At 41.7% G+C, this 72,089-nt stretch overlaps 1 protein-coding gene and 1 pseudogene across 1 annotated transcript; both read right to left on the reverse strand.

The window, feature by feature from the left end:
- Positions 1 to 5,726: 5,726 nt before the first annotated feature.
- On the reverse strand, positions 5,727 to 43,204 carry LOC147442636 (uncharacterized). Its single transcript, XM_086529402.1, has 5 exons — positions 43,042 to 43,204; positions 36,539 to 36,983; positions 6,004 to 6,093; positions 5,835 to 5,922; positions 5,727 to 5,762 (listed from the first exon to the last, which is right to left on the reverse strand). The coding sequence occupies exons 1-5, from the start codon at positions 43,202 to 43,204 to the stop codon at positions 5,727 to 5,729; spliced, it is 822 nt and encodes a 273-aa protein (XP_086385528.1).
- A 24,612-nt stretch (positions 43,205 to 67,816) lies between these two features.
- On the reverse strand, positions 67,817 to 69,006 carry LOC147442637 (uncharacterized; annotated as a pseudogene).
- Positions 69,007 to 72,089: the final 3,083 nt, after the last annotated feature.

Raw genomic sequence — 72,089 nt, forward strand, 5'->3', positions numbered from 1 at the left:
GCACTTGCAAGAGAGAGAAGCATGGAAACAAGTACATGGAGGAAGGAGGGCACCCCCAGTGCCTAGACACCTTGCGTGTTTCCCAGATCTCATTAGTGCAGAGTGGAGTTATGAGAAAATGATCGAAACAAAAGCGCGCGGAGAAGACATCAGTGACAAAGAATGGGAGTATGCACGAGGGTGTGTACCAAACCTATAGAGTACTCATATACCTAAACCATATTGTACGGTATTTTCTTGATTTTTTTTTGTACTTGATAAGAGATATTTTCCTATTTGTAGTGCCTTTCCTTTAACTCTATGTGGTCAAAGGGTCGTCACTTTTGTACGTGCCACATTGACGAGCATAAAACCACCATGGACTGTGGCATCATGGGCAACTTTGACACATACGGTGATGAAGCCAAGTATTGTGGAGCTTTTGAAAGGATACTAAAGTTTAATTTTAGAACCTTTCATCTCTTCATCTTCGAGTGCAAGTGCTTTGTAAATGTGTCTGGACGACATGAGAATGGCCTCTACATGGTGGACTCTAGTGTGCATCACATAGGGAGGTATGCCAATTTAGTTTTGCCACGCAATTGTGAGTAGGTGATGAGTAACCTTTTTATTCTTATTTTCTTGTAGTATTAATTATAGCAATGTTACTCACTTTGAGCTTCTCTTCTATAGGTCATCTATCTCCCAACAATCCACCAACCAAAACTTTGGTTCATAATTTCCGTAACACCTCGGGGGAGAACCATTTTTCCACTAAGGAAGTGGATACCATCTTTGACCCTCTTCCACCTCCTACTTTGGATGAGGGGGAGACCGAGGAGAGGGAGATCAATGAATCAAGTCCGGTGGCCGCAAGTCTTTGCAAGGATGATTGTCATGAAGATGAAGATGATGAGATGGAGGATGAAAAAATCAAATATGATGAAGCCAACGCATCCACAAATGACAATTCTATTTCTCTCTTTATTGATTAGGAGCCATGGGCTTAGAATTGGATGATGCTTCTTGTAGGGATCTTTTAGAAGATGATTCATAAACATTTTGTATACTTTAAGTTATGAAATTTTTTGTTCGTGTCATCCATTCATCTCTCTCCCCCCCCTCTTCATCTCTCTAATTTTGTGAAGCATGCTAAATTATGTTAATGAAGTGATAGTGATTATTTTACTTGTAACCAAGTGTAATCCCACATAGCTAACTATTGTTCCATGTTTTCATATCATTCTTTTTCAAAATTTGAAAATTTCATATAATGTTCTTTATTTTTATTAAGAGGAGGGAAATACCAAAATTTTAAGGGGGGGGGGGGGGGGGGGGGGGGGGGGGGGGGGGGGGTGAGGGGAGAATGTTTAAGCCAAAATTTGAATGCTAAGGTGCTAAATTGTGCTTCAAGAATAAACGCGATAATAGTAGCGGCAATAATAGAGGTAACTTTCATGGTAATAGTCATGGAAATAATTGCGGTAATATTTGAAATGCAAACATCCCGCTCCCCTCCCCTGGCTGCCTTCCTCTTTCATCCCTCTCTACCTGATTTGGGACCTTCTCTCTACAAAGCGCGGTAAAAGACCACGGTAAACAATTATAGGTTTTCATAGTGTTGAGGCTTTGTTGTGATGGAAACTTGGATTGATAAACTTTTTGCCTAGTTTTACATTGCATTGTTAATGGTTTGGTTTTTGATGTAGAGACTGCGTAGGAAGTTTGACGGAGACTGGTTTAAGGTAAACTTGACTTGCGAGGTTGATCTGGTTCAATGTTTGAATTAGGTTTACGTTTTTTTGCTATGGTTTGCTGTTTCCATTTTGCATGGATCTAAGATGCTTCTAGAGTTGTTACTATTCTTGTTATTGAAGCTTTTTGTTGTTGTCAAAAGAATATGTTCATTCAACTTTTTGTCTAGACTAGAATCTCTTTGATGTGAAGGAGTTTATTATGCTCACACGCGGGGAGGGGATCACTTAATAATTATGTGACTATCATGTGAGTGTAGCAAAAGGGGCTATGAAATCTTATTTTTTCTCACATTTTCACATCCAGAAGGATACCATAAAATAGAATTGAGAAAAAAAATTATAGATTGAATAGGAAAAGGGTGTATTTTATTTGTCAAAAAATCATGGATAACGAGTTTTAGAAAATAGCCCTTTAACGCATACAATATAGACAATTTATATGTAGTGACCACCCCAAGTGATTATGTAGAAAGTGTCTTTGAGCTCCCTAATACTCAACTTGAGTACAACTTCTACTACACTAAAGCTAGGAATTGCATTTTAGAGTTTGTGTACACTATTTTTTCTAGCTATTTGATTGAAGTCTTTTCCATGATTATCCAAGTGCCACCAGACATTATATTATTTTTAGCATAAGGATCTGTCATAACTGAATATGTAACATTAAGGGAAGTTTGGAGTCTTTTTTTTGCCTTTTAATCTTTTAAGAGAGAGTGCTCTAAGCCAATGAGGGGAGGGCTTCCGTTAAAGGATCTTCTTTTTGGAAATTACATTTTATTTTCTAAAATGAATTTTCTTTGAGCCACAATCTGAGATAACTCACAAGTACGTGTGCCTTTTACCTCAAAAATGTCTTTTGAATTGACTCCAAAGGTTTTTTGAATCTTTTCACGATCTTCTTTTGCCTCTTTTACACACCCCTCATTGTCTCAGCTCCCCTTCCCTCTTCTTCCCTTATCTTCTTGTTGTCCTTTCTTCACCATCATTTGCTCTGCATCCTATTCTCCTCAAGCAATGGAATCCACCCGATCCAAACTCCCTAGCACATACATTAAATCTATCACCACTTATGCCACATTAGGTGAGTAAAACCAACGGATCCCAATTCCTATAACCAAGGGTAGTTATATTATAATGCACAAAGTAGGAGAAGAAAAGACTCACCCAAGAGCCCAATCTTGTCATGCTAGAAAGGGAGAGTGAAAGACTTCTGACTTGGAACAAAGAAGATAGTGAAAGAGGTTTTGGTGCAACATGTTTACATGCACAACGTGCTTCACCTAAAATCCAAAAGGTCAAATCTTCCTCTACACACAACTGATTGTAAGTGTTTTACACTTCCCTTCTAGTTTGTGGGTGACTCTCTTCTTGTTTATTGTTCAGATGTACATTGTAGATTATCTTTTGTGATTGATTGCTATAGTTTTGGTTTATGGTTCTCTACTATGTTTGTGGCTCTTTACATAATTGTTATAATTTCGGTTTGTGGTTCTCTACTATGCTCATCATAGACCTGTATCCCTCAAGCATAGAAGAATGGCAACTAGTGGAGTAGATATTTTAGACGTCTGGCATGGACCAATTGGTGAAGAGATTAACAAAGTTAGAACACATAGTTCTCTAGTAGAAAAAGAGATATTCTTTTATGATCATTTTTATGTCCCACCAAAATCTAAGAAGGATAGGGGTACTGTCACGAAGGTTGCACTGCCTAGTTTCGGAAGTGGAGAGTGGGCATTGCCAAGCTTAGTAACAAGTGAAAGCTATAGGTGCAAGATCTTTTATGAGATCCAAAAATGTTTAAAGGCCAACCTTGCAAGCAAGGTAAGAAGAATTTCAATGTTTACACCCATCATTCTCTTTGTGGATTTCTTTGCAAAGTTTGATGTGAAAGTCTCTAGAACACTAATGTCAGTTAAGTGCTTAGACAATGAAGATGCGTTAGAATTTGTGGACAAGGGTTGGAGTCAAACAATAGTGAATGGGGTCATTTTCAAAGTGCAATCTAGATCCATTACATGTAAACACACATGATTCATACCAAAAACTTCATTATTTCATCTTTTTTATAGTTGATGGCATCATGTGGGGGGAGGGGGGGGGACCTTGGTCCCTTTAGATCAAAACATGGATGATTTCAATGAGAACCCCATTTAAGAAATTGATGTATGGATGCACAATGAACACTTGGCCACATTGAAGATAAGAACCAAGTGCTCATTGTATCAAGCGAGACATGACTTACAAAATGAGAAGATAGATTTACCTTCAATTTTTTCTTTTTAGATAGTTGGAAAGAAGTTATGTAGGAAATAGTTTTTTTTCTGATGGATAAATGTTTGTGTTGTCTATTCTTACTTTTCCTATTTTTCAATATGGATTGCAAATTCGGAGGAAGATTAAAAAGAAATTTTTATGTCAAGAAGTGCTAGACGTAATAATACATCTTCTTCCAAGCTAAAACCTGCTAAAGTCTATGAGAATTGTATCAAACTGGCATTTTGTACAAATGTTTGTTGTCTCTTCTTGTAGCAAACTGACATTTTGTACATTTCCATATTAATGACAAATGACATTTTGTACATTTTCATATTAATGACAAATGACATTTTGTCTTAAATGTCTTTTATTGTTTAGATGTTTTGTTTTAGATCTTATATGTTTTTTATTGCTCAAATGTCTTGTTTTATGTCAATGTCATCAATATTGTATGCCTTCACAACACTATAAATAGGACAAACCGGTTTAGGTTTGTCACCCTTTATCCTCTTCCTCTTTTTGTGAGAAATAGGTCAATAGAGATGGGTAAGGATTTTGGCTCCTCTTTCTCATTTCCTATGAGCAAGAAGGAGAAGAAAAAAGCCCATGATAAGGATCAAGAAGAGAAGGAAGATAAAGAAGTGGAGGAGAAGGAAGACCCTAAGCCAATTTTCACTATCTCCACTTACTTGAAAGAACTCCCACCATGGTTGGCAGTTTTAATATGCCCTTTTGGGGTAGGGTTGGAGGATGGGATGGATTATGGATAGGGCCTTGACATGTTGTTGTCAACACAATTGGACTATGAAAAACATGCACAGACAAATGCAAAGGCGGCAACAATTGCAATAGAAACTGAAAGAGTTTATATTGGGATCTACACAAGAAATGGACCTAGTGAAAGTTGTAAAATTTACATCATATTCTCAACGGATTTTTTTTTCTCTTTACAATTTATGCTCTCAAGTAGAGAGTATTTAATGTTATCAAGTAGGTAATATGTAATGTTCTCAAGTAGATAGTACAGAGAGTATGTCAAGTAGAATACGTACTAATTTTCTATTTACAAAACTACTTTACAGAACACTTTTTGGGGTTCCAGGAGTCCTATGACTCTATCTTATGATAGTTTCCTCTATTTTCGTTGGGCTCTTCCTTAGTGCTTTGGGATCTTCTTCTTTGAACTTGACGTCCTTAGGCTTTTTCTCCTTGGGCTTATCTTCCTCTTTGGGATTTGGTTCTTCAAATGTAAGCTTCTCCTCCTCTTTAGAATGTGTTTGTGCTTCTCTAGGGATCATTATGGGGGAAATATGCTTCTTTGCCTTCTTTGGAACCTCCTTGGGCTTGTCTTCTTCTTTGGCTTATCTTCCTTCTTTGGCTTATGTTCCTTTGGAACCTCTGCCTTTGTTCTTTTGTGTGGATCCTCCTTGACCTCTATATTGGTTCCTGGCCTCTTCCTCTCGCTTGTTTGACCCTTTGGGGTCTTGGGTTCTACTGTGGGTAGTTCTATTTGGGAACTAACCATATATCTAATCAACTTCTCCCTTACCCAGCCAAACATGGTTGTCGATGAATCAATTCCTATTGATCTAGCAAAGAAATATTAGTGTGTTAGCTTACCCTAGTAGCAATAGCTTACCATATTTATATTGTCAAATGCTTACCATAGTAGTCTTTTTTGGGTTACAATAGCTATAGTCAAACATTAGATTTGCATTTTTTTAATCACTCTTACCCAGACGAGAAAGCCTCCTCATGTAATGGTGGCTACACAAATAGAAAGGGGAAATAAATCCACAATTTTAAGCTCAAATTACTTACAACCCAATAGTAACATACCTTCACATTTAAGATTTTCATGTCATTCCTGAGCTTTATGATAGGAGGAAATTGCTCAATTACCTCTATCAGCATTGAGGTGGCAGCCCTATTTAGAAAGATCGAAAGAATTGCTACAAAATAATTGAAAGTAAGAGAAGTGGCTAAAGTATTGCACAATTACACTTACAGCCTACCCATTCCATGGTGGCCCTCAAGAGAGTTCATTATGAAACATGTTTTATCACTGATGTCAATTGCTATAAGACTCCAGTGAGAGCTATGGCAAGACCATTGAACATTGTCAAAAGCCTCCAAGATGAAAATCTGAAAATGACCTAGGATTGTAGTAGAACATACCTCTCACGGTAGGGGCAGAGAAGGAGTCCACGGATATGAAAATCTATATTGGATAGCCATTCCTTATGTTAGAATCAATTCTCAAATACTGAGAGATGGTTGGGTCAACCATGTCCACTTTCTATTGCAATTTTTGTTTGACATCTAACTTATAGTCATACATCAATAATCTACAAAGAAGTTCAAAGAACACTTTTTTATTATGAGCAATATACAAAAACACAGATGGTTAGGCAAACCTTGAGGATGTAAGGATAATAGGGTCATTGATCTCTCTTTGCCAATCTTTGAGGATTTCAACACACTCAACATCCATGGCAATATAATATGTTCTTTGAAGAAGGTCATCCTCTAAGAAAATAGCCACCAACAAGAAGCCCGTGGAATTGACATCTCCCAACAATGAATGAAGTTGAGGTTTAATCTCCCTGACTTGTTTTCAGCTCCTCCTTGTCAACTTTGGGCTCATTCAAAGCATCTTACTCTATTAACTCCTCAACCAACATTTCAGGCTCTTTTGCCTTTCTTGATGGGGGTATGCTGAGAATGTCGAATATTTTCTCATCTTGTATAGAGGTACTAGTTCAAGAACTTTGCCAAATGTGTACCTTAATCTCCTCACGATAATCATACCCTTGTCCCTAAGTGTAACCCTGTGAGAGTGGGCTACACAAAGTAAGCGTCTTGGAAGAGCTCAATTTTAAAATCTTCAGCAGCCTCCTACATACATGCCAAGGCACCTCTTGTCCATCTCATATCAACCTTAAACTACTTTGATATTTGCCTACAGATCTTTTGAGAAAGAAGCCTTGAAATTGCAATTGTCAGAGACTTCTATGCTCTCCTTATCTCCCTCAAGTATCTCACCTTTTGAGAGAATCTCCTTTTCTTTACAGGTGGGAGTCTCATACCAACTCCCTTTTTGGCTTGTTACTTGGAGGATGCAGCTCCCTTATCTCCTTGTGAGCTCTCATCTTTGTCCACCTTTGAGCACTGACCTTCACCCCCCTTTGAGCTCTCACCTTTGTATGTTGGTTAAAAATAGGTTGGCGTTCCCTTGACATCTCCTATTTTGAAATTTTCTATAGGAACCCTTCTTGTAGTTTGTTCTTCCTTGCCATATCTATAGATTGGACCTAAAAGGAGGAGAAAATATGGACATAGAGTCACAACAGTTTTTGTTCAACAAAATATCACTATCTCAGACCTCTGGACTAACTTCAAAAGGACACATTCTAACAATATTTGTAATCAAAATGGCCTATGAACTTTGAGGATAGCAGAATTAAGAGAACTAGAGTGAGAATTTTTATGAGAGTATGAGAACATAGAGGGTGAAATTAATTAATATTGGCAACATAGCCATTAGACTTGACTAAATTGGCATGAACAATACTTTTGCAAGAGAGAGAATTAGATAACATGACAACAATTGAGGACCAAATTTATGTGGAGCTGGTCCCCCCTCTAATAGGCTTTTGTATTATAGATTCTCCCATAAAGAGAGACTTGGTAAAATACAATCTTTGTGATCCTTGTGACCTAGGTGATGCAATGAGGATGGGAAACTCCATGCATCACAAGCATAAAGTAATCCTTTGTAAAAGCATTAACCATCCCCAGCCTCAGTCCCAAGGCCTACAAATAATTAAAGTAGCTAAATTATCATTGGACCCCTTGAGAGGCCAACCAATAGGCTTTAGGCACCTTATGAGGGCAACATGGAGAGGAACTTGACATGTGTCCTTGTTGCCTCCTTGGACTAGGCTTGCCTTGTGTGAGGGTGTGTATTTTCTCTGTCTTTCCTCTACTTGTAGGGCTCGCCCCCTCCTTGTAGGGATCCTTGTTGAATTTTGGAACACCTTAAGCCCCTCATGATTGGACAATGTTCCCACCCCAAGTTCAACCCCATCAAGCTTGGAGAAGGTTCCCACATCAAGCTCAACCCTAACACCTCAAGCACGACAAGCACCTCAAGCACCTTAGTCATGAAGTACAACAAGCACCTCAAGAACCTTAGTCATCAAGCACGACAAGCACCTCAAGCACCTTAGTCATCAAGCACCTCAAGCTTGTGACACGTTCCCACCTCAAGCACAACCCTTCCTTGCCTAACGTCTAAGGACTTTTACACTAACCATTTTAAGTCTTTAATGAAGCTAACCCTAAGGTCTTTCAAGGTCTATTAGTTAGAACTGCTCTTTGACATACCTTTGCTCATTTGGACCCCTTTAACTTTGGCCCCGTCCCACATTAATGATCAACTTAATATGAGAAAATCATTTGGGCTGGTTAGATAATGAATTTTATGATAATATTGCACCAAAAATAAGACTTGTATCCTCTCTATGCAAAACTATTGTAGCCGCAGATATACATCCAGCTTGTACACTATTTTTGCATTGAGAGGACACATTCAAGTAAGGTATACATGTATATTTAACAAATATATTAAGACATAAGATACATTGATTTTCCTTAACACAATATGTTAGACCTCTTATTAAGTTCAAAAGGACACAAGCTAAAAGATATACATGTATACCTCTTTATTAAGTTCAAAAGGACACAAGCTAAAGGACACATTCAAGTAAGGTATACATGTATATTTAACAAATATATTAAGACATAAGATACATTGATTTTCCTTAACACAATATGTTAGACCTCTTTATTAAGTTCAAAAGGACACAAGCTAAAAGATAAAGGTTGTGTCCTCTCTATGGGAGAATAGCTATTTGTCTGGCTATGAATACTCTATTTTTGTACAGAGAGAATATTACCAAAAAATGTCAAAACAAAAGCACTTGTGCCCCCTCTATGCAAAAATAGCATAGTCGGACATACGTCCGGGTACATTATTTTCGCATAATGAAGACACATCTATGAAAAGATATCTCAAAAAACCTTTTATGTCGTTCCTATGCACAAAAGTGTAGTAGGACGTCTTCGATTACACTATTTTTGCATAGTGACGACATGGTAGCTTACCAAAATTTCTAAAACAAGCATTAATATTACAAGGGATTACCTTACAATGAGAATACAACTATTTTGAATTGCAAAAGCTAGGAGAAATTTGGAGAAAACGTGAAGGTTCGGTTATGTAAATCGATAGAAGAAGGCCAAATGTAAATTGACCTTGAATCGACTTTGTGGATAAATTAATGAGGACAGAAGAATGGAGCTAATAATATTTTTTGCAAAAATATTGTTCGAGTGCAAGCACCTCTACATATAGGAGTGCACATTTACCTAGGTAAAATTTGAGTTAATGCGACTTATGATGCATGGATTTGACCATTGAGCACGTGTCTCCAGGTGCATGATTAGCATGATGACATTCTACTTAAAGCTCTCAAAGTATCTATAAATAATATTTTTAGATCAATCCTTCATGTTTTTAAACAATCTTCTGTATAGATTCCAAAGTAAAAGAGCTCAAAATGTTCATAAGGAAACATAAAGATATATTTTTTTATTTGCATTGTTTTTTGTGTGTTTATGTTGTCTCTATATGAAAAAAGAAAACCTGAACGTATGTTTGAGTGGTCTATTTTTGCATAGCAAAAGACACAATTAAGTGAAGATGAAAAAAATATATGAATTTGTTGTGTCGCTCATATGCAAAAATAGAACACCCGGACACCCATCCAGGTGCACTATTTTTGCATAGCAAAGACACAGCATTCTAAGTAACTGGTATAATTTTTTAAACATATTGTGTTGCTTGTATGAAAAAATAGAGCACCCAAAAAGTCATGTGCCGCTCCGCTCCCATGACAAGAAAATGAGCAAAGGAAAGCCAATCAGGTGTATTTGAATCCTGCATGATTATTCAGCAGTTATAAGGGCTTGCTAACAAGCCAATTTATAAGCTAAAAGTGTACTAGATGGGGCTCTAAGTGCCAAAAGGTTTCTAGGTAATGCTAAATAGTGAGTATGCTTAAGGTGGTCATAGCTGGATGTTTATTAATTAAAGATGAAGTACTTGAAGGGCTCTACATGCATGTCTTTACGGCTCGTCAGTCGGAGCTACGAATAAGAAGTTATGACAATTTTAAGTTGAATCAGTAGCAAATCCATACCGGATTGAGCACCTCCTGATAAAAGGTCAAAGATGAAAGGAATGCATGGGTCCAAAGTGCTCACTTCTAGAAGCATGCCGGTCATTCAAGCTCATCAATCGGGGTTTCGGTTGGCAAGATATGGCCAGTTTAAGTATCGTCGAGGGTCGGGTTTGAACCACCCTGGTCACCCTGATCAGTCACATTCATTTGACTTAATGAAGTGCGGTGCCCGATGTGTATGCCAAATGTGGGCCGATGCGGAAGCGTTTTTTATGATATGCCTAGAGCTTGACGGAACGACTCTCTACAAGAAATCACTTTCACTTGCTTCTTGCAGGCATGTGGCACTATTGAAGAATTTTTATGACATTAAAATTCATGATGATATTGCTAATCGATGGCAACAGGAGAAAGATGTTGTGCTTGACGATGCTTGCCCGACATTTGTGCCAAATGTTATGCCCGCACAGTAATTATGGCCGCCAATGAAGGAAAGCGTAGCAGTGCATTGCTCGATAGCTATGCCAAATGTGGTTTCTTAAAAGAGCATGCCTACCCACTAAGTCAAAAAGGCCGCCCTAAGTAGTGTGGCCGCCCACTAAGCCATGAAAGGGGTTTTTTTAAAACCTAATGTGAAAAGAAGGTGAGCATGGCGAGCTGAGCCGATGTAGACAGAGGAGATTATGCTCACACCAGCCTATATGAGCAACAGATAAGGGCGGTGCAGTGAGGAAAAAGCATCTCCTCACCATGGCGATCAACTTTGGTCCAACTCCCGCGACGATTGGTGCAAGTCCAAAAGCGCCTGCCACGTCACCAAGGGGGGGTACCATTAGCGACGCCGCTAATGGGTTCCTAAGCCTTTTTTAGCAAAAAAAAAGCCCATGCAAAGTATAAAAGAAAAGGGGGGGGGGGATCTACTTGAAGTGTCGTGTGATTTTGTGGGCTCTCCTCATCATCGTATGGACTTTCTCTTTTCGGGGAAAGGAGGTAAAAGCTCTTAAACACTCATTAAGCAAGTCATTAGGAGGGGTTTCATAACGAGCTCTTGGGCAAGCAATTAAGCCATTATAAGCTCTCATCGATCTCTTTAGCGAGAACCATGCTAAACTTCATAAGTTCGTAAGCCCAAGCTTTGAACCTCATAAGCCAAAACTAAGCCTAAACTCTCATTAATCAAGCTTAAGACCGATTTCTTAATTTTTGAAGCTAAGACAAGCATAGGCTCAGATCTCTTACGATCTTTTGCCAAGCCAAAGCCAGGCCTAAGGCTAATATCATAAGTTAAGCTCTAATCCTAATCTCCTTAATCCAAACCCAAAGCTCCCTAATCTCTCAAGAGCTGAGCCAAGTTTGCCCATTCTCACTCTCATAAGCCATAAATCTTCAGCCAAATCAAATGGCCATTAGAAGACGATATTCCTATGCCATAGCGAGAAGAAGCAGAAGGCAGTACAAAGCAGGTCATTATTGATTTTCTTGATTAGCACGTGGATTAAGCCAGGTTCCACCTTCTAAGGAGCATAAAGCCTCCATTAACAATTGATTAATCATGGATACTGTGGATTAAATGGTATTAAGCGAACTCTTTGTTTTGAGGTTTGTTTTCATTAATTGTGTCTGCTCCAACTCTTTCCCCTCACCTCTCACAGCCAAGGGCCCCGTGCCTTCCCGGCTCACCTTTGACACACTTATCCCCCAACATTCTTGGTGAACCCGATGCGAAACGAGCCGGGTTGGGAGGTCAGGATGGAGATTCCAGTAGAGTTAATGCAGTTTATTGAAGACTACAACCTCAATAGATTTGATTAAAATCTAGCAGCAGCAGATCTACCAAAAATGTTGGGCTTAGCTCAGAAATGTTTGCAATAAGTAAATGCTATGAAGATGAAAGAGTAGATTAATGATGCAGTGGAGATGACACTTAATGCCGTACCTGAACAGTATGGAAATTTTCAAGGGCATGATCCAGATGGACTCCTTGCATGCTATCAAGCGGAGATGAAGAGCTGAGGAATTCCAGAAGATCGGATGATTTTGACCTTTGAAGAAGTTGTAACCTCCGAGTTTAAAGGTAAGGTAAGAGAACTGGGCGAAACATATCCCGCGCAGTGGATGCAAAAGGGTTCGTTCATGAAAGCTAAAAAATTATCGAGTTAACAATGAAGGAGATTACTGAACGAAGCTAGATTGTTTTCTTTAAAGAAGAAGGAGATCGTATGCAGTTTTTTAATTATGATCAATTTTGGGACCATATTTTTGCAAGAAGTAAAGCCAAGGAAAATACAACTTTGGAAGACGCAGATTCAACTTCAAAGGACCATATTTCGAGCAACCAAACAAAGGTACATAATGAATTTAGTGCTGAAACACAAATATATGATTTTCTTTCAAAGATTGCTCGTATGAAAGTTACCTCGAATAATGGTTCTAGTGAAGAGCTATACTGTACAACAAATTTTTTTCAAGCTAGTGACCTTGGCATGGGATGCTCTCAACAAGTCTATCAAGAAGATGAGCCACTACAAACTTCTAATGGTTCTATCGGCACTATAGCTGAGCAGGGCAGCAGATTTTAACATATGATTGTATAAACATATCTTTTATATATACAATAGCTGATGAAGTGGCCGAGACTGCAGACTTAACATAGGATGTACTTGATATTGCCAATGAACGTATGGTTGCTTCTGGAAATATATTTTCCGCTTCTATTATCACAGAAGCAGATTTTATAATTGAAGGTTTTTTGACCCAATCTGAAGGAGAAGGTTATAGCAGTATAGAAGAGCTTTGTGATGCATGCACCCCTTCAGAAGGGGTGCCTGATGAACCTTTTCAAGTTATAATGGCTTGCTCAGTAGCATGGATGCAGATGAGGAAGCAGAGGACGATATTGAAGATTGCCTACATCATGCTGATTGTGAACAGGATATTGACATGGATTTTACATTATGCTTATATGTAATGGAAATGGCCTATGAACTTAGAGAATATCGGAATTAAGAGAATTAGAGTGAGAAACTTTGAGAGCATATTGGGTGAACTTAATTGGTAGTAGCAACTCAATCATAACACTTAATTAACTAGGCATGAGCAATACTTTTGCAAGAGAGAGAGAGAGAGAGAGAGAGAGAGAGAGAGAGAGAGTTTAGAGAATATGACAACAGTTGAGGACCAGTGAGGGCGAGCTTTTTGAAATGGGGCCTCTCAACCCAAACCAATGGGTCTACCTTCACAAAATGTTCGTAAAGAGGTACGCACACTACTTGGGGCACCACCTTCTTTTGGGAGTGGAGAAGGAAACCAATCAAAATAACACTTGCACTCACCCACTCAAGCAACACACTTTGAAAACCCCCTTACTCTATATACACTTTGGACACTTGAACACCATCAACGATTATGCAACCCAATGCCGTGCATCAAAATGAAATATGCAATTTGTGGAATAGCATTCACCTTCTCCCCATAAGAATACCCATAATACATCCAAACTCTTCCTCTCTCAAGCACTCATCAAAAAAATCATGCGCACAGGACTTGCCTCTCAAACACACAAGAGAATCACTTACATCAAACTAACACACTTTGCATAGAGAGCTCATCTCCATCTATGCAATGCCGTGACACAAATAAAATCACCATGAGAGGTAGCCACATGCATATGTAATGAAGCAAAAGAGAGTTGGAGCGAGAAATTTCTTTAGACCAATTGAATAAGTGTGGAGAAACAAACCAATGGTAAATTGAGAATAGAAACACTTACTTGATTTTTCGCACACCTTTTAAGGGGAGGACAGACGCTGGCTAACCATCACTAATTGCGACACTTGAAAGTTTTGAAGATGATTTCATGATCATTAACATAACCATGAGAGAGATCATGATGTATTTACAAGTTATTGAGGTGCTACAAATGATTTATTTGGGTTGATGGAGTAAGAGATTGTAGAATGGAAAGAGTGGAGAATAGAGTTGCAGTTCCTCCAAAGAGGAGGGTTAGGAGGCAGGATGTGAAAGAGGGAGAGTTGGGGTTTTCTCTACTATTGATCAAGAAACAACATGAAGTTGAAAATATAGGTGTGGGTGTGTCCTTGAGTCTCTTCAAGGGGGGCTATTTATAGTTGTGTAGGAGTGGGATTATGCTACACTTAATTAGAGTAAGTGATTAGACCTAATTAAGTGTCCTTTGACCACTCATTGAATATTGGACATAAAAGGGACTATTTATTCACCAAAAATATCATTTTAGACCGTGAAGGCTCCATAGGGGTGCATAATGTAGGTGGGCCCCACCATGAGGCCCTACGGGTGGCTCCTGCGGGGTATCTCAACTTGTCTGTCTTGGCATTTAGAAAGCATCTTTAGGTTGGTCCCATCACATGCAAGTGACCTTGAACACTCATTGCTCTTCTAGAAGATGAGTAGGGAAAAAATAAGATCTCACCCTCTTGATTTACAGTTCCCTTTTGCTGCGAATCTGACAGATTTACACTATTTTGACCATAACTTTTTACCTGTAGCTCGGAATGACATGCTTCAAAAGGCAAAATTGACCTTCTCAACATGTTTGATATGAATTTGGACTATTCTTCACGCCCATGCACCAAGGAATTCGGTTTGGGAGGTCCACACTAGGCTAGGGAACCTTTTGCTTCCAAGTCTTCTTGTATGGGCCCTTTGCTTGTATGCATCCAAGGGGAATCATGCTTTTTCAAAAGGCTATGATGCTTAAACAAATAGAGGAGGTCCCAACATTATTTTCTTGTGAAAAGAATATACAATTGGAGTCTTTTTGAAAGGAGAGAAACTATATGTATATTCTTAAGAGATATTGGGCCACCTATGTAGGGGGCATAGAAGACTTGTAGAGAGGGACCATAATCTTTGGTAAAGACAAGTGGAGAGTTGATTTCCATGGGAATTTATCTATATGGGATGAAAGATGGATAAATTATTTTTCTACTACTAATTCACAAGAGGTAAGAAAGTTTGGGGGTATATAGTTGGTTATTGTATGCTTATTCTATTTACAAAGCAAAAAAGAAAAGGGTGGTAATATAAATATATGACTAAGGTGACATTTTTTGGGAAGAGTATAATGTATGTGTCGCCACAAAGGTTAAACGAAGAGGGGGAATTTACTATAGATAACTTAATAGCATAGAAAAATATATACACATATGAGGAAGAGGACGTTGAGTAGACTGACAAATGTTGCAAAAAGATGGTTACCATTTTATGCCACTCATATTAGCCCTCCCCCAAGCCGAAGGAGCCATGTGAATTTGTAGCTTAGACGATCAACGGATTGATAAGTTGAAAGTAGGGCTTTAATCTCCATCCATTGACTCTGGTCTTGTGGAGTTTTCCTGATAAATCTGCTAATCTGTAACTACCATTCCCAAACTTTTTTATTATCATGAAAGGTCCCTCCCATCTTTGCAAAAACGTTTTGTCAAGTCGAGTATCAAGTCGGTTATCATAGCGAAGAACCAACATACCTTCCTTCAATCCTTTCCCCTTGAGCTTCTTGTTGATTTTATCCCTTTGGCTTGTTGCTTTGGTGATGTAGTGATCAATGGACTCTTCTCTATCTAGCTCAAGTCGTTGGAGATCTAAGATTCTTTCATGTAGAACCTCTTTTGGTTTTTCTGCCACTCTTGCAAGAACGCGCAAGCTTGAGAGCTCTACCTCAATGGGGAGAAGTGCCTCCTGTCCATAAACTAGATGAAAAGGGGTGAATTGTGTAGATACCTTGAAAGATGTCCTATATGCCCAAAGAGCAGCCGTCAAATGGAGATCCCAATCATTAGGCCGGTCCACAACCTGCTTAGAAAGGATTTTACATATCATTCCATTCACTTTTTCCACCAATCCATTGCATTGAGGATAGTAGGGTTCGGAATGCAGGTGTTTCACTTTTAACCTCCTCAAGAGATCATTCAGAAGGTCAGCCCTAAAACCCGGGCCTCGATCTGATAAGATTTCTAGGGGTGTTCCAAACCTACTACAAATATGATCAAAAATAAACTTTGATACCTCTTCAGCTGTGATTCGGGTTGTGCTTGTTGCTTCCGCCCATCGTGTCATGTAGTCAACACCCGTGATGATGAAAACCTTCCCTGTAGAAGTACGAGGTAGGGGACCTATTGCATCCACACCCCACTTTTCAAAAGGGCCATAAGATATTATTGGGACTCGAGGCTCATATGTTAGTCTTCTATCCCCAGCAATTTGGCATGGCTTACATGCCTTACACCAATATTGGACATCACGATGTAAGCTCGGCCAAATAAACCCTGCTTGTAAAATCTTCCTACTTGTAATATCTTGAGAAAAGTGGCCACCACAGACATCATCATGACATGAAAGAAGAATTTTATCTATCTCTTGCACACCTGGTACTCTCCTCAAGACCAAATCATTCCCTTTGTGATATAAATCATCCCCGATCAATTGGTAAGGTGTGACCTTCTTAACTAGTCTATGTCTTTGCACCTTGTCTAAGTGTTTGGGACACTCACCTGCTTGTAGAAAGAAGATAATGTCTTTTAGCTCCTCTTGACCTTGATATTTGGGTTCATATAGTTTCACACCTCCTACCGCCATTTGAAGCTTTTCATTTGCGAGTAAGTCTGCTTCCTTGTTATGAGTTCTTACAATGTGTTGTACCTGTGTTGCTTTAAAACCCTTCATCAAAGCTCTTACACTACTGAGCCACTCAAACAATGTACGATTCTTGCACCTCCAAGTCCCTTGGATTTACCTGACCACTAGCAAAGAATCACCTTTTATAATAAGTCTTTGTATGCCTAATTCTTTGCATTCTTCGAACCCAAGGGTTAGAGCTGCATACTCAGCCTCATTGTTAGAGTGAACACTGGGTAGAGTGATACCTTTTCTAACCATTACCTCCTTTTGTGGGTTCAAAATGATGATCCCCCCTGCTGCTTTGTCTTGTTGGCGTTGATAAGCTCCGTCAAAGCATAAAGTATGGGCATTATCAATCTCCTTCACTTTGAACTATTTTGAGCCTTCCTCTCTTTGTAGTCGTGATCCTTCCCTTTCTCTCACTTTGTAGGTAAGAATGTCTGCAAGTCTTGCTCTTGTGCTATCTTCTACAAGGAAAGTGTATTCAAATTCTTGGAGTTCAAGCACCCACTTTGCTATTCTAGATGAGAGGCTCATGTGTTGTACTACATATGGTAGATTGTGCTCTAAGGTGAGAAAAACAAATGGCATAGGGAGAAGATACGATCGAAACTTCCTTACCGCAAACAAGATTGCAAAGACCACTTTCTCCATTTCAGTGTATCCCTTCTCGGCCGGAGTCATCACCTTGCTTGCAAAATAGATCGGCCTCATGTATGATGTTTTAGGATCTTTTTGCATCAAAACAACACTAATTGCTTCGAAACCCACACTTGGAGTGACATAGTAGGTCTCCTTTGGATCTGGTGGCATTAGGATTGGGAGAGAGCTAATAATGCCCTTCACTTCCTCAAAACATTTTGCATGTTCCCTCCCCCATTCAAATATGGACTGGCTTGCCAACCTATGCAAAGGGACGATGGCTTCTGCTAGGAGATGGATGAAGCGAGACATGTACCTCACTTTATGGTTGAAGGTCATTAGCTCCTTAGTTGTTGTTGGTGGAGATAGTGACAAAAGGGCCTCTACTTTAGAGGGATCCACTTGAATTCCTTGTGAAGAAACCACATGGACTAGCAAAACCACCTGAGATTCACCGATATGACACTTCTCTGGGTTGAGTTGTCCCCCAAATTGATGGAGCCTCTTAAGCCCCTCTTCAACCTTTTGGTAGTGAAGTGATCTACAACTATAAATACAAATAATCCATAAAGACTCTTATAGATTTTCCAAAGAATGGCTGAAATACAAATATTGTGAATCTCATGAAGGTGCTAGGAGCATTGGTGAGCCCAAAAGGCATTACTCTGAATGAAAAACATCCCCAAGGTGTGATGAAGGTGGTTTTTGGTTGGTCCTCTTCTGCTATTCTAATTTGAAAATATCCTGAATACCCATCACACACAGTGTAGCATTCGTGACCTGCTATTTCATTCAAAATTTCATCTTGGAAAGGGAGAGGGAAGTGGTCCCTCTTTGTCACAGCGTTGAGGGGTTTGTAATCCACGCAGACCCTTCACTTACCATTCTTCTTGGGAGTGACTACAATAGGTGATACCCATTCGGAGTTGGATACTGGATAGATGAAGCCAGCCTTCAAGAGTCGATTCACTTCTTGTAGGAGAGCCTTTTGTTGCACAGATCCTAGTCGCCTTAACTTTTGAGCCACAGGTTTGGTCCCTGGTTTCAATTCAATTTGATGCTCTATTACATCTACACCTCTTATTTGTGAGTAGTCAGTGATAAACAAATTGGGATACCTCCTTAACATATTGATGTAGGACCTCTTCTCCTCACAAGTAAGATCTTTTGCAAGCATCTTCTCAAATCCTTCCTTAAGGTGGTGGCATCTTTCATCCCCTCGTGTGTGATTGTCTGTTGGATTTTCTTCTACAGGAACATCTTGAGTGTTGGCGTTGAATACAATTCCCATTACCTCCAAAGAAGACTCCTCTTCACTGGTTGATGCACTGGTTGATGCTTCCTCATCACTTGAGTAAGGACTCTTATCCTCTCTCTCTTCATCTACCGTGGTTTCATAGTTGATATCTAGTTGCTTTCCTTCTCACCAATCATACACCACCGGTTGACCCTTCTTAAGAATCAAACGACCACTTCCCCATTTTTGATCTGCATTCACAGCAATGAGCCAAGGCCTCCCTAGGATGATGGGATAGCCCTCCCCCTTAGCTGGCATGACATACATATCCACTCGTGCATCTATGTTATATACAGAGACTTTTATATTTTCAATGATCCCCAAACACTTCACACTTGAGTTGTTGGCTAGCCTAGCTTGACAATTAGAGGACTTTGTAATTTCAAGCCCTAACTTGTTCATTGATTTTTCCGTGATCACACACATTTGAGATCCACCATCAACATATACATTAGACACCTTTTTACCCCTTATGTAAGCATCCACGATGGATTCCACATCTTTTTGTAGCTTTGAGGCCACAACCTTAATGGAAAGATTTGCTTTCTTTTTTGGAATTCTTGTACTTACCAACTTTGGCCATTGCCTTCTTACTTTGGCTGATAGGTGTAGAAGTTGAGGCCATGAAATGTTTGGCTTTTGGGTTTGTAAATCCTCCAGGATGTTGTTGGGCTCTAACTCCTTTCCCAATGGGAAGTCGTTGATACCAATTTCCCTTCGCCTTGATCTTTTCTTTCTGCTACTTTCAGCTTCTTCCATCTTTGACTTCTTCTTCTTGTCCCTTCTGGCTGAATTTGTTCCTTCACTTCTCATGTCTTCATCCTTATCATGTGCTCTTGTGCGTTTTTCTGCCGGCATAACATCAAAGTTTAGAGTATGCTCATCTATTACCTCTTCTAGCTTGATGATGTTGACTCCTCTTTCTTGCTCCTCATGTGGGACGGGAGGTATATTTGCTGGTGGTGGTGGTCGACGAAGGATGTGTGGGCCTTGAGCTAGTTCTTGCTGCACAATGAGAGGAGGCGGTCTGGGGGGATATATGTCTCCCGGAAGTCGCCTTGGATGTGGACAATTGTACATGCCATGGCCCATTTCATTGCAATTCCAACATCGCAACTCTTGAGCTTGTCTTCGTTGATTGCGATTCCCTTCTCTTGGTTGTTGTTGTTGAGGTAGGCCCTGTACTAGATTCAGAGTGAGGTTCTCAAGCTGTTGAGTTAGCCTTTGTAAAACCTCTTGTTGAGAGTTATCTCCTATTTGTGAAGATTGTGCAAGAGGGGCCCTAATTTGTGCTTCCATGGTTTGTGAAGACTCCCTCTCACTCACTTCATTCAAACCCCTTGCTCTATGTGCTTGGAAGTGTAGTTTTCTAAACTTGATGATGGCTACCTCACGTGCTTCTTCGAAGGTGGATGGGAATTTTAGCTCTACTTTAGCCTTTAAAAGTGGATACAACCCAACAATGAATCTCTCTTTTTTTAGAAATTTAGGTGCACCACCATGATTTTCTAATGTAGCCTCCCACCTACCCCATAGATTGACAAAGGTTGCTTCATAAGAGGAATAGTCTTCAAGTGATACCTGCTTATGTCCAATAAGACATTTCCATAGTCCTTCAGAAGTATCACCTTGCCCGAACTTGGAGAGGAAGCTTGCTCGTAGTCTCTCCCAATTGGACTTGATTTGGGGTTGCAAGGTCTCATACCATGCTTTAGCTTCTGCTTTTAGAACCAACGGGAAGGCTCGTGGCTTTACTTCCTCTTCATCTCTCCCGGATATGAGATGTGCCATCTCCAAGTTGTCAAGAAACTCTTGCGCATCTTCCCCACTTCTTGCATAGAACGTGGGAAAAGAACTTGACATTTTGTTTAGACTTTTTGAATTTTAAAAAAAAAAAAAAAAGAAACTTTTCTCTTACGGGCCGCACAAGATTGTTGACACTATAAATCTGATTACATTAAAATGAAGATGTACACATCCATTGTTAATTCGTACTTTATCATAGGTAGAATAAATGGATTAATTGAAGCATTGATTTCATTGAGGCGAGTGGATCCAAATATCCTCCTTATGATAGATTGAAACCTAAACTTAGTTGCAATGATTATATGAATGGATTGCCGAGCAATAGGCCTAAAAGGTTCATTGTTTTGATCGTGATTCATGTGCTACTCCTCGTTGTTGGTTTGAAGACCTCGTTCCTTCATATGGCCCTTGAGCACCCCTTCACCACTCCTTGTTCCTGCCTTTAAAACAAAATGAAAATGTGAACATCAAAAGAAGTTTCATAATTGATGATTGGAAGTATAATTGGATTGGGTGATGCCAGTATTTCTCTAAGTCTTTCTGCACCAAACATAAAAACAATGCGTTGCTGGAAAAAGACTTTTCTATCTACGTGAACATTTACTCTAATGTGTTGTGCAAAATGAAATGGATAGATGGGAACTCCATTGTTCATCACTAAAAAATTTGCAGGTAACTTGGAAATATGTTCCTCACCAGATTTATGTGGACCCGGTCCCCCCTCCAAAAGGCATTTGTATTATAGATTCTCTCATTAAGAGAGACTTGGTACAATACAATCTTTGTGTTCCTTGAGACCTCTTTGACAGTATGGAGATGGAAGCTTCATACACCAAGCTTTTGCATAATATCAACAATCAATCTTATCTTGAAAACAATCAAGAACTTGTAAACATCATTAGTCTTTGTGTTCCCTAAATCATTTGAGTGCATGAGGATGTATACTTTTATGCATCAACTTGTGCCTAAAGAAAAAATTAATCTACCTTGCAATACAATTAATCTACTTGCATTAAGTAACTAATCTACTTGCAATAAACCATTAGCCTTCTTGCAATAAGCATAACATGCACTTTGTGGAAAGCATTAACTATCCCAAGCCTTAGTCCCAAGACCTCAAACACCTTCGAAGGTGGAGAGAGCTAGCATGGAATGAGGGTAGGGAAGAGGAAGAAGAAGTATTCCATAGGAGAAAGACATAATTCCTCACTTATCATCACTCTTCTTGCTTAGCATACATAATAGCATAGTAATGAAGATGGAGAAGATGGAAAGCTTAAGAATTGAATCATAGTTCTTGGTTGGATTTGCATTTCATAGCCAAGAGTGTTGGTGTAGGCTCTCAACTTCTCAAGGAGCTTGGAGAAGGAGATGGAGCTCTTGCACATTGCCTAGCACACAATGAGAGTGTTTGTGAGTGTGTGTTGGTGAGTATACCTTCTAAGAAACCCCCTAGCTTTCTTGGGTCGACCCCCCCTTGTAGCTCTCGCTTGAAGCTCATTGGACCCCTCCAGGCCTAGCCAATCATAAGCAGGAGGCATTACAAGCAGCAAGGGTAGCCTTGAGACAAGTGTCCCCCCTTCCCCTTTGGAAGAGAGGACTTGATAAATGAAAAATCAATTAATTAAATCCCCTAAATTATCATTGGACCCCTTGGGTGTCCAACCAATAGGATTTAGAAACACCATGAGGGCAACATGAGGAGGAACCTGACAAGTTTCCCTTTTGCTTTCTTTGTACCATGCATGCCTTGTGTGAGTGTGTGGGTGTTCTCTCTCATCCCCCCTCATGTAGGGCTCGCCCCCTCCTTGTAGGGATTGAATCTTTGACTTTTTGACACCTCAACCCCTCATGCATAGGCCCAGTTCCCACCACAAGCTTAGCCCTTAAGCACTTTAAGCTTGGGCTGGGTTCTCACCTCAAGTGGAACCTTAACATCTCAAGCATGTCAAGCACCTTAAGAATCTCAATTATTAAGCACCTCAATCATCAAGCACCTCAAGCACCTTAGTCATCAAGCATGACAAGCAGGACAAGCACCTCGAGCTGGGTCGGGTTCCCGTGCCTCAAGCTCAGCCCTAGCTTACCTAAGTTCAAAGGACTTTTACACACATTTTTGGAGGTCTTCAATGAAGCTAACCCTAAGGTCTTATGCTACATTGGTTAGCCTTGCTCTTTGATAGACCATCTCTCATTTGGGCTCCTTTACCATTGGCCCCGTGTTGAGATAGATCTATAAGCACATGTCTATATCTTAACCCTTGTTTCCGTTTATTCTCCCACATTAAGTGATAAGTTTAATATGAGAAAATCATTTGGGTTGGTTAGATATTAGTTTTTATGAAATTACCTCTCTGTTGAAATCATAGTCGTCCTCAACTATGAGGTAGAGATGGTAAAGTCTCATCCGTTAGTTCATTGGTCTTAGCAGGTAGAGGATCCATTTTTACCCTACGACATCATTCCAGAGTGGATGACTAATCCACTTGGTGCTTGAGAGACATAGTTTGCCGCAAGCGTGTCTGCTCTTTTTAGTCCATATCATACTTCCAAAGTAGAGTGACAAGTTCTACTTGGTGTTTGGGAGACGTAGTCACCACAAACATGATCCTAAGTATGCATACTTCTTAAAATTTGTGCACGAAACATAAAAAGAGAGTCTCATAAGACAAAAACATGGATCATTTAAAATGCATTTATTTTACATTTGCTTACTCTTTTGTGTCATTGTAAGCATCATTAACAAGGTTCATATTATCCTTAAGCTATGTTCTTTGCATGCATTTAGCATCTTTGAAAGGATAATTCTTAACTTAAATAAGATACTGTCAGTAATCTTACCATTTCTTAATACCTTGTGTTCCTGTCGAAGGATAAACTTGGGTTGGAGCTCGTTTGCTTCATCTTCGATCTCTAATGGGTCTACATTTATAGCCTCTATTGGTGGATCTCCTTAATAAGGCTCAAATAGGCTCTCATGAAAAATGATATATATGAGCCAATAGTTGGGCAACTTTAATTTTTTAGTAAGACCCAAAGAAAGATTTCTTTTTCTTGAAAGGATAAGGCTCTTTTATGCCTAATGGCAGGAGCCTCTTTTGCCTAGCTAAAAGATGGATATAGCCTGTTTAATCTTATAAAAAGATTCGTTTTGATCTCGGCTATACTCCTTTTCAATGAAGATCTTCCCAGTGATCTTAAGCTACAAGGGACTTTTGGATATTCTGTCTTTAGCCTCGAAAGGTACTTCCCCCTTAGAAGTATGTTCATGTTATTAGAGACATACTGTTGTTAGGGTAAGTACTTCTCCCATTTTGAGCATTGATCTACCTCGAATCACAAGCTTTTAGTAGATCAAGGATCATTAGTTTTGTGATTTTCCTTTTGGCCATCCGTTGGAATAGTAGGCGAACATAAGAGAGTTACTCTAGTTCTGATAGAGACTCTATAAAAAACTAGTTGTCATGGTAGGATTTCTATCCAACACAATTAGATGTTGACAAGCCATGGTCCTTCTATCATACTTCATCTTTTGGTATACCATACATTTTGAAACATACTCTTGTATGTTCTTGTTTCTTGGTAAGCCAATACAAGTATGATCTTATTACTAAAAGAATAAATTCGAATTCCTCTTTGCCCCGCATATGGGAGGAGCATGGGAAGTGAGGAAGATATAGCCTATTGAGGTATAGAAGATAACCATCCTCTAACGTGAGTGGTTCTTTTTCTTCCATTTGTAAAGGCTATTATTATATCCCTAAAGCCTGGGTTAGAAGCATATTTAACTATCACAAAACATAGTTCATTGTAAGTTTCTATTGATACCCGCTACATGTTTGTGCTTACCAGCAATGTGAGTAATGTAAAATTTAAATTGCAAAAAGAAAATTTCCCACCTCATTTGATTGTCTAAGAGCTTGGTTTGTATCATGGATGGAGTCCGCAAGAAGTACTTCCATGTGTCAATGGCGTGTAAAACAGCTCGTAGTTCCTTTTGTATATGTCCAACATTCGCTCATTGGATTTGAGGCTTTGAATCTTGTATTCTATGGTATTCCCTTCATGAAGAAAATTTTTGCTTGAAGGCATGCATCCAGGCATTCCAGTGGATCTCAAATAGCTTTGAGAGATCCCGTAGTGTAAGCATAAGTTGAGAGATAAGTTTCTCTTTGAACTTTTCAAAAGTATTTTTCTCTCTTTGTAGTCCATGTACACTTAACGTTATTTTTTGTTAAGTCATGTATTGGACCTGCTATAAGAATGAATTTTTCCTATGAAGCATCTCTAGTATGCACTCATACCTTTAGAGCTTCGCAACTCATCTAGACTCCTTGGATAAGGCCATCTTTTTATCACCTCTACCTTTTGTGGTTCCATACAAATACCACCTTTAGAGATAATGTGACCTAATTAATTATTGAATCTCTTAAAAAAAATCCACTTTTCTTTTGGTTAGAGGAAAGCCTAATCGCTCTCAAAACTTACCAGTTCATGCTATTGCCTTTTGAACTCCTCTTGTGGAGCTTATAAAGCTCAATAAGGAGGTTTATTAGGCAGTGAGCTTCATGGTAAAAGCTCCATTGCATGGTCATTGTCCCCTCAGTGTGGAGATAGCTCACGGGGGTATCATCAATAAAAACATTTTGGAATCCATTTAGGAATGTAGAAAATTCTAATTCCTCTTGATTCCCGTCTTTTTTTTTTATTGTTATTGGTTGAAACATTGAATTCATTTACAGACTTTTCAACAAAAATCATGTATATGAATATATAGATTTTCATTAACTTACAAAAATCATGCATATTTACATGGTATAGGATGCTACCCGACTCATAAACATGTATGTACATATCTCCTAGCTTAGGAAAAACAAAAGCCTTTTGCTATGAGCATCCTCTTTTGGAGTTTCCAGCATAGAAACTCAAGGCGGCTTGTTGCATGCATTTCTTTGGGGACAAGCACGATAGACATGCCCTTGTTGTCCACACTTGTAGTATTTTTTATCCTTACGATAACACTCTAGCTCTGTTGGAGAGAGTCTATTCTTACCTTTGTAGACTCCTTTCTCCTTAGCGTTGTTATCGGTGTTGCTAGAGTTGCCTTTGTAGGAAGTTTGAGCATTATTCCTTCCTCTAGGCTCATTTTGATCCTTCACTTCCATGGGCTTAGAGTTTCTCTTAACCCCTTGTTGGAAATTGATTTGAGAGGGGACCATAGTATGGTGTATGACCGCCGATATGGCATTAGGCCTTTGCGAGTTAATGTACTCGGCCATCTCGTCAAAAAGACCCGCACAAAATTGTTGCTTTTTCTCCTCAAAGCCTATCTTTTTGTAGACAGTAGCTTTGAGAAGTAAATCCCAAAACTTATCTACATACTTCTCGATAGACTTGTAGGGAGAGAGTTTCAAGCTTTGTCATTCCATGAGGACATTGTCTTTAGTGTTGCTTGCAAGAAATTGTTTCATGATAGAGGCTCTTAAAGCCTTCCATGCCCTTGGAGTTTTCCTTTGGGCTCGTAGGCTAGCCCACCATTGACGAGCGGAGCTCTGAAAGTGCATAGATACCTGACGCAGTTTAGAGGACTCCATGAAGTCCTCATCACCAAAGGCCACATCAAACTGTTGGATGAAGGCCAAGATCTTGTCCGTAGCACCAAAGGTGCCATCATAGGTAAGAAAAGTGGTGTCCTTTCCTCCCTCCTTGAACTTCTTTAGCTTCTTGGACCTTCTCCATTCTGGATAGGACTTGCGATGGCCTTTCCTTTTCGTCTCTTTGAGAGAAGAGCCGTTACCTTCATTGGAATATGAGGAAGGTGATGAAGATGGAGAAGAGGGTGACCTCTTTCTCTTCTTTTCCTTCTTTTGGTACCTCTCTTCCTTTTTGTGATAACGAGGAGGACTTTCCGGCAATCTTTCTCTCTTGGGGGGATTTGGAGATCGTTGAGGCTGCCGTCTTCTTAGAGCCACATCTTCAGAAGTATTGGGAGACTTACTTCTTTCTCCTTCTCTTGGGGAAGGCTCTATAGTAGAGACTTCACCTTTCCTCTTGGATGGAGGTAAGCCTTCTAGTAATCGTTAAGTGCTTCATATGGGTTCTCCTCTTCTCTCACCATAGAGAGCCCTCTCTTGGAAATCTCTTGAAGAGACTTCTTAGGTGCTCTCTCTTTTGGGGGATTTTGGAGAATCCCGTAACTATGACGTTGTTGGAAAAATTCACCTTGTAGGGCTGGGTTTCCCATAGCTTGTTGCAGCTTAGAAACAAGACACTTGATAAACATGGGAGCATCATCATTAGCACCTTCATGTGCAAAATCAAAGTTATCAATACTCATTCTACTCTCTTGATTATTGTCAGCCATGTTAACAAAATTTATGTATGTACTTAGTGTATGATTTGTCAATTCAAAACCTTAGTTGCCACTCCTCTTAGCCTTTGAAAATCGGCTCTTAAGTATCTACACCCATGGCTCAAAGTGGTTAATTATAGAGAGTAGAGGAGTAGGTATAACATAGCAGAGTTGCCGAGGGTTAGCTCCTTTCGGAATTCTTATGGCTCAATAATGCTAAAGCCGTAGGCAAGTCTAAAAAGACTCCATTATTCAGTCCAAATCTCCCGAGGTGTGCACCATATCCCACATAGTGGGCTCAACAAAACCGAAAATAGATCCCAGTTCCACTTACCCTAATATAATTAGCAACATCAACCATTTATAGGCTACTTAAGGACCTCTCTTCTTAAGCAAGAAAAGAGAAACCAAATGCTCTGATACCAATGTAATGGAAATGGCCTATTAACTTAGAGAATAGCGGAATTAAGAGAATTAGAGTGAGAAACTTTGAGAGCATAGAGGGTGAACTTAATTGGTAGTAGCAACTCAATCATAACACTTAATTTACTAGGCATGAGCAATGCTTTTGAGAGAGAGAGAGAGAGAGAGAGAGAGAGAGAGAGAGAGAGGGAGAGTTTAGAGAATATGACAATAGTTGAGGACCGGATTTATGTGGAGCCGGTACCCCCTCCAAAAGGCATTTGTATTATAGATTCTCTCATTAAGAGAGACTTGGTACAATACAATCTTTGTGTTCCTTGAGACCTCTTTGACAGTATGGAGATGGAAGCTTCATACACCAAGCTTTTGCATAATATCAACAATCAATCTTAGCTTGAAAACAATCATGAACTTGTGAACATAATTAGTCTTTGTGTTCCCTAAATCATTTGAGTGCATGAGGATGTATACTTTTATGCATCAACTTGTGCCTAAAGAAAAAATTAATCTACCTTGCAATACAATTAATCTACTTGCATTAAGTAACTAATCTACTTGCAATAAACCATTAGCCTTCTTGCAATAAGCATAACATGCACTTTGTGGAAAGCATTAACTATCCCAAGCCTCAGTCCCAAGACCTCAAACACCTTCGAAGGTGGAGAGAGCTAGCAGGGAATGAGGGTAGGGAAGAGGAAGAAGAAGTGTTCCATAGGAGAAAGACATAATTCCTCACTTATCATCACTCTTCTTGCTTAGCATACATAATAGCATAGTAATGAAGATGGAGAAGATGGAAAGCTTAAGAATTGAAGCATAGTTCTTGGTTGGATTCGCATTTCATAGCCAAGAGTATTGGTGTAGGCTCTCAACTTCTCAAGGAGCTTGGAGAAGGAGATGGAGCTCTTGCACCTTGCCTAGCACACAATGAGAGTGTTTGTGAGTGTGTGTGGGTGAGTATACCCCCTAAGAAAGCCCCTAGATTTCTTGGGTCGACCCCCCCTTGTAGCTCATGCTTGAAGTTCATTGGACCCCTCTAGGCCTAGCCAATCATAAGCAGGAGGCATTACAAGCAGCAAGGGTAGCCTTGAGAAAAGTGTCCCCCCTTCCCCTTTGGAAGAGAGGACTTGATAAATGAAAAATCAATTAATTAAATCCCCTAAATTATCATTGGACCCCTTGGGTGGCCAACCAATTGGCTTTAGGCACACCATGAGGGCAACATGAGGAGGAACCCGACAAGTGTCCCTTTTGCTTTCTTTGTACCATGCATGCCTTGTGTGAGTGTGTGGGTATTCTCTCTCATCCCCCCTCATGTAGGGATTGCCCCACTCCTTGTAGGGATTGAATCTTTGACTTTTTGACACCTCAACCCCTCATGCATAAGCCCAGTTCCCACCACAAGCTTGGCCCTTAAGCACTTGAAGCTTGGGCTGGGTTCTCACCTCAAGTGGAACCCTAACATCTCAAGCATGTCAAGCACCTTAAGAATCTCAATTATTAAGCACCTCAAGCATCTCAATCACCTCAATCATCAAGCACCTCAAGAACCTTAGTCATCAAGCATGACAAGCAGGACAAGCACCTTGAGCTGGGTCGGGTTCCCGCGCCTCAAGCTCAGCCCTAGCTTACCTAAGGTCAAAGGAATTTTACACACATTATTGGAGTTCTTCAATGAAGCTAACCCTAAGGTCTTATGCTACATTTGTTAGCCTTGCTCTTTGATAGACCATCTCTCATTTGGGCTCCTTTACCATTGGCCCCGTGTTGAGATAGATCTATAAGCACATGTCTATATCTTAACCCTTGTTTCCGTTTATTCTCCCACATTAAGTGATCAGTTTAATATGAGAAAATCATTTGGGTTGGTTAGATATTAGTTTTTATGACATTATATAAGGGTTGCAAGAGGAGCCAACTCCTATAGCTTTGATGAATGTTGAGACTTCCAAGGGTGATTTTTCCAAGGATGCTATGGATGAAGATCTTCAAGATAAACCTATTATCCATTATCAAACTCAAAGCCCAGGTAAAAATCTCTCTGATGATACAGGTCCAGAAAGTCCTAAGGTTTTTCATAAGGCTATGAAGCTAGAGGGGGTGATAATGCTAAATCATCCTTGATACTGCATAAAGTGCACACGATTTTTCATTTCTTTGGACAATGTGGCAAATGTGGCTGGATTTGGATACTATTCCTAGTAATTTTTAAGTCAATGATGTCCTGGCTACCAGTAAATGGAAAACAAAATTCTTTAATCTTTGCTGGTAACAACCTTAAGTTACCAAAAGTTTATGAGATGTGGCTGCCGCACTATACTTCAGGTGAAGCTCTAGTATATTGCAAAGGCCATCAATGCTATCTGATCTTAATGGTATTTGATCCAGGTGATTTGAAAGATCTTCTAAAGCACGTTCACTATGGATAGGTATTTTTGGGTATATATTGTGGTTTCTTCCTGTGAGATATTGGAATAGCATATTTGGAGCAAAATGCTTTGAGGTTGATTGATACAGGAGATGTATGCTCATGTGGATATTATGTTGTGCCACTATTGGGCAATTTCTTATTATCACATTTGATCCTGGGAGCTATTGAAGAGCAACTTGCATATTTAAGGATGTCATTTATTTTCCTGTAGGCAGGTTACTTTGGCAGTAGATTTGTTTTTGTATGTATGGTAAGATAGAAGTGTTTTCCGTTATATCATCAATAAGCTTACATGGCTAGCTTCCAGTTGACATCTTTGGACAATTGTTATAGTATCTTCACATCTTTTGAGATGGTTCTACTACCAGAACTTGAAGTAAAGGACATGACGACCATTCTGTGTGAAAATAGAGTAAGTCATACTTGAGGTTGACAGGGTTCTCTAAAGTGAGCCTAATGGTCAAGCCGTGTGCGTAATTAACTGGAGCACTTGAGTCTGGTGGGGTTCACTAAAAAGATTTCATAATTGAATGCTTTGGAGATACTACCACTACGGTTCAAAGATTTATGATAGAATAACTACCAGATAATTGAGCTATACTATTGTAACATTTAATGGCCTAATAACTTATGTGTAGCGGAAATTAGCATGAACATAGTGGGCATTTCATTAGAATAGATTCCTAATGAGAATTACAAGAGTGCTTGGGTGGAGAGAGCAACAAAAAGCATAACACCTAGTTAGATAGCATCAAAAATACTTTCAAAAGAGAGAGAAATTAAGATATTGACAATAGTTGAGGACCGGATTTGCATGGAGTCGGTCCCCCCTCCAAAAGGCTTTGTATTATGGTGTCTCCCATCAAGGGAGACATTGTACAATACAATTCTTTGTGTTCCTTCAAGACTAGCTGGTGCAATGAAGATGGAAGCTTCATGCACTAAGCAAAACACTTAATCAAACACAACTTCAATTATCCCCGTTCTCAGACCCAAGACCGCACACACCTTCGAAGATGGTGAGAGCTAGCAGGGTATGAGAGTAGATTGAGAGGAAGAACGAGTATCTTACGAGAAAGATGTACATCTCCTCACATAATCACTCATATGTAGCGTAGAGGAGATGAGCATGCATTGAAGCTTGGCTCTTGGTTGGATTTGCGTCCACATGCCAAGAGAGTGTTGATGTAGGCTTCTATCTCACAAGCTTGGAGTAGGTGATGAGTTCTCCATTAAAGCTTGGGAAGAGATAGTCTTCTCTTTCTTCACACATGAGCATGTGTGAGTGTGTGTGTGATAATGCCTTGCAGAAATCAGCCCCCTCTCTCTCTTGGGCGAGCCCTCTTGCTAATTGCTCTTGCTGAAGCCTCATTGGCCCTCCCCAAGTCAAGCCAATTACAATTAAGAAGCATAAGTGATAGCCTTCTGACATGTGTCCCCCTTTCCCCTTTTGTGAGAGCTTTATGTAATTAAATAATTAAACTAAACTCTCATTGGACCCCTTTGCCTCTTGGCCAATAGGAATCAGGCAAGCCATGGGGCTCCTGAATGCTCATTGGACCCCTTGGGAGACTGCCCAATAGTCTTCTAGGAGACTTAATTCTCATTGGTTTCTTTTATTAAATGTTTTTAAATTAATTAAACTATATTTACTCTAGCTTAATTCTCATTGGTCCACTTCAAGGGTCTTCCAAGAGGAATTGGACACACCTTGTGGGCATCTGGCCTAGGGAGCTGACATGTGTCCTTCATTCCCTTTGTGTAAAGGGAGCCTGTGTGTGTGTGTGTGTGGATTTCTCTCTCATCCCCTACCTTTAGGGCTCGCCCCCTCCCATGTAGGGATGTGAAAATACTTTTAGGGCACACACAAAGCATCCAATTTTCCCTAGGGTTGACCTTTGGACACAACCTTTGAATTTTGGAACCTTAGCATTTTGGAAGTCTTAATGGGCTGAACCTTAGGGTCTTTTTAGCCCATTGTTACACATGGTTCTTTTGCAGATGGCCCCCCCTTTGGATCCCTATTTTGCCTCCTTTGGATCCCTACTGTGGCCGGTCTGCTAGCTTAACCAATATTCTAGCTTTTTCTCCCCTGGCCTTCCCCACATTAAATGATCAGTTTAATATCAGAAAATTATTTAGGAGAATTAGATATTGATTATTATGACATTAACTCTCTCTTGAAATCATAGTCGTCCTCGACTATGGTGTAGAGAAGATAAATCATGTTCATGAGTCCTTTTCTTAGCGGGTAGAGGATCCCTATGTTACCCTACGACATCATTCCACAATGGATGACTAGTCCATTTGGCGCTTGAGAGCCTGAGGCTGCTGCAAGCATGTCTGCACATTAGTCCTATCAATCTTCCATAGTAGAGTGACAAGCTCTACTTGGTGTTTGGGAGACGTCGTCTCCGCAAACTTGATCTAAGCATGCATACTACTTCATTTTTGTGCACAAATAAAGAAAAAGAGAGTCATATAAGACAAAAATTTTGTTCTTTTTTAACATTTTGTACATTTGCTTACTCTTGGGAAGCATTGTAAGCATTGACAAGGTTTAGGTTATCCTTTAATTGTATGCCTTGCATCCATCTAGCATCTTCAAAAGGATAATTCTCAAAATTAATAAGATATCATCGGATAGGCATACCGCCTTTTAATACCTTGTCTTCATGTCGGAGAATGGACTCGGGCTGCAACACCTGCTCTTGGTCCTCGATCTCCGGTGGGTCTTCAATAGTTGGTTCTTGAGGTGGCTCTCCTTTGTAAGGCTTTAATAGGCTCACATGAAAAGCATTGTGTATGAGCCAATGATTGGGCAACTTAAGTTGATAGACCATGTCATTGATTGGCCTAAGAATCTGGAAGGGACCATAGTACCTTTTTGCTAGTTTAGCATAGTATTTTTGGTGGCCCGTAGGATTCTTGCCCGTCGTGTGCCTTAATCGAGCCTTGGGAAACTTTAACAAGACCCAATCATTTTATTTAAAGGCTTGGGCTCTTCTGTGCTTGTTAGCAATAGCCTTTTGCCTTGCTGGGAGATAGAGATAGCATCCTTAATCATTTGAAAATATTCTTGTAGGTCCCGGCTATACTCATCTGCAGCGAAGATCTTCCCATGTACCTTAAGTACCAAGGGACTTTTTGATCTTCCCTCAATTACCTCGAAAGGTGCTTTTCCCGTGGAAGTATGTACAGGGTAAGTACTTCTCCCATTGGGATCTTTGATCTACTTCCTTTACATATGCTTTTAGTAGATCGAGAATTGTTAGGTTAGCTATTTCACTTTGGCCATCCGTTTGTGGATGATAGGCCGAAGAGAAATTTAGCCTTGTCCCTAAATTCTCAAAGAGACCCTTCCAGAAATTACTAGTCATTCTAGGATATCTTTCCGACACTATGGACATTGGCAAGCCATGGTATTTTAAAATTTGTGAAATGAAGAGGGTTGCCATTTGATGGGCTTTGATAGTATTTTTGATAGGTATAAAATGAGCTTGTTTACTGAACCTGTCTACTATCGTCCATATTCCCGTATTCCCATGGATAGACTTAGGCAATCCAAAGATAAAATCCATGGATATGCTCTCCCATGGTGAATTAGGGATTGGCAAGGGTTGAAGCAATCCAGGTTGCTTCCCTCTATCAAATTTTGTCTTTTGACATACCACACATTTGGAAACATACTCTTGTATGTTCACTTTCATGGTAGGCCAATAGAAATATGCTTAAATTCCTTTTAAGGTAGACTGAATCCCTCTATGCCCCGCATACAGGGGAGCATGAGATTCGTACATTACTTTCTCACACAGGGAGTTAGTAACGCATAGTCTATTTCCATAGAGAAGATAACCATGTTGTAAAGTAAATGGTTCTTCTTTCTTCCCTAATGTAAGGGTTCAAATCACATCTCTAAAATCGGGATCAATAGCATACTCATCTATCATTGAAGATAGATCATTGTGAGTTGCTATGGAAACCGCATTCACTCTCGGCCGTCTTGAGAGTGCATCGGCTACTTGATTATGCTTGCCAGCAATGTGAGCAATATGAAAATGAAATTGCAAAAGGAAATTTGTGCACCTCATTTGTTTGTCAGAGAGCTTGGTCTGCTTCATGAAGTACTTAAGACTTTGGTGATCCATTCGCAGAATGAAAGGAGTCCCCATTAAATAGTGCTTCCATGAGTCTAAGACATGTAGAACTGCAAGGAGTTCCTTTTCGTATATGCCTAGAGCTTGCTCAACAGGGTCAAGCCTTCGGCTCTCATAGCCTATGGCATGCCCTTCTGGGAGCAAAACAACTCCAAGGCAATCACCACAAGCATCACATTGGACCTCAAATGGTTTTGAGAGATCCGGTAGTGTAAGCACAGGTTGAGAGATAAGCTTTTCTTTAAGCTTTTCGAAAGCATTGTTCTCCTTAGCAGACCATGTATACCTAACGCTTTTTTTTGTTAGGTCGTGTAATGGTCCCGCAATTTGTGAGAAATTTTCTATGAAGCGTCTATAGTATGCACACATACCTATGAAGCTTCTTAGTTCATGCAGATTCCTTGGTTTAGGCCATCCTTTTATTACCTCTAACTTGGATGGATCCATTTGAATGCCATCTTGAGAGATAATGTGACCTAAATACTGAATCTCTTGCAAGAAAAATTCACTTTTCTTTCGATTAACATAAAGTTTATTCTCTCATTAAAACTTGAAATATTACCTGGAGGTGTTGCTTGTGTTCCTCCAATGAATTAGAGTAGATAGTAATATCATCAAAGAACACTCTAGTGAATGTTCGATGAGGCCTGAACAGCTTCTCCATCAAGCGGTTGAATGTGGCTGGTGCATTGGTCAAGCCAAAAGGCATGACAATGTATTCGTAAAGACTAAATGTAGTACAAAATGCGGTCTTTACAATGTCTTGATCAACTATCCTTATTTGATGATAGCCACTTTTTAGGTCAACGCTACTGAAGTAGGTCGATCCTTGTAGCTTATCAAAGAGGTCTTCTACCCGTGGAACGGGAAACCTATTCTTGATAGTGATCCTATTTAGTGCTCTATAGTCGACACACATACGATATGTGCCGTCTTTCTTTTGCACTAATAGCACATGTGAGAAAAATGAAGATGAGCTAGGCCTAACCATGCCCTTCTCAACTAACTCATGCACTTGCCGCATAATCTCCTCTTGTTGGGCTTGAGAAACTCTATAAGGAGGTTTATTAGGCGGTGAACTTCCTGGAAGAAGTTCAATTGCATGGTCATCATTACCTCGTTGAGTAGGTAGCTCACAAGGGATGTCGTCAATAAAAACATCTTGAAACCCCTTGAGAAAATTGGATAACTCTAATTCCTTTTGGTTTCTTTTATTTTCGTTTGTTAAATCATTAGGTTCATTTTGAGAATCTTTATTGACTTGTTGAAAGCTGGTGTATGTATAATGGGGATGGTGTTACCCATTTCCTTAGCATCTATATACATGTCTTTTTCCCTGAACTTAAAGGAGATTCTCCTTTCAGGAAATTTAACATCGGCAGCCAGGCGGTCAAACCATGGTGCCCCTAGGATTACATCCTCATGCTTGAGAGGAGAGATAAAGAAGTCCTCTTTGTCCACATAGCCTTGGACATGAAGCCTCAATTTCCCAATTAAGGGAGTGACTGAAGCCTCTTGCCCCTTAAAGGCACTGTCTGCGGGTAGGACATCTCCCATCTCGTAGGATTGTATGCCTAGCTTGGTGGCTAGCTCCATAGATATAAAATTGTGAGTAGAACCAGGGTCAAAGAGAATAAAAGCATCATGTTCTCTTACCTTTCCCCAAGCATGGCATAGAGGAGATCCTTTGTGGTGAGTTTGGTGAGTCTCCTCCTCTTGGATTTCAACCAAGGAAGCTCTAGGAGGATCTTGGCGGTTGTTCTTTTGGGGACAAGTGCGGTACGCATGCCCTTGTTCGCCGCACTTGAAACACCGGTTATCCTTACGATAACGCTCAAGCTCTTCAGGAGAGAGTTTCTTCTTACGTTTGTAAACTCCCTTCTCTTTAGCTTTGTTGGAGTTGCCCTTGGGAGACTTTTGGACATTGTCCTTCCCCTTAGGCTCATTGGAACCCTTGTTTTTCGGGGGCTTATTATTTCTTTTTGCCCCCGTTTGGAAATTGATTCGAGAGGTGACTATAGTGTGGTGTATTACCGCCGATATGGTACGTGGTCTTTGGGAGTTGACATACTCCGCCATTTCTTCGGTTAAGCCCGCACAAAATTGTTGCTTTTGCTCTCCAAAATCCAACTTTTTGAAGACAGTGGCTTTGAGTTGTAGGTCCCAAAACTTGTCTACATATTTGTGGATAGATTCATTGGGAGAGAGCTTTAAGCTTCGCCATTCGGTGAGTACTTTGTCTTTGGCATCTGTGGCCAAAAATTGCTTCATAATGGAACCTCTTAAAGCTTTCCATGTTCGTGGAGCTTCACCGTTGGCTCGTAGGCTAGACCACCATTGTCCGACGGACTTTTGAAAGTGCATAGCTACATGGCGTAGCTTAGAGGACTCCATGAAGCCCTCATCTCCAAACGCCGCATCAAATTGCTGGATAAAGGCCAAGACTTTGTCCGTAGCACCAAAGGTGCCATCATAGGTAAGGAAAGAGATGCTCTTTCCTCCCTCTTTGAATTTCTTCAACTTGGACGACCTCTTCCATGTGGCATAGGATTTCCTATGGCCTCTTCTTTTTGATGGTTCAAAGGTTGCACCATCACTTTCTTCAGAGGGTGAAGAATTTGAAGAAGGTGGAGAAGAGGGTGACCTCTTTCTCGCCTTTTTCTTGTATTGATCTTTGTCATCTTCACCATAGCTTTCATAAGAGGAAGAGGATGAAGAAGATGGAGAAGAGGGTGTCCTCTTTCTCGCCTTTTTCTTCTCTTGTTTTTTATCATCCCTCTTTGAATTGTGGTGCGGAGAAGAATATGATGGTCTTCTCCGCTTTGGTGGTGATGGAGAGCGTTTTGCCCGCCGTCTTCGTGGAGCCATCTCCGCCGAGGTGGCGGGAGACTCGCTTCTTTCTCGTTCCTTCGGTGGAGGCTCTTGAGTTATCCTTTGGGAAGGAGATACATCATCAAGAAGTAAATTATTGAGCCCTTCTTAAGTATTCTCTTCTTGTTCCCGAATCGAAGAGAGACCTATTTTGGTAGTCTCACAAGGAGGCTTCCTAGGTGTTCTCTTGTCATGGTGATGAGCTTGGAGAATCCCGTGAGCACGGAGCTGCCGTTGCACTTTACTGTGGAGAGATGGATTGCCCATGGCTTGTTGAAGCCTAGAAAGTTAACAAGCATTGAAGCATCATTAGTAGCTGGCTCATGAGAAAAATCAAAGTTATCAATATTAATTTCACTCTCTTTACTATTGTCAGCCATTCTAACAACTTTTAGGTGTAAACTTTTTAGGTGTACTTTGGCACTGCAAGCCCTAGTTGCTACTCCTCTTTACCCCTTTAGAAAAAGCACTCAAGCTACTGTACCCGCGGCTCGAATACCATTAATTGCAAGGAATAGAAGAGAGGGTCCTTCGACACCAAAACAACACCGGCTCCTCTCAAGCCTCTAATAGCTCAATAGTGGTTAAGCCGTAGGCAAGCCCCGTAGGACTCCACTATTAAGACCATAGCTCTCGCCGGTGATGCCCCGTTAACTGCACAAAGGCAGGTGCACTGCAAGGCTGAAAAATCCCTATTCTACTTACTCACAGGCAATTAATAATACCAACCATTTGTAGCTAGGTTGAGGACCTCCCTTCTTGAGCAAGAAAAGAGAAACCTTGAGCTCTGATACCAATGTAACATTTAATGGCCTAATAACTTATGTGTAGCGGAAATTAGCATGAACTTTGTGGGCAATTTATTAGAATAGATTTCTAATGAGAATTACAAGAGTGGTTGGGTGGAGAGAGCAACAAAAATCATAACACCTAGTTAGATAGCATCAACAATACTTTCAAAAGAGAGAGAAATTAAGCTATTGACAACAGTTGAGGACCGGATTTGCATGGAGCCGGTCCCCTCTCCAAAAGGCTTTGTATGATGGTTTCTCCCATGAAGGGAGACATTGTACAATACAATTCCTTGTGTTCCTTCAAGACTAACTAGTGTAATGAAGATGGAAGCTTCGTGCACTGAGCAAAACACTTAATCAAACACAACTTGAATTATCCCCGTTCTCAAACCCAAGAGCTCACACACCTTCGAAGATGGTGAGAGCTAGCAGGGTATGAGAGTAGATTGAGAGGAAGAAGGAGTATCTTACGAGAAAGATGTACATCTCCTCACATAATCACTCATATGTAGCATATGCCAACAGAGTGTTGATGTAGGCTTTTATCTCACAAGCTTGCAGTAGGTGATGAGTTCTCCATTAAAGCTTGGGAAGAGATAGTCTTCTCTTTCTTCACACATGAGCTTGTGTGTGTGTGTGTGTGATAATGCCTTGCAAAAATCAGCCCCCTCTCTCTCTTGGGCGAGCCCTCTTGCTGAAGCCTCATTGGCCCTCCCCAAGTCAAGCCAATTACAATTATGCAGCATAAGTGATAGCCTTCTGACATGTGTCCCCCTTTCCCCTTTTGTGAGAGATTAAGGTAATTAAATAATTAAACTAAACTCTCATTGGACACCTTTGCCTCCTGGCCAATAGGAATCAGGCAAGGCATGGGGCTCCTGAATGCTCATTGGACCCCTTGGGAGACTGCCCAATAGTCTTCTAGGAGACTTAATTCTCATTGGTTTCTTTTATTAAATGTTTTTAAATTAATTAAACTATATTTACTCTAGCTTAATTCTCATTGGTCCACTTCAAGGGTCTTCCAATAGGAATTGGGCACACCTTGTGGGCATCTGGCCTAGGGAGCTGACATGTGTCCGTCATTCCCTTTGTGTAAAGGGAGCCTGTGTGTGTGTGTGTGGATTTCTCTCTCATCCCCTACCTTTAGGGCTCGCCCCCTCCCATGTAGGGATGTGAAAAGACTTTTAGGGCACACACAAAGAATCCAATTTTCCCTAGGGTTGACCTTTGGACACAACCTTTGAATTTTGGAACCTTAGCATTTTGGAAATCTTAATGGGCTGAACCTTAGGGTCTTTTAAGCCCATTGTTACACGTGGTTCTTTTGCAGATGGCCCCCCCTTTGGATCCCTATTTTGCCTCCTTTGGATCCCTACTGTGGCCGGTCTGCTAGCTTAACCAATATTTTAGCTTTCTCTCCCCTGGCCTTCCCCACATTAAATGATGAGTTTAATATCAGAAAATCACTTAGGAGAATTAGATATTGATTATTATGACATTACCTCTCTCTTGAAATCATAGTCGTCCTCGACTATGGTGTAGAGAAGATAAAGCATGTTCATGAGTCCTTTTCTTAGCGGGTAGAGGATCCCTATGTTACCCTACGACATCATTCCACAATGGATGACTATTCCATTTGGCGCTTCCGAGCCTGAGGCTGCCGCAAGCATGTCTGCACATTAGTCCTATCAATCTTCCATAGTAGAGTGACAAGCTCTACTTGGTGTTTGGGAGACGTCGTCTCCGCAAACTTGATCTAAGCATGCATACTACTTCATTTTTGTGCACAAATAAAGAAAAAGAGAGTCTTATAAGACAAAAATTTTGTTCATTTTTAACATTTTGTACATTTGCTTACTCTTGGGAAGCATTGTAAGCATTGACAAGGTTTAGGTTATCCTTTAATTGTATGCCTTGCATCCATCTAGCATCTTCAAAAGGATAATTCTTAAAATTAATAAGATATCATCGGATAGTCATACCGCCTTTTAATACCTTGTCTTCATGTCGGAGAATGGACTCGGGCTGCAGCACCTCCTCTTGGTCCTAGATCTCCGGTGGGTCTTCAATAGTTGGTTCTTGAGGTGGCTCTCCTTTGTAAGGCTTTAATAGGATCACATGAAAAGCATTGTGTATGAGCCAATGATTGGGCAACTTAAGTTGATAGGCCATGTCATTGATTGGCCTATGAATCTGGAAGGGACCATAGTACCTTTTTGCTAGTTTAGCATAGTACTTTTGGTGGCCCGTAGGATTCTTGCCCGTCGTGTGCCTTAATTGAGCCTTGTTAAACTTTAACAAGACCCAATCATTTTCCCACCTCATTAGTTTGTTAGAGAGCTTGGTCTGCATCATGAAGTACTTAAGACTTTGGTGATCCATTCGCAGAATGAAAGGAGTCCCCATATAATAGTGCTTCCATGAGTTTAAGACATGTAGAACTGCAAGGAGTTCCTTTTCGTATATGCCTAGAGCTTGCTCAACAGGGTCAAGCCTTCAGCTCTCATAGCCTATGGCGTGCCCTTCTTGGAGCAAAACAACTCCAAGGCAATCACCACAAGCATCACATTGGACCTCAAATGGTTTTGAGAGATCCGGTAGTGTAAGCACAGGTTGAGAGATAAGCTTTTCTTTAAGCTTTTCGAAAGCATTGTTCTCCTTAGCAGACCATGTATACCTAACGCTTTTTTTTGTTAGGTCGTGTAATGGTCCCGCAATTTGTGAGAACTTTTCTATGAAGCGTCTATAGTATGCACACATACCTATGAAGCTTCTTAGTTCATGTAGATTCCTTGGTTTAGGCCATCCTTTTATTACCTCTAACTTGGATGGATCCATTTGGATGCCATCTTGAGAGATAATGTGACCTAAATACTGAATCTCTTGCAAGAAAAATTCACTTTTCTTTCGATTAACATAAAGTTTATTCTCTCTTAAAACTTGAAATATTACCTGAAGGTGTTGCTTGTGTTCCTCCAATGAATTAGAGTAGATGATAATATCATCAAAGAACACTCTAGTGAATGTTCGATGAGGCCTGAACAGCTTCTCCATCAAGCGGTTGAATGTGGCTGGTGCATTGGTCAAGCCAAAAGGCATGACAATGTATTCGTAAAGACTTAATGTAGTACAAAATGCGGTCTTTACAATGTCTTGATCAACTATCCTTATTTGATGATAGCCACTTTTTAGGTCAACCCTACTGAAGTAGGTCGATCCTTGTAGCTTATCAAAGAGGTCTTCTACCCGTGGAACGGGAAACCTATTCTTGATAGTGATCCTATTTAGTGCTCTATAGTCGACACACATACGATATGTGCCGTCTTTCTTTTGCACTAATAGCACATGTGAGAAAAATGAAGATGAGCTAGGCCTAACCATGCCCTTCTCAACTAACTCATGCAGTTGCCGCATAATCTCCTCTTGTTGAGCTTGAGAAACTCTATAAGGAGGTTTATTAGGCGGTGAACTTCCTGGAAGAAGTTCAATTGCATGGTCATCATTACCTCGTTGAGTAGGTAGCTCACAAGGGATGTCGTCAATAAAAACATCTTGAAACCCCTTGAGAAAATTGGATAACTCTAATTCCTTTTGGTTTCTTTTATTTTCGTTTGTTAAATCATTAGGTTCATTTTGAGAATCTTTATTGACTTGTTGAAAGCTGGTGTATGTATAATGGGGATGGTGTTACCCATTTCCTTAGCATCTATATACATGTCTTTTTCCCTGAACTTAAAGGAGATTCTCCTTTCAGGAAATTTAACATCGGCAGCCAGGCGGTCAAACCATGGTGCCCCTAGGATTACATCCTCATGCTTGAGAGGAGAGATAAAGAAGTCCTCTTTGTCCACATAGCCTTGGACATGAAGCCTCAATTTCCCAATTAAGGGAGTGACTGAAGCCTCTTGCCCCTTAAAGGCACTGTCTGCGGGTAGGACATCTCCCATCTCATAGGATTGTATGCCTAGCTTGGTGGCTAGCTCCATAGATATAAAATTGTGAGTAGAACCAGGGTCAAAGAGAATAAAAGCATCATGTTCTCTTACCTTTCCCCAAGCATGGCATAGAGGAGATCCTTTGTGGTGAGTTTGGTGAGTCTCCTCCTCTTGGATTTCAACCAAGGAAGCTCTAGGAGGATCTTGGCGGTTGTTCTTTTGGGGACAAGCGCGGTACGCATGCCCTTGTTCGCCGCACTTGAAACACCGGTTATCCTTACGATAACGCTCAAGCTCTTCAGGAGAGAGTTTCTTCTTACCTTTGTAAACTCCCTTCTCTTTAGCTTTGTTGGAGTTGCCCTTGGGAGACTTTTGGACATTGTCCTTCCCCTTAGGCTCATTGGAACCCTTGTTTTTCGGGGGCTTATTATTTCTTTTTGCCCCCGTTTGGAAATTGATTCGAGAGGCGACTATAGTGTGGTGTATTACCGCCGATATGGTACGTGGTCTTTGGGAGTTGACATACTCCGCCATTTCTTCGGTTAAGCCCGCACAAAGTTGTTGATTTTGCTCTCCAAAATCCAACTTTTTGAAGACAGTGGCTTTGAGTTGTAGGTCCCAAAACTTGTCTACATATTTGTGGATAGATTCATTGGGAGAGAGCTTTAAGCTTCGCCATTCGGTGAGTACTTTGTCTTTGGCATCTGTGGCCAAAAATTGCTTCATAATGGGAGCTCTTAAAGCTTTCCATGTTCGTGGAGCTTCACCGTTGGCTCGTAGGCTAGACCACCATTGTCTGGCGGACTTTTGAAAGTGCATAGCTACATGGCGTAGCTTAGAGGACTCCATGAAGCCCTCGTCTCCAAACACCGCATCAAATTTTTGGATAAAGGCCAAGACTTTGTCCGTAGCACCAAAGGTACCATCATAGGTAAGGAAAGAGATGCTCTTTCCTCCCTCTTTGAATTTCTTCAACTTGGACGACCTCTTCCATGTGGCATAGGATTTCCTATGGCCTCTTCTTTTTGATGGTTCAAAGGTTGCACCATCACTTTCTTCAGAGGGTGAAGAATTTGAAGAAGGTGGAGAAGAGGGTGAACTCTTTCTCGCCTTTTTCTTGTATTGATCTTTGTCATCTTCACCATAGCTTTCATAAGAGGAAGAGGATGAAGAAGATGGAGAAGAGGGTGTCCTCTTTCTCGCCTTTTTCTTCTCTTGTTTTTTATCATCCCTCTTTGAATTGTGGTGGGGAGAAGAATATGATGGTCTTCTCCGCTTTGGTGGTGATGGAGAGCGTTTAGCCTGCCGTCTTCGTGGAGCCATCTCCGCCGAGGTGGCGGGAGACTCTCTTCTTTCTCGTTCCTTCGGTGGAGTCTCTTGAGTTATCCTTTGGGAAGGAGATAAATCATCTAGAAGTAAATTCTTGAAGCCTTCGTAAGGATTCTCTTCTTCTTCCCGAATCCGAGAGAGACCTCTTCTGGTAGTCTCACAAGGAGGCTTCCTAGGTGTTCTCTTGTCATGGTGATGAGCTTGGAGAATCCCGTGAGCACGGAGCTGCCGTTGCACTTCACTTTGGAGAGATGGATTGCCCATGGCTTGTTGAATCCTAGAAACGAGATAGTTAACAAGCATTGAAGCATCATTAGTAGCTTGCTCATGAGAAAAATCAAAGTTATCAACATTAATTTCACTCTCTTTACTATTGTCAGCCATTCTAACAACTTTTAGGTGTAAACGTTTTAGGTGTACTTTGGCACTGCAAGCCCTAGTTGCTACTCCTCTTTACCCCTTTAGAAAAAGCACTCAAGCTACTGTACCCACGGCTTGAATACCATTAATTGCAAGGAATAGAAGAGAGGGTCTTTCGACACCAAAACAACACCGGCTCCTGTCAAGCTTCTAATAGCTCAATAGTGGTTAAGCCGTAGGCAAGCCCCGTAGGAATCCACTATTAAGACCATAGCTCTCGCCGGTGAGGACCTCCCTTCTTGAGCAAGAAAAGAGAAACCTTGAGCTCTGATACCAATGTAACATTTAATGGCCTAATAACTTATGTGTAGCGGAAATTAGCATGAACATAGTGGGCATTTCATTAGAATAGATTCCTAATGAGAATTACAAGAGTGCTTGGGTGGAGATAGGAACAAAAATCATAACACCTAGTTAGATAGCATCAACAATACTTTCAAAAGAGAGAGAAATTAAGCTATTGACAACAGTTGAGGACCGGATTTGCATGGAGCCGGTCCTCTCTCCAAAAGGCTTTGTATTATGGTTTTTCCCATCAAGGGAGACATTGTACAATACAATTCCTTGTGTTCCTTCAAGACTAGCTAGTGCAATGAAGATGGAAGCTTCATGCACTAAGCAAAACACTTAATCAAACACAACTTGAATTATCCCCGTTCTCAGACCCAAGACCTCACACACCTTCGACGATGGTGAGAGCTAGCAGGGTATGAGAGTAGATTGAGAGGAAGAAGGAGTATCTTACGAGAAAGATGTACATCTCCTCACATAATCACTCATATGTAGCATATGCCAAGAGAGTGTTGATGTAGGCTTCTATCTCACAAGGTTGGAGTAGGTGATGAGTTCTCCATTAAAGCTTGGGAAGAGATAGTCTTGTCTTTCTTCACACATGAGCTTGTGTGAGTGTGTGTGTGATAATTCCTTGCAAAATCAGCCCCCTCTCTCTCTTGGGCGAGCCCTCTTGCTAATTGCTCTTGCCGAAGCCTCATTGGCCCTCTCCAAGTCAAGCCAATTACAATTAAGCAGCATAAGTGATAGCCTTCTGACATGTGTCCCCCTTTTCCCTTTTGTGAGAGCTTTAGGTAATTAAATAATTAAACTAAACTCTCATTGGACCCCTTTGCCTCCTGGCCAATAGGAATCAGGCAAGCCATGGGGCTCCTGAATGCTCATTGGACCCCTTGGGAGACTGCCCAATAGTCTTCTAGGAGACTTAATTCTCATTGGTTTCTTTTATTAAATGTTTTTAAATTAATTAAACTATATTTACTCTAGCTTAATTCTCATTGGTCCACTTCAAGGGTCTTCCAATAGGAATTGGCCACACCTTGTGGGCATCTGGCCTAGGGAGCTGACATGTGTCCCTCATTCCCTTTGTGTAAAGGGAGCCTGTGTGTGTGTGTGTGGATTTCTCTCTCATCCCCTACCTTTAGGGCTCGCCCCCTCCCATGTAGGGATGTGAAAAGACTTTTAGGGCACACACAAAGCATCCAATTTTCCCTAGGGTTGACCTTTGGACACAACCTTTGAATTTTGGAACCTTAGCATTTTGGAAGTCTTAATGGGCTGAACCTTAGGGTCTTTTTAGCCCATTGTTACACATGGTTCTTTTGCAGATGGCGCCCCCTTTGGATCCCTATTTTCCCTCCTTTGGATCCCTACTGTGGCCGGTCTGCTAGCTTAACCAATATTCTAGCTTTTTCTCCCCTGGCCTTCCCCACATTAAATGATCAGTTTAATATGAGAAAATCATTTAGAAGAATTAGATATTGATTATTATGACACTATTGAGCTAGACTATTGATGCTATGATTTAAACCTTCTTTTGTTTTACATTTCTTTACCAACTACGTGAGCTTGATGACAAGTAACTTAAGGTATTTACATTAGGGAAAATTTGGACTCACAAAGAAGCCTTATGAGGAGTTTGACTTCCTCTCTCGTGTCCAAAATGGGCGTGCGGTAAAATGTTTGCAAATCAACTCTAAACTTGGCGGAGATTTGGCAGTTAGAATCTACTCTTCAAGCTCTTTCTATTGATATATAGCACGCCACGAGATTCCTCGTATTTTAAAAGATTCTTTTTTTGATTCTTTAGATTCTAGACGGAGTTGTCACATCACAAGAGAATCAAAAATAGAATCTTTCAAAATATGAGGAGTCTCATGGCGTGCTATATATCAATAGAAAGAGCTTGAAGAGTAGATTCTAACTGTCAAATTTCCGCTAAGTTTAGAGTTTATTTGCAAAAAATTTACCGCATGCCCGTTTTGGACATGAGAGAGGAAGTCAAACTCCTTATAAGGCCCCTTTGTGAGTCCAAATTTTCCCTAATGTAGAAGATGCATCTTGAAGACTGGTCGGCACAGACCGGAGGCTGTGTAGGTTCAAAGGGGGTGAATGTCGTGCCGCTCCGCTCCCAACAAGAAAATGATCAAAGAAAAGCCAATGAGGTGTATTTGAATCCTACATGATTATTCAGCAGTTATAAGGGCTTGCTTACAAGCCAATTTATAAGCTAAAAGTGTACCAGGTGGGGCTCTAAGGGCCAAACGATGTCTAGGTAATGCTAAACAGTGAGTATGCTTGAAGTCGTCATAGTTGGATTTTTATTAATCAAAGATGAAGTACTTGAAGGGCTCTACATGCCTGTCTTTTACGGCTCATCATTCGGAGCTACGGATAATGTAACAAGACTTGATTTTGAGGTGTTTTAGTAATAAATTTTGTTTTCTAGGAAGTTTTGGTCGTTTTAAAGTTAGTCCACTGTGTAGAAGGATGTGTGGATTGTTTTCGTCCAATAAAATTTTTTGATCCGGAAGGCACTTTCTGGGGCATTTTTGAAGGTGTTAACGTGGGATTTTGAAAAAGTGATGTATGAAGCGATTGAAGCCTGCGTTATAAGGAACAACTTTGGTTCTTTGAGTCTTTAGAGATTTTGATGTTTTGATGCTCGTTGAGGGCCAAAGATTAAGAAAAAAGTTGGATTTGCTGTTTTTGCAGAAAATGCTGTTTTGCAGGTTGATTTTCAGCAAATTAGAGCACGCTATAGAAATTTTCCATCACATAGCCGTCGAAGAGCGCAACGAGGGCAACAAGATTGTGTGAGACGGACTTGGGCTGTTTTGGCTCCGTTTGGGAGTTATGTTCAGTTGAAGACAGCTGAAAAATTTGTGGACCTAACCTCTACGGATCGATCACGTTTTTACCTTGTTCTCGCAGGTATATTGGCGCGCAAGTCGAGTCGACCGAACGCCAAAAATAGAAAAGCGGCTATTTTGAGAGGTCGTAGGCTTTTGGAGGAAAAATCAGAATAGAAGGACGGGTGGTGCGTTTTTGGAGGATTCACCGATCTCTCTTCTGCGAGTGCGAGTGCGAGTGCGACGCTACATGCAAGCGAATTGAAGCTCGGGGGTGGTCGGGAGGTTCGAGCTCCGTACAACGGAGTGCACCCATATATTTTGCTCCTCTATTGTATCAAACACTATCAATACAAAGATTTCTTCCTCTTTTTTGCTGTCTATCTCTATTATTCGGTTCCTGTGACAGATAAGAAGTAATGACAGTTTTAAGTTGAATCAGTAGTAGATCCGTACCGGATTGACCACCCGCTGATAAAACCTTGTCATGAGTTTTTTGGAGCAAGGGATTGCGCATATGTACATATACATGCATGGTGCATCAAATAAAGAATCGCCCATTTTTCAGAGCCAGGTGGTACATGGGGCCCACATGTGTACAGGTAGGACACGATGTACATAGTGCATCGATTTTGACTATTACCAGTACCACTGTGTTTTTTCTACAATAAGGAGGAGTTGGTAGCGCCTAAAACTTCTTGAGGAAGCTATCCGCGGGCCGACGACATGAGGTAAGCAGGTGCATCAGATGGCATCGAGTGGCATCAGGAGGCCGAACGGGGTCAATATTTACACGTGGATGAATACGGATACAAAGTGGTGTTTTCTTGTGAGAGTTATGCAAAAAGGTCATCATTAGGACCACTTTTTGGGGCCATTTCACGTGGTTGCGAGACGCATTATTGAAAGGAAATGAGTGTCAGGTGTGCGGATGATGCAAAAAAGGTGACAATTATGCACTGCAAGGTCAGTTTTTGGCCTGATCGGGGTCCGTTTGAGGTCATCTAAAAGGCCAAGGGTGCCCAACTAATAAATCTAAATATGGGAACTGAAAAAATAGAGAGAAGACCAGAAAAAACGTGGAGAAGAGAGGAGGAACAACTGCAGGTGTGTTTTTGGAGCCTGTTTTGGCCGTAAACTGCTCATCCGAGGTCGGATTTGAGCACTTTGACATTGTAGACTGGTGTTTTGGGCCGTTCCGGACGCGATGGAGCTCTCCATTTTGCCAAATTCTTCACTCTTGTCTTGCTATTTTTCTGTGTAAGTTTCTCCTATGAGCGAAGTTTCTGCTCTAGTTTGTGATTGTATCTGGCTTATTTTACCCATATTGTGTGAGCTATTTGCCCCATTGGTGTTGGCCCAAGCTCAATTGTATCTAAACATCAGAAATTCTCCTCTTTTGAGCTGAGTTTTTTGGGTGTGTGTGTGTGTGTGTGTGGAGTGGGAAAGTGGATAGTCTCTCTCCTCTCACTCCAAAGGTGTGTTCCCTGTCTCGGCCAGGTGTGTTGTCTAAGCCGAGTGGTGCCCCATATTGTGTGTGTGTATCTTCCCAAGAGTGTGTGTCGGGTCGTTATAGAGGCGCTGTGTGTGTTTTCATCCCGCTCACATTCTTTTGGCGCCCCCACGGAGGATCTTCTTCGAGTACCTCTGCTTCGAGCTTCGAGCTTCGAGCTTCGGGATTACAGGTTGCAGGTTGCAGATTACAGGTTAAAGGGATAGGGACAGGGACAGGTACAGGTACAGGTGATTCACACAAGTACAGGTAGCTGGAGTATAGTGATATACTAGCAGTGATGTCACTTGCAGTTGTTGTGGGTATGCATCACTTGGCGCCTGTTTGAGCGCATTGTCTGCTCGATTGTACGTTACTTGTGGAAACTGCCATTGTACACATTTGTGGAGCCATACTTGGTTGTATTTGGCAGTCCCAGCCATTTCTGAGACTTGGTCTGGAAGATAGTCATTTCGGAGACTTGACTATACGCGATTTGCATTAGCCTTCATGTGAGGGTCGATAGCGTGAGGTATTTATTGAGCTGGGGGATTCTCAAATGTAGAGATCCTTTCGGTGATACAGGTAGCTGGAGCACCCTTTTTGTGACCTCTCCATAGGCTATGTACTAGTGAGTCCTACTTGATGCTCGGGTTCTATTGTTGATAGTTTATGCATACATATACAGTCTATATTTTGGGTTCCTACTGCTCTATTTCTGGGGAAACTCTGCCAAAATTTTTCCAAGTTATGATGGCTGGTTTTTTGGTCTTCTGAGCCATTTATGCTGTTATGCTGCTGAAATTTTGGCAAAATCAGAGGTTAAGTCAGGTGTGCCTTCTTGGGAGCTTCATGGTTGGCTTTAATGGATGATCAAAATGGCCCTCAATTCACTCCATTTCATTTAACTCAAAGAATCTAGATAAATGTTCATGTGTCCAGGAAGATTTTTTTCCAACAGCGCATAGTCTTTATGTTTGGGCCAAGAAGATTACGAGAGATCTTGGAATGTCTTTTGCCTGTTGTAATTCCGATGATGAACTATGAAAACTCATTTGATGTGCATGTGTTTGTCCTTATCTAAAGTTGAGCTCCATTGAAGTTTCTGGGGATTGGGTAGTCAAAAGTTTTAGGTTCTTGCACGTGTGTTCAAAGGGGTTCTCAAAGCATTGAAACTTGGGTAGCCATGGCTTTCTCTTATCGGGAGTTTCATGGAAGAAGTGATGAAGATGTGGAAGAATTTTTGGAAAAGATGGAGGTCGCCTACATTAGTAACCAGATTCATGACCCTACGCAAATGTTACGCCTTCTCCAAATTTGTTTGAAGAGTGATGCACGAGTTTGGTCCAAGGCATTTGAAGAGGAGTTGCGTGCAGCGGATCCACCTGTAAGATTGAGTTGGGACAATCTAAGGCATGGATTGGAAGTGGAGTTTGTGAAGATAGAAGATCCTGACAAAGTGTGGCAAGAAGTACAAGGTTTGGTGCAGAAGGAAGGTGAGCCAGTAGATGCGTACATACGTAAGTTTTCATTGGCATGGGAGCGAATGTGCAAGGCCTTAGCACCACAGGCACCCCCGCCTGACATGATGAAGAAGGACAGGTTCTTAGCTGGTCTTTGGGAGAATATACGTTGGAGAGTGGAGCTAAAGAAGCCTAGGACATATGAAGATGCACTAGAGGTAGCAAGGAACAAAGAGTGGATGTTGAGGAAAATGAGCCAGTTAGGGGTGGAGTCTTTGCCCATGAGGTCTGAATTTCAGCCTATAGAGTCTTTACAAGGTCGCATGTCAGGGGTTCATCACGAACCACTGGTTCCTGTTACTACTCAGGTTATGCCAGCAGTGGTCACTACAGCAGTGCAAGATGATGGGCTAAGGCAAGACATGAGGCAAATGGTAGATTTGATGAATAATCTCAGCCTAAACATGCTAGGTCAAGTGGGAAATAATCGAGGTTGAGGGAGGTTTTCAAATCATCCAGGAGGTGAAGAAAGGCCTAGGAATGGTGTTGGAAAAAGCAATGGTAGGTTTTGGAGGCAGACGCCCACATGTTATAATTGTGGAGAGTTGGGTCACATCAGCCCGCAATGTGATAAGCCACCAAGGATGGGGGGAGACATGTATCCATTGCCAAGACAGGTGCTAACTAGGTCAAATGATTATGGCATCGAAATTAAGGGAGACGAAGGAACCAGTGGACTGACCCAGGAGGAAAAGGGAAAGACAAAAGTGCTAAGTGTAGTCACCTTGGAGAAGGCATCAAAGCTAGAGGATACATTAGTGATGCCTATTGGGAAGAGGACCACAGAGGATAAGGAAGGAAGAAGTGCCCCAGGTCCTAGTAAGAAGAAAGGAACCTAACACACTCATGCGTTGAGAAGATGGGTCTCACAGTGGCTGGGGTGTCAGGTTTTCGGATCAGATTGGTAAACCATCAAAAAGTAAAATGCTTGGGTGTTGTAAAGAGCTTAGAAGTGGAGGCATATGATGCAAAGGCAGTGGTTGATTTTCATGTGATGCCAGCAGGGTTGCGAGCATATCCTATTATACTGGGCAGACCATGGTTACGTGCAGTGGGAGCTGTTCAAGATTGGCGAAATGGTACGATTAGCCTCTATGGAAAGACACGTACCAAGAAGCTTTATAATATGGACACAAGGAAACGATTAGAGGAGATTTATGAAGATGAGGATGAGTCTAGTGATGGAGACTCTTCCACGGTGACAGATGAGGACAGTGATAGCACTACCAACAGTCATGAGGATGCTGATGTTGCATTTCTTTTTATGGACAAAGAAATCCAAGAGTTTGGTTTAGTTGCATTTGCGAATGAGGTTGAAGATGAAAGTGAAGGGTCTTATGAAGTGATTGAAGGGCTGATGCAAACCAAGGTTGAGTTGTCAAAGAAGCAGGAATTGATGACACAAATGATCAGTGGAGACCTCTCAACTATGGAGAAGGATATATATTTGCACATGCTGGCTAGTTTTCCTGATTTGTTCATTACTTCATATGAAGAGATTAGAGGGTTCAAGGGCGAAGAGATGCATATAGAGTTGAAAGAAGGTGCTAAGCCAGTGCGGCAAAGGCTAAGAAGGATGGGTCAAGAGCAAATGGAAGCCTTGCGAGAAGAGGTGGCAAGTTATTGAAGGCAGGGTTCATAGTCCCTGTGGAGACCACAGAATGGGTGAGTCCAGTTGTAGTCAGTCCAAAGAAGGATGGGAAGTGGAGAATTTGTGTAGATTTTAAACCCTTAAACGCAGCTAGTAAGAAGAACCCATATCCTCTTCCATTCATTGATCAGATCTTGGATTCAGTGGCAGGTTATGAGAGGTACAGTGTGTGATGGTTTTTCAGGCTATTTTCAATTGAAGATTGCTCTTAAAGACCGCACAAAGACAACTTTTATTACGCCATGGGGCTGCTATTGCTACACAGTATTGCCATTTGGGTTGTCAAATGGACCTTCCTTCTATCAAGAGAGAGAAAATTGGGTGTTGGAACCATTCATTGGTAGTTGTGTTAAAGCTTTTATGGATGACTTCTGTGTTTATAGCAGTAGGGCTGAACACCATGAGAAGCTGCAGATGGTATTGGCTCGATATGATGAATGTGGAGGACAACTAAATCCACAGAAATGTTATCTAGCACAGCCAAGGGTGAAGTTATTGGGCCACATGGTGTCAGAAAATGGCATTGAGGCTGATCCAGACAAGGTTAAGTCTATTAGTCTTCTTCCATCACCTACGAGTACGAAGCAATTTGCAACCTTTATACACAAAGTGAAGTACGTGGCAAGGTTTATTCCATTGTCTTCTCAGATTCTTTATCCATTACTTGCTACCACGGCCTTTTGTTTTCTTGACGAGTTATGCTTTTTTGCCACAGTTAATTAATGGTACTAACATGTCAAATGTGGTGAAGAAATGGGTAATTGAGCTGCAAGAGTTTGAGTTCTCTTCTCTAGTGGAAGATAGTACAAGGGCTACCCTAGCTGATTTGTTGACCTACAAGGAGAATCCCCCTATTGTTAAGGAAGAGGTGGTGAGAAAGGTAGTTGAAGAAGTGCCACAGATCAGCAATGCACATGTGTTGTTCTTTGATGGTTCATACAGAAAGAGCCATGATGCAGCTTCAGGGGGTATAGCACTTTATGATCCAGAGGGGAAGCTAGTATGCAAGAGAGGGTTCAAATTGGATGCTCATAGTAACAATGAGGCTGAATATGCTACTCTGGAAGCCGGATTACACATTTGTTTGAAGCATGGGGTTCGAAGGTTGAGCATAAAAGGTGATGCCTTGTTAGTGGTGAAGCAAGTGCTGGGTGTGTGGAAGAGCAAGAACACCTCATTAAAGGAAATGTGCTTCAGAATTCACTACAAGAGGCTATTCATATTAGCGACGCTCACACAGCGACGCTCAAAAAAAAAAACCTCGGCGTTGCTATGAGCGTCGCAAATTTACAAGTAAATTTGCGACGCTCATAGCGACGCCGGCTGGGCTAAAAAAAAAACAGAGAGCGTCCAAAAACTCAGATCTTAGATCTGAGTTTTTCGGCGCCCTCAAGCAAGAGCAGGTAACGCTCTCCCTCTCTCTCTCTCTCTCTCTCTCTCTCTTTCTTCTCCACACACACACACACACACACACACACACACGAGGAGAGGAAGGAGAGCCAGGTATGCTCCTTCCCTCTCCTCACTCTCATGTTCCCTTCCCCTCTGTCTCTCTCCCTCTATCTCTCTCTCTCTCTCTCTCACACACACACACACATAGTGTTTTTGAGAGAGAGAGAGAGAGAGAGAGAGAGAGAGAGAGAGAGAGAGAGAGAGTACAAATATAAACAAAAACGCACACACACATACATAAACAAAGAATGCACACACACATTGAGAGAGGAAAAGAGAGAGAGAGCATGCATAAACAAAAAACGCACACATTGAGAGAGGAAAAGAGAAAGAGAACATGCATAAACAAAAAACGCACACATTGAGAGAGGAAAAGAGAGAGAAAACATGCATAAACAAAAAAACGCACACACATTGAGAGAGAAAGAGAGAGAAACTAATTTAACGTCGTAGGAAACTAATTAAAATTAAAAGACCTAAAGATCTAGCCGACGAGGAGTTGAACTCAAGACCTATTATTCAAGAGGGAAATGGCATAACCAATCTATCATACTTGGCATGGGTGATAGAAAGGTTATACCATTTATCTCTTTTTATTGGCACACACATCCACACACGCTCACACACACAAGAAGAAGAGAGTTATAACGTCGTAGGAAACTATCCTAAAAGACGTTAAAGATTAGGTTAGATGTAGACTTACGTTAAATTAGATTTAGGTTTATTTAAGTTAAATTAGATTAGATTTAGGTTTATTTTTAGTTAGATTTACATTTATTTACGCTAGATTTAGATTTACGTTATATTAGATTAGATTTAGATCTCCATAGACTGCGATGCCTGCATGAAGCGGGTGAAGAAAGCCCTCAATGGAATATAGGGTATTGCTGCCTTCACTCATGGTGGGCTCCGTCGATCCAAAATTACTGGTGAAATGTCTTCAGAAGATAGGGAAGAAGGTGGATCTTCAGGGCGGCAAGAGTCACTACATCCCCGACAATGACCATCTAGACAACCTCTAGTCATTCAACAGCATCAAAGTTAGTAACAAGAGCAAGAACGGTCCAAAGGGCCAATTGCTGTCGTCAAATGTGGATGGAGATGAGGCAGCGTCACCGCCGGAAGTTAACTCTCACATCTTTAGTGATGAGAATGCCAACTCTTGCAGAGTTATGTGAAAAATAAGTTTTAAGGTTCTTATAATCCCTGTTAGTTTAGTTCTTTGTTTTTAATATAACATAATTTACGTTAGATTTAGATTTATGCTATATTAGATTAGACTTAGGTTTGTTTAGGTTTACCCACACACACACACACAAAAGAAGAAGAGAGTTTTAACGTCGTAGGAAACTATCCCAAAAGACGTTAAAGATTAGGTTAGATGTAGACTTACGTTAAATTAGATTTAGGTTTATTTTTAGTTAGATTTATGTTTATTTAGATTTACGCTTATTTACGTTAGATCGAGTCCAGGCAAGAATTACTTACGGTTTAGGGTTTAGAGTTAGGCGAACAGTGAAAAGATCTACTGTGAAAAGATGTTAAGATGCTGTGAAGTGCTACAGCTAGAGAAGAGGCAAAGGGGTTTTGTCCACTACATGCAGTATCATGTAGACGTGGGTCTGTAGATTTCTTGTACCCACAAATATAGGTATTGACCAACAAAGACGAGATTATAACCCGGTGGTTCTGATCTCTGTGCACCTCTAGACCGAGGTGTGCGGGGATTGGACATGACTAGAGAATGTGAGGTAGAGAGAGAGAGAGAGAGAGAGAGAGAGAGAGAGAGAGAGAGAGAGAAGACGAAGAATGCAAATAGAATATTAAATTTGTTGTCCAGGTTATAAGATTTTTATCCTCATTATGAGTAGTGACGAGGATGTGGGACCGTCCAACCGAAACACCTATCTCTCAACGAGGGTCTTATGTCTTTGTAATCAATGCAAGCATGCTGTGCGACGGACAAGACGTGTTTCTTTGCAGCATGTTCACGAATTTGGGGAGTTCGATCCATCTATTATAGATCGAGTTGTTGCCAATTATAACTCGTCGGACTCTGACGCTGGCCAGCAAGCAGCAATCTTGCAACCCAATAGACGTGTTCGCAGGCGCTTTGGTCAAGCAGCATATGTGAGGCCACAAGATGTAGCCTCTGACAGCTCCGAGGATGATCATGCAGAGCACATTCCCAACGAGGCAATGTTTGAGCCCGAGATTGATGAAATGATCGAGACGATCATGGATTCAGAAAGGCTTATCTATGATGATATGAAAAGTGAAGCCGATACGCCATTGTATAATGGAGCACGTATGTCTAGATTGAAAGCACTCCTGGTTCTTCTCAACATGCAGGCAAAGTTTGGATGGAGTGACACTAGCGTCACAACGCTTTTCAGGTGATCTATTACAATTAGTTTACTTTAATAAAACTCTAAATGTATAATGATCTGATAGATTTTCACACGACTGTATCGTATTTTTATGTTGTGTAGATTGCTTAAAGAGCACATACTACCAGCTGACAATGTGATGCCAGATTCCCGAGATGAAGTAAGAAAGATTTTGCGAAACTTGGGGATGGATTACAATTCTATCCACGCTTGTCCTAATGACTGCATTCTTTTCAGAGGGGAATACATAGACATGGAGAAGTGTCCGAAATGTGATTCCGAAAGATATCGAGTAGATCTCCACGGGACAAAAATTCCACAAAAGGTTTTACGACATTTTCCTCTGCTTCCTCGCATCAAGCATTTCTTCGAATGTAAGTCCATGGCCGCCCTAGCATCATGGCATGAGGAGAATAAATCTTCGGATGGTGTGCTACGAATTCCTGCAGATTGCGCAGCCTGGAAACATATAGATGGAACATGGTCGGATTTTGCTAGGGAAGATCGAAATTTGTGCTTAGGCCTGGCTATGGATGGCATAAATCCATTTGGTCAAAGATCAACATCTTACAGTGTATGGCCCATTGTCATCGTCAACTACAACATTCCCCCGTGGTTGACTACGAAGAAGGGGCACATATGGCTAAGCTTGATTGTGCCAGGGCGATATAAAGTGGAGAATATGGATGTGTCTCTTCGTCCACTATTGGAAGAGCTACAATAATTGTGGATTGGCATAGAGGTGGAGGATATGAGCCGACACACAGGACGACGGAATGCTTTGATCAGAGGCATTCTAATGTGGACCATGCATGACTATCTCGGGCTAACAGAATGCTCAGGTGATCTATTGACACTCCTCACTCAGACACTGTAAATCTTGTTTTTTCCCATAGTTGATCTATTATCATGTGTATACATGCAGGGCTTCAAACAAGCGGATACAGAGCATGTGTCACATGTGGACCTAGACTGAATGCACGTAGGGCGCCCTCACTGAAGAAGCAAATCTACGAAGTTCATCAAGCGTATCTTCCAGAGAATCATGTGTTACACGACGGCTTTTTGGGAAGAGAGCCACCAAGAATGTCTGCACAAGCATGGTTAGAGTAGAAGGAGATGTGCGATGACGGATTGCCTCCAGGGATGAAGAGACTATCTCTATGGTACGAGTTACCATATTGGCCCCGACTCATGATCAATTACTTGCTCGATCCAATGCACATATTCAAGAATGTGGGTAATCTACTATGGGACCATCTGACCGGCAAGAAAGATACTTTGGGAGCCAGAGTTGACCTTAGAAATGTGGATCGTATGGAGCAATATTGGCCGCAAACAGTGTCTGATGGATCGATAAAACTCCCTAAAGCACCATGGATTTTCACAGGAGCCCAAGAACGCAAAGTAAAAGAGACCATTCGATCTTTGCGGACCCCCACTTCCGTAATGCACTCGCTCCGAACGTGTTTTACTAAAGAAGGAAAGCTTACCGGTTTGAAGTCACACGATTGGCATAAAATGTGTCAGGTACGTTCATAGTGGACTTTAATATCATTGCATAAAATGTGGACTTTAATATCATTGCTGCACATACTTTACAGTTTATTTTACCGGTTGCCATTGAGGGATGTTTGTCTCTCGACATCCGTAACACAATCTACAAACTTGCAAAGCTGGTGCAATGGATCTCACAAAAGGAGATCAACGTAGACTCCATACCATTCGCCAAACTAAATGCTGCGGAGCTTGTGTGCATGTTTGAGAAACATTTTCCTACTACCATGCTAACCATTCAGGTGCTTCTTCTTGTTCACATAGTTGATGAGGTGGAAATAGCTGGCATAGTTCATTCCAGATGGATGTTCTTCTTAGAACGTTTCATGAAAACGCTTAAGGGATATGTGCGTCAAAAGACACATCCGGAGGGTAGCATGGCAGAAGGTTGGTTGGTATCAGAGTCCCTAGTGTACATTGGAGAGTGGCTAGATGGATTTGATAAAGCTCGGGACACGCTATGGCGAACCATAGATGATGAGCACATATCTGGGATTGTCATGTGCAATCTCGGTGTTGAGAAGAAGATGATGGAAGATCTACAGGCTAAAATCAACCAATTTTGCATGCTTCACAATCCAGTGATGCAAAAGTGGATTTCACAATATGAGGATGCAAAGCAAGAGCGACAAAGGGCACGAATCGAGTGGAGACGGGGAAGACGACCACCGATGCACTATCCGACGGTTCTGGAGAGCCTACCAACATTCATGAGCTTAAGATGGTTGCACAACCAATTGAAAAGAGCACAACAATGCAGTGACGAAGTGACTGAGGAAGAGTGGGAGTACTCTCGGGGTTGCGCGACCAAGGTAAGTTTGCAATGTACGACTAGCTAGTGACTTTATTTCTAAACGTTTGAACGGCCACTCATAATCTTTGTTCGTTGTAGTATAATACACAGCAGCATGGTGTAAAGGTCGACATTTTAGGGTGGAACGGATCGACAAAAAGCGTTTTACTCAAGATTGTGGAATCATGGCAAAATTTGAACAGTCTAGTCGACGACGTTCCTCTAATGCAGATCCTGTGGTGGTGGAACTCACTTACTTCGGCACGCTACAAGAGATTTTGAGGATCGATTACATAGGATTTTTTGTCGACTTGTTCGATGTGCAATGGTTCAAGATAATCATGGAGGGTCGCAACGCTACTGTGCGTAGAGGAGAGTCTGGTTTTCTTGAGGTGGATTCTACTAAGAAATGGAATGACCTAAGAGACACTTTCGTACTACCCGAGCATTGTGAACAAGTAAGTATGTAAATAGTTAACATCCCCCTTTTACAAGTTATGTGCTTGAAAGCTCTCATGTAAGTTATGTGGCTCTGGCAGGTAATATTTCATCCTACAAAGTCTACATCAAACTGGTCGTATGTCATAGAGGTAGCCCCTCGTAGTGCAAGGACGTATGAAGGCTACCATGTGTCAATCACAACGGCATCAATGGAGGAGATCAGAGAAGATGCTCAATCAAAGCTGTTGCGGTGGTGCCAGACGAGCATCAAGATGCTACTACTCTATATGGGGTGCATGCAGAGGAGCTACAAAATGAAACAGAGGATATGTGTTTAAACGGAGAGCTCTATATAGATATAGGAAGTTATGCTGAGTTATGCGAGGATGAGAGAGAGATCTCTTAAAGCCACAAATATTGTATTTGAACAATTTTGCTCCGTGTTGTAAAAGCTCTGGCTCTCTAAGTACCTTCCATGGTGTATAACGCTCTTTTCTACTCGCGCTCACATCTTTTGATTGAAAATTCTGAGTTTTCAACTTGCCTCTTCTATCACTCAATTCATTGCGTCATTGTATTTATATGCGTCATTACGTCATTGTATTTAATGGTCTTTGCGTCATTGTCTACTCTATTCATTCAATATTAAGTTTAAATATTCGTGTGTTTAATGCAGGTATGGATGATGAGGAGTTTCTTTCTTCTTTGTCACCGCAGCAGAGACAGTGGTACGTGGAGCGTCATCGCTCTGGCGCATCATCGCACGTTCCTACTCTATCCGCATCTCCCTCTCTTTTGGAGCATTCGGCGCGCTCCGAAGCTTCGGCGTCGACGAGACGAGCTTCACACTCGTCTAGACACCGGCGCTCTAGTGGCGGCGGTGGCGGTTGTTGTGGGGATTCCGCCGCCGATGCCTCCACACCGCCTTGTGTTCGACGAGGCTCTTTACCCTCCCCTTCTTTGCCCGCCCCCACACGAGCCACAGCATCGCCATCTACGCCAGGTTTTGCGCGGCTGACTGTTCCTAGCAGCTACACACCTCTACCTACTCCGCCAGGAGCCACCCCACTCGACACTCCTCGCTTAGGGGCCCAGACGCCGGTGGAGACACCTGACGTCCGTACCCCCATCGACACGCCGCTAGAGACCCCTGCCGGGACACCCAGGTTCACGCGTCACCGGCCAAAGGGCTTGCCTTACTCCGTCGACTTCAGCGGCGGCATCATCATGGATGATGACGGCAAGAAGGTGATCTCGCGCATGCGTGGTCTTTGCTCTCAGTTGTTTAGACACTACATACTAAACAAATGGAGTGAAGTACCAAGTGATTTAAAAAATAGAGTCATCAGCATACTTCATGATGAGTTTCCCGTTCCAACACGGGATCAGCGCTTCAATGAAGACCTGATGAAGATTCGAATGTGCGAATACTGCAAACACAAGCGTTACGAAGTGCAAAAAGCAATCATGGGTGGAACAGGCCAGATTGGCTGGCCAAAGAAGATTGGAAGAATGTGAAGAAAGCAGCGCGCGAGAATTCTGACAAGTGGAAGCAACAAAAGGATGCAGCCAGAGCGCGAGTAGAGGCAGGGAGCTCGCACCACTTGGGGAGCGGTGGATGGGTATCATTTGAGGCCGATTTTGTAAGTGTTTTTGCATTGATCTTTATGTTCGATAGTGTAGGGTTTATGAGTTTTTTAATTCTAACATAATGAATTCTTTGTATGTTTTGACAGTGGTCGATGACAGGATGTGATCCCACACCGTACGAGCGCGAGTACGCAGGCAGGAAGGGCTTAAACGCCCTGATGGACATTCTCAGTTCTCGCGGCGGCATGGTTAGTATTAGGGTTTACTCTTTTCTATTTTTTGTATTGTTTTATAAATGTCGTTATATGTTTATACTTACTGAAAGCTGTCTTATTGTTTTTTTTTGCAGAATCCGACAGATACGCCGCTTGGATGCGATGAGACGTCTGACTAGACGACGTCAGTTTAGCAGTAGCTAGATAGCATTAGTTTAGGGTTTCTCATAGCTTATGTATCATGAGACAAATTTTATACGTCTTTTTGAACCATGTATATTATTACATTTGTCACCGCAGTTCATTTTGCCAATCAATTCTTTATGCCTATGATGTTGTACAATTGTCATTATTACATTTGCCAATCAATTCATTTTGCCTATGATGTGTACAATTGTCAATTTTGCAAACAATGCGTCTTGTGGGTGACTATTTTGGGTCTATTATCTACCCTTGCACTTTTTTTAAAAAGTGAATCAAGTACAATATGGTTGATCCGTGGCAGGGCATTCAATGCCCTGTCACCAAAAAAAATTTCTCTCGGGCGTCGCTATTTATGGCTCTGTAGCGTCGCTATGAGCGTCGCTATATACTTCTGTTTAAACGTCGCTATAACCGTCGCTATAGACGTCGCTATAAGCGTCGCTATATAGCGACGCTCATAGTGACGCCTATAGCGACGCATATAGCGACGCTCTCGTAGCGACGCTATTAGCGACGGTTTTAGGGACGTCGGGGGTTATAAAAACCCAGTGTATTTCCGTCGCTAACAGCTTCACAAGAGCACACAACCTCTTGTAGTGATTAAAGGCCTGTTAAAAAAGTTTGAAGCATGGATCATCAGACACATTGAACGTGCTCTAAATGGAGAGGCACATGAAGTAGCTCAAGGCATGATTGGGGAGCTATTTGTGTTGAGGACCACTTTACCTCTTTATCATGGCCGGGAAAGTTTGGATCAAGAAGAGGAGTTTTTGCTAACAGGAATCATTCCAAAGGAGATTCAGAAGTCTAAGAAGTATGGCTTTGTGCGTAGAGCATACAGGTACAAATTGATTGGTGATGTCTTATACATGAAAGGGGCTGATCTCGTGTTGAGACGTGTACCTTGGCGGGATGAGCTTTACAGAGTGTTGGAAGAGAATCATGAAGGCGCATGTGGTGGCCAGTTTGCTCTAAAGATCACCTTGCATAAGATTTTTCAAGAGGGGTATGTATGGCCTAGTTTGCACAAGGATGTTCACCATTGGTGTAGGTCTTGAAATAGGTGTCAATCATTTGGGAAGAGAGTGTTGAAGCCAGAGCTACGAAAAACCATTATGGCGTTTGATGTGTTTGAAAAGTGGGGGATTGATGAAATAGGCCTGATACCTATCACAATCAGGGACAAAAGCTATATTTTGACGGTAGTGGACTATCTTTCTAGATGGGCAGAGGCTATACTAGTAAAACAGATCAATGCAAAGGATGTGGCAAAATTTGTGTATGATGAAATATGTTGCCTGTTTGGGGTGCCACTGGAGCTACTTTCAGATAAGGGGCCTGGCTTTAGAGCTAAACTGCTAGATTTTCTATGTGCAATGATGAAGATTAGGCATCAGCATACCACTCCTTATTATCCATAGTGTAATGGCTTAAATGAAAGATTCAATGGTGAGTTGGTACAGATTCTTTCGAAAGTGATAGAGCACCAAGGAAAGAATTGGGATTTGGAATTGCCTAGTGCATTATGGGCTTACCATACTTCGGTGAAGACAGGTACAGGGTTTACTCCATTTCATTTGGTGTATGGAAAAGAAGCACTATTGCCTGTGGAAGTAGAGTTTCCTGCGGTCAAGATGTTAGAGAAGTTTCTTGGGCCGCCTAGTGATGCATTCGAAGAGAGGCTCTTACAGCTACAAGAGGTTCAGCTGGATAGGATGAGTGCATTGGAACATTATGGGCAGATGCAAGATAGGGCTTTCGCAAAGATAAATGAAAAGGTCAAAAGTAAGGGTATCAAGAAGCATGACTTGGTTTTGCGCTACAACAGTAAGCTGGACAACACCTTCCAAAAGAATTTTCAAATTAAGTGGGAAGGCCCTTTCAAGGTAGTGGAGTGTTTTTCAAATGGCACATATCAGCAGGCTAACCTGGATGGTGTTCTACATAAGTCAAGGGTAAATGGATTGCGTCTTAAATTGTATCATTCTAGATTGATGATGGTGGAGCAAGATGAACTGTCTGTGGAGCAAGCAATGTTGGTGAAGGATGAGGAGACCTGTAATGCGGCGAGTCTCATATCGCTCTTTGCTGCTGCTGATCATGAATGATCTAGCAGGCTAGGGGATGGGCAAATTATGTCAGGAGTTTTTTGGAGCAAGGGATTGCGCATATGTACATATACATGCATGGTGCATCAAATAAAGAATTGCCCATTTTTCTGAGCCAGGTGGTTACATGGGGCCCACATGTGTACAGGTAGGACAGGGTGTACATAGTGCATCGATTTTCACTATTACCAGTACCGCTGTGTTTTTTCTACAATAAGGAGGAGTTGGTAGCACGTAAAAATTCTTGAGGAAGCTATCCACAGGCCGACGACATGAGATAAGCAGGTGCGTCAGATGGCATCGAGTGGCGTCAGGAGGCCGAACGGGGTCAATATTTGCACGTGGATGAATACGGACACAAAGTGGTGTTTTCTTGTGAGAGTTATGCAGAAAGGTCATCATTAGGATCACTTTTTGGGGCCACTTCACGTGGTTGCGAGACGCATTATTGAAAATAAATGAGTGCAAGGTGTGCGGATGATGCAAAAAAGGTGACAACTATGCACTGCGAGGTCAGTTTTTGGCCTGATCGGGGTCCGTTTGAGGTCATCTAAAAGGCCAAGGATGCCCAACTAATAAATATAAGTGTGGGAACTGAAAAAACAGAGAGAAGACTAGAAAAAAAGTGGAGAAGAGAGGAGGAACAGCCGCAGGTGTGTTTTTGGGGTTTTTGGAGCCTGTTTTGGCCGTAAACTGCTCATCCGAGGTCGGATTTGAGCACTTTGACATTGTAGAATGGGGTTTTGGGCCGTTCTGGACGCGATGGGGCTGTCCATTTTGCCAAATTCTTCACTCTTTTCCTGTTGTTTTTCTGTGTAAGTTTCCCCTATGAGCGAAGTTTCTGCTCTAGTTTGTGATTGTATCTGGCTTATTTTACCCATATTGTGTGAGCTATTTGCCCCATTGGTGTTGGCCCAAGCTCAGTTGTATCTAAATATCAGAAATTATCCTCTTTTGAGCTGAGTTTTTTGGGTGTGTGTGTGTGTGTGTCTGTGTGGAGTGGGCAAGTGGATAATCTCTCTCCTCTCACTCCAGAGGTGTGTTCCCTGTCTCAGCCAGGTGTGCTGTCTAAGCCGAGTGGTGCCCCATAGTGTATGTGTGTATCTTCCCAAGAGTGTGTGTCGGGTCGTTATAGAGGCCCTGTGTGTGTTTTCATCCCGCTCACAACGGCAAAGATGAAAGGAATGCATGGGTCCGAAGTGCTCACTTCCAGGATGTCGATCTTTCCAGCTCATCAATCGGGGTTTCGATTGGCAAGATATGGCCAGTTTAAGTATCGCCGGGGACCGGGTTCAAACCACCCTGGTCGCCCTGATTAGTCACATTCCTCTGGCTTAATGCAGTGAGGTGCTCAATGTGTATGCCAAATGTGGGCCGATGAGGAAGCATTTTTTATGATATGCCCAGCCTTGAGGGGATGACTCTCCAAGAGCAATCACTTTCACTTGCTTCTTGCAGGCATGTGGCACTATTGAAGAATTTTTATGACACTAAAATTCATGATGATATTGCTAATTGATGGCAACTGGAGAAAGATGTTGTGCTTGACAATGCTTGCCCGGCATTTGTGCCAAATGTTATGCCCTTACAGTAATTATGGCCGTCAATGAAGGAAAGCTTAGCAATGCATCGCTCAATAGCTATGCCAAATGTGGTTCCTTAAAAGGGCATGACTGTCCACTAAGTCAAAAAGGCCATCCTAAGTAGTGTGGCCGCCCACTAAGCCATGAAAGGGATTTTTTTTAAACCTAATGTGAAGAGAAGGTGGGCATGGCGAGTTGAGCCAAAAAGACAGTGCAGACAAAGGAGGTTATGCTCGTGCTTGCCTGTATGAGCGGCAGATGAGGGCACTGCAGTGATGAAAAAGCATCTCCTCACCATGGCGATCAACTTTGGTCCGACTCCCGGGACGATTGGTGCAAGTCCAAAAGCGCCTGCCACATCACCAAGGGGTACCCAGTAGCGATGTCACTAATGGGTTCCTTAGCCTTTTTTTTAGCAAAATAAAAGCCCATGCAAAGTATAAAAGAAAAGGGGGAGGCTCTACTTGAAGTGTCGTGTGATTTTGTGGGCTCTCCTCATCATCTTATGGAACTTTCTCTCTCCGGGGAAAGGAGGCAAAAGCTCTTAAACACTCATTAAGCAAGTCATTAGGAGGGCTTTCATAACGAGCTCGTGGGCAAGCAATTAAGCCATCTTAAGCTCTCATTGATCTCTTTAGCGAGAACCATGGTAAGCTTCATACGTTCTCTAAGCCCAAGCTTTGAATCCTAACGTCATAAGCCAAAGGTAAGCCTAACCTCTCATCAATCAAGCTTAAGCCCGATTTCATAATTTTTGAAGCTAAGCGAAGCATAAGCTCGGATCTCTTAAGCTCTTCTGCCAAGCCAAAGCCAGGCTTAAGCCTAATATCATAAGTTGAGCTCTAATCCTAATCTCCTTAATTCAAACCCAAAGCTCCCTAATCTCTCAAGAGCTAAACCAAGTTTGCCCATTCTCACTCTCATAAGCCATAAATCTTAAGCCAAATTAGACGGCCATTGGAAGACAAAGTTCCTATGCCATAGCGGGAAGAAGCAGAAGGCAGTACAAAGCAGTTCATTATAGATTTTCTTGATTAGCACTTGGATTAAGCTAGGTTCCACCTTGTAAGGAGCATAAAGTCTCCATTAACGTTTGATTAATCATGGAAACTGTGGATTAATGGGTATTAAGCGAACTGTTTGTTTTGAGCTATGTTTTCGCTAATTGTGTCTGCTGCAACTCTTTCTTCGCACCTCTCACAGCCAGGGGCCCGGTGCCTTCCCGGCTCACCTTTCGGACACTTATCCCCTGACACCGTCTAGGGCAAGGGGCTAGGAGCCCACCTATGTAATGGGAGGTTGGGAGGAGGATCCAAGGCGTCTAGTCCCCTACTTCTTATATTGGTACCAGAGCAAAGTTTAGCCAAGAGGACGTGGAGCCGACCATTTTTTAGCGTTGCATGTTGCATGAGGCGGGGAGGTGAGGCGTGAAGATTCTCTACACATGGAAAACAGCTACGATCACTGCGTGGGAAGTCCCGCTTGCGAGGAGGAAGCTGCATCACCACCTGCACGAAATTGGCTGATTGCGGGCAGTATCTTGCTCTCTCTTGCAGTGCACAGTGTTGCCATGGATTTTGATATCAACATGACCTTTGATCTTGAGCATAAGACGCTGACAGGAAAGAAAGTAGAGCAAGATACTACCTCTCAATAGCTCGCCCACATCGTTAAGCATACAAATAGATAGTAGAGCTCAAGCCTTTCTATCACTCTATGTCCTTTGTCGGCAGCACCTGGCCGTAAGTGGAAGCATTGGAGACCAGCTCTCTCAAATGTTTACTTCATGAACCATCAATGATGTAGATTCGTATTAATAATTCCCTGTGTAGAGGAGGTATATGCAATCCGAGCTGCCTCAATGGGGCCACCTGCTACAGGATGAGATTCCCTTCAACGTGAATGCTTGATCACCCTTTCTCTGACAGCACGCCCACCACCTGAGCTCTATACATCTTGGCCTTTGATACTCTTCTTTCCGTGACTGTCCCCTCCGTACAGCTACCCAAATATTATAACTGAAGAAACCAACCCCAACCCTCCCCTATCTCCTTACTGTAGCGCTCTCTGATCCTCTTATTCATGGAGCACGGCCAAGCGTCATGCTAATGGCCTGATAGTGCTTTCAACTTCTTGCTCTCATCTTGTGACTGCCCGATGACCTTTCCTTCTCTGAGCCCGTCTCCAATGCTGTCCAGCCTCTGTTGTTGCCGGTCACCCCTCTCGAACTCTTGTGCTAGTAGAGCTCCTAAGCTCTCCACCCCTGCAGCGCTATGTTGTGGAAGGGATCGGCCTCCTGATCTTGCTAGGCATAGCCGGCCCTCAAACCAAGCTCTCTCATAACCTAGCTTCTGTGAACCTCCTTGTGACACAGTGAGCTTGCCCTTTTGTATGTACAGCTCACTTCCACTGGATTGAGGCTTGCCCCCTTCTCAAACAGCGATGGTCCTTCTCCTAGCTTCTCTGAGTACACCCTCTTCTCCTACACCAAGCTGTCTCCTTGTAGCCCGTCCACCCTTTTTGCTTCCTAGGTGGCCTCCTGTTTATGCTGCACTATCTCAAGCCTTTGCGATGGTCACGAGCATGGAAACCCGTGTTGCCCACCACCATGTAGCATAGTCCTCCCAAACGAGGCGGTATTCAGCTCTTGTAGTTCGTGTACCTCCTTCCAAGCTGGACCCCTCGTCTCCCCTCTGGTTGCCCTTTTTGGCTCTACCTTGCGATTTATGGCTGCTTTTCACGTGCATACCATGCATGCAATCATTGCGAATGACCTCCCAAAACAGCCATTTGCATTTCCTTTTATTTTTGAACTAAGGGTTGAGTCCCACCAAAATATTGCTTTTTACCCACTTGACACTCGAGTTTCCCGTGCATCATAGCCATTGAGCTTTAATCTCACTAACCTTGGCCTCTAACCTGACAAGCGCATCAAGTTCACTTTATTAGCCCCACCGAACACATTGACAATGCCAACGAAGTGTGCCAATGTAGCTCCCATGTAGCATAGCCTAAATGATGCTCGACTCTCAATCACCTCTATCCAGACACAAACAATGGATAATGACATCGAGGTGAACATTCCGCATTTAGGCCTTCTATAGAGACTAAGGACCTTTGTCAAGCTTAAAGTTGTGATGAGACACGGGAATACAACAATAGAATAACTGAAATTTGCAAGTACACAAAGTAGACGCAGGAAATCAGAGATGTATATTGAAATCAAATCCCGGGTAGAAGAAGAATGTAGCTCGTATCAACCTCCCGACCACCCCCCAGCTATCTCACTCTCAAACTCACTCTCAATCTGTGCACAGTTCTCAATCGCACTCACTCTCACTCTCAATCTCAATCACAAGGCGCCTTCACTGTAGAATAGCCTCCTTCTCCAAAGGATGTCTTCTTCACGCAAGGAAAAGTGGCTATTTTTGTCCTTCTACCAGTCTTTAGCAAAAGTGGCCTAAAATAGGTTTCGAATAGAGACGTCCTGCATTCAAACGCATAAAAACCACAAAACGCAACCGACACTCCCGAGTTAACAATTTTAGAAACCTTCAAAAAATTAAAATAAAATTGAAGTCCACAATTTCTAGCCATTTTCAGCGAGCCATAACTCCCAAACGGTTCAGAATTTGACCGGGTCTGTCTCACATGAATTTATTTGTCTCATTGAGCTCTTCGAGAGTTGTGATATGCAAAAAATCCATATCCTGCTCAGTTTGCCCGAAAAATTACCTACAAGTCAGCACTTTTCACAAAAACAGTCTAAAATAGCATTTTCTCACTTTTTCTCTAATCTACGGGCAGAAACGGGCATCAAAATGCAAGAACCAGCAAAAACACAAAGAAGAAATATTTTCCTCGTGTCGAGGGCTACAAGTGCTACATACAAAACTTTTCCAAATTTTGACCATAGTACCCTCAAAACTGGCTTCCGAGGGGTGTCCCGGGTCAAAATTTGAAACTTCACGAGAACGATTAAAATGAAATCCTGTACTGTGGAAAAACGCTGGAATGAACAAAATGTACTCTAAACAAAAATATTTATCAAAACTTTGCAGAATAAGTCCTATTACAAAAGTGCATCAATTCTTTTGCAAACTTGGTCAAATGGAGAGCTGTAGACCATAGCCAAGAGCACACATCCAAAAATTGGCATTGTCTAGCACTATACAAGCAACTATAGCTCACTCAAAAGTGGTGAAAACCGAGCACACCATATAAACATGAGCCGGAAAACTTCAAACCAAAAAACTCCTATCATAGTTTGCCAATCCGCCTAGCCTGGTGGAGCATTGATGCATAGCAGCAACACTAGTAGCTGCTCATTCCACCTGGATCCCACGCAAAAAAACTTGGCATTCCATGAATCAAATAAGTAGCCAAGCCTCCACGTGGCTCCCAAGAAAAATTCAAAAGCTTGCCATGCATTAACATCACACCAAGAAACACATCATAAACTCTGTCATCCTCATGCATATGAGTCGTAAGACTTCCCTCCTCCTAATCTCCTGCACAAAAACCTGTAGTTGGGCTACTACAAGCCACACTACATTCCAAGGCCTGGGAAACACTTGAAACCGTATCATGAGAAGATACTGTGGCCCTCAAGACACATTGAAAGGCACACATGCCTGCAAAGAGGCAAACAAATCCCTTAAACACATTCACAACATCTGCACAAGTATCATCATTATTTGGAGCATCTATGGCCTTCTCAAGGGGCACTTTCTCATCAAGTAAACTGTCAAAATCCTCACAAGTAACATCTTCCAACATATATATACCAGTACTAAAGATAAAACAAAAGGATACATCAACGCCTGCTTTTGATAAGAGGCTGTAAAAAAAAACAATATCATCACTTACATCATCACACAAACTCTCCACCTGCACCACTTCTTCACACATATCCTCATCATCAAAAAACTCATAACGGACTCTTCAACTAAAGCATCCTCACTCTTCTCTGCTATTGGTTGCACACATTCCTCACAGGAGAAAAGTCCTTGTTGTCCCCCTCCTATGCTTACATCTTCACTCTACGTAGGAGATTTCAAAGTCTCCTTTTCTCTCTCAACATTTTCAAATCCCACCCTCCATCTTTCTTTTAGTGATCTGATGTTCCTCATGCATGGAGCCAAGTCAAACACCACCGAGTCATTGCAGGAAGACTCTTCATCAATAGATGCATCATCGAGCGAGGCACTATCACATAAATCATCTTCTCACAAAAAACTGGATGTATCAGACTCAAAATTGTTACAATATCCATCTTCTAAAACCTCATCATCATAATGCATAGGCTTTGCAACATATGAGTCTTCCACCATGTGAACCACCGACCTCTCCATAAGGGGCAAGCCATACACATCCGACTCCCAAGTGTCTCCCGTAAACAAGCTCCACAACATATGCCAAAACTCACCTTGTAGTGATTCAAAAGTGGTGACAAGGGAGTCATTAATTGAATCTTGAGGCTTTGGCAACCTCTAATAGTGCATCAACAATGAGACTTTCAAGGTTGACCAAGTATAACGCCGCTCGTCCGGAAGCACATGCAAGACCATAAAAGAATCATGAGACAAGCCCTGTGAAGCATATGCAGATTTTGCTACATCACTATCAATTGCAAGGCATCATCTCATGCTCAACTTGTGTTATCCAAGACTGTATAAATTCACTTGCAGTGCCGCAAAAATATACATGATCTCTTGGTGGCAGCTTTGAACATGCATAATATTTCAACAAAGCATACTTTATGAGTTTCCAACTATATGGCACCTGATCAGGAGGACATTCATAGAAATGCCAAGCATCGTCGTACAACTTCTTATACATGAAATCAACCTTCTCTACATCATCAAAGATATTAAGCTTTAAAAGCAACATATTGTCATGGATGCTTGAGAGTCACTAGCTGCCTGCATCATTGCCTATGTCATCACCTACATCATTGCTAGAAGGCTCTAGAAGGATCTAGAAGATTCTAGAAGTTCTAAAAGTATCAAGGAGATTCTACAAGTTTCTAGAAGCATGGAGAAGATTCTGGAAGAATCTAGAAGTTTTTGGAAAGCTCTAGAAAGTTGAAGAAGGATCTAGAAGTTTCTAGAAGTATGGAAAGATTCTAAAGTCCTCAAGAAGAACCTAGAAAGTCCTAACCTCATAAAGTAACCTCCTCAAGCACTAGTATAAATAGGGGTCTTGGGCCACAAGCCCCTCAGTCTTGCCAACACCAGTTGTGAGCCTCCTATGATGAAATCCCTCTTCTACTTCTTATGTTCAAGTCTTGTCCTTGCAATCAAACCTTGACTTGTACTTACGTCATGTAATCCAAGTCTTGTATCTAGCTCTCTTAATAAATATTAAGTCTTGTAATCAATATTAAGCTTATCATCAAATCCAAGTTCTTGTACATTGTGAGCGCCTCCTCCTGCTCTATTCTAGCTTTATACGCGCTCATAAAAGTTTGGCAAGACTACCATCTCTTCATCTTCTCAAGCCATCATGGAGCCGACGATGGAAGGCGTCATCACGGCATTGTAAAGTATCCAAGCTCAGTTACAAGAACTTCGCGAGAGTAACACTCAACTTCAAGCAGTGCAACCCCTACTCTTGGGACCGCCGTTGCAAAATCTTCATCGTCAAATTCAAGAACTTCAAGAGACAAGCACACATCAAGCACAACCTGCAAGATCTAGCTATTCTCAACAACATAAGAAGGAGCCGAAGGTCAGCATGCCTGCAAATTTTGATGGGACTAGATCAAAGTTTATAGGTTTTCTCCAACAAGTGCGTCTTTTCATTCGAATGCAACGAGAGCGTTATCCAGATGATGCCTCTCAAGTAGGCCTTATCAGGACCCTCCTCTTGGGTACGGCTCTCTCTCACTACAAGAGGTTGTGTGCTCTTGTGACGCTGTTAGTGACGAAAATACATTGGGTTTTTATAACCCCCAGCATCGCAAATACCGTCGCTAACATCGTCGATACGAAAACGTCGCTATGAGCGTCGCTATAATGGTCGCTATATGCGTCGCTATAATCATCGCTTTATAGTGACGATTATAGCGACGTTTATTACAGGCCATCTATAGCGACATTTATAGCGACGCTGCAGAGCCTTATATAGAGATGGTCATAGCGACGCCCGAGAAAATGTTTTTTTGGTGACAGGGCATTGAATGCGCTGCCACCCATCAACCATATTCAATGTTTCATTAATTGATTCACCTTTGAAAAAAATTGCAAGGGTAGATATAGACCCAAAGTAGTCACCCACAAGACAATATAACCATTAACTCATCATCCATAGTATTGTTTGTAGAATAAAGATACAAAACTGACAAGCGTAAATTGATGAAAGTAAATCAATGACAATTGTACACATCATAGGCAAAATCACTTGATTGTTAAACTTTGCAAATGTAATAGTTACAACACCATTTTCATTATTGAAAAAATTTACATGGTTTTCAAAAAGACATATAAAAGCGTCTCATGATACATATGCTATGACAAAAAGAAACTAATGCTATCTAGATACGGCTAGACTGACGTCGTCTAATCAGACGTCTCATCGCGTCCAAGCGACGTATCTATCAAATTCTGCAAAAAAAAAACAATAAAATAGCTTTCTATAAGTATAAACATATAGCGATGTTTATAAAACAATACAAAAAATAGAAAAGAATAAACCCTAATACTAACCATGCCGCCGCGAGAACTCAGATGTCCATCAAGGTGTTTAAGCCCTTCTTGCCTGCGTACTCGCGCTCGTACGGTGTGGGGTCACGTCCTGTCATCGACCACTGCCAAAACCCACAAAGAATCCATTATGTTAGAATTTAAAAACCCCTAAAACCCTAAACTATCAAACATAAAGAGCAATGAGAAAAAACTTACAAAATCGGCCTCAAATGATGCCCACCCGCCGCTCCCCAAATGCTACGAGCTCCCTACCTCTACTCATGCTCTGGATGCCTTCTTTTGTTGCTTCCACTTGTCGGGATTCTCGCGTGTTGCTTTCTTCGCATTCTTCCAATCTTCTTTGGCCAGCCAATCTGGTCTGCTCCACCCATGCTTGATTGCTTTTTGCACTTCGGAACGCTTTTGCTTGCAGTATTCCCGCATTCGAACCTTCATCAGGTCTTTATTGAAGCGGTCATCCCGTGTTGGAACGGAAAACTCGTCAAGAATCATGCTGATGACTCTGTCTTTTAAATCACTCGGTACTTCCCTCAAGGTGTTTAGTATGCAGTGTCTAAACACCTGAGAGACAAGACCGTGTATGCGCAAAATCACCTTCTTGCCTTCATCATCCAAGATGATACCGCCGCTGAAGTCGACGAAGTAAGGCAAGCCCTCTCGTCGCTGACGCATGAACCTGGGTGTCGCGGCAGGGGTCTCTAGCGGTGCGTCCACTCTAGTGGTGTGTAGCCGCTAGGAACGGCCGTCAGCCGCGCAAAACGTGGTGTCGACGGCAATGTCGTGGTTGGTGTGGGGGCGGACAAAGAAGGGGAGGGTAAAGAGCCTCGTCGAACACAAGGCGGTGTCGACGTATTGACGGAGTCATCCCCACAACAACC

This window comes from Adiantum capillus-veneris, chromosome 14 (genome assembly GCF_014529385.1).
Source record: "Adiantum capillus-veneris isolate H3 chromosome 14, ASM1452938v2, whole genome shotgun sequence".
NCBI classification, from domain to species: Eukaryota; Viridiplantae; Streptophyta; class Polypodiopsida; order Polypodiales; family Pteridaceae; genus Adiantum; species Adiantum capillus-veneris.

What these genes read in the sequence shown, in the direction of transcription:
- LOC147442636 (XM_086529402.1), bottom strand. Translation starts at nt 43,204, where the DNA reads ATGGGCAATCCATCTCTCCAAAGTGAAGTGCAACGGCAGCTCCGTGCT. An exon ending in AGAAGAGAATCCTTACGAAG is followed by an intron (nt 36,984 to 43,041) that starts GCTTCAAGAATT and finishes ATACTTAAGAAG; the next exon opens with GGCTCAATAATTTACTTCTT. An exon ending in CACCATGGAATGGGTAGGCT is followed by an intron (nt 5,923 to 6,003) that starts GTAAGTGTAATT and finishes CTTTCTAAATAG; the next exon opens with GGCTGCCACCTCAATGCTGA.